The sequence below is a fragment of the Protomyctophum bolini genome, assembly GCF_963924005.1.
Source record: "Protomyctophum bolini genome assembly, chromosome: 8".
Lineage (NCBI taxonomy): Eukaryota > Metazoa > Chordata > Actinopteri > Myctophiformes > Myctophidae > Protomyctophum > Protomyctophum bolini.
The window spans coordinates 22,826,415-22,898,131 of NC_137869.1; the positions used below are offsets into that span (position 1 = coordinate 22,826,415).

The 71,717-nt window shown below is 41.7% G+C and overlaps 4 protein-coding genes across 10 annotated transcripts; 1 reads left to right on the forward strand and 3 right to left on the reverse strand.

Moving 5' to 3' along the window:
* Positions 1-2,246: 2,246 nt before the first annotated feature.
* mindy4 (MINDY lysine 48 deubiquitinase 4) lies at positions 2,247-22,638 on the reverse strand. Its single transcript, XM_080769405.1, has 18 exons — positions 22,407-22,638; positions 22,038-22,157; positions 20,265-20,470; positions 19,705-19,996; positions 19,197-19,438; positions 18,698-18,756; positions 18,051-18,166; positions 17,760-17,876; positions 17,566-17,657; positions 16,818-16,919; positions 14,192-14,255; positions 13,638-13,703; positions 12,074-12,141; positions 11,676-11,739; positions 10,962-11,123; positions 10,390-10,570; positions 6,333-6,411; positions 2,247-5,761 (listed from the first exon to the last, which is right to left on the reverse strand). The coding sequence occupies exons 1-18, from the start codon at positions 22,464-22,466 to the stop codon at positions 5,713-5,715; spliced, it is 2,139 nt and encodes a 712-aa protein (XP_080625531.1). The 5' UTR covers positions 22,467-22,638; the 3' UTR covers positions 2,247-5,712.
* A 676-nt stretch (positions 22,639-23,314) lies between these two features.
* nexn (nexilin (F actin binding protein)) lies at positions 23,315-38,436 on the reverse strand (the record flags this gene model as incomplete). 4 transcript variants are annotated; one of them, XM_080770865.1, is made up of 15 exons in its annotated part: positions 38,194-38,435; positions 35,129-35,582; positions 33,252-33,446; positions 32,418-32,502; positions 32,128-32,276; positions 30,153-30,341; positions 29,559-29,747; positions 28,065-28,253; positions 27,638-27,829; positions 27,076-27,120; positions 26,218-26,415; positions 25,545-25,766; positions 25,265-25,453; positions 24,430-24,790; positions 23,315-24,279 (listed from the first exon to the last, which is right to left on the reverse strand). In XM_080770865.1, exons 2-15 carry the CDS (start codon positions 35,531-35,533, stop codon positions 24,266-24,268), a joined length of 2,622 nt encoding a protein of 873 aa, XP_080626991.1. In that variant the 5' UTR covers positions 35,534-35,582; positions 38,194-38,435. The 4 variants fall into 4 exon arrangements, with proteins under 4 accessions (XP_080626991.1, XP_080626992.1, XP_080626990.1 ...); XM_080770866.1 differs by lacking the exon at positions 23,315-24,279 and having other exon boundaries at positions 24,410-24,790; positions 35,129-35,388; positions 35,428-35,582; positions 38,194-38,436; XM_080770864.1 differs by lacking the exon at positions 23,315-24,279 and having other exon boundaries at positions 24,410-24,790; positions 38,194-38,436.
* Positions 38,437-44,350: 5,914 nt separating this feature from the next.
* On the forward strand, positions 44,351-55,355 carry tab3 (TGF-beta activated kinase 1 (MAP3K7) binding protein 3). Of its 4 annotated transcripts, none has more exons than XM_080770035.1 (7): positions 44,351-44,510; positions 45,204-45,372; positions 46,394-47,657; positions 49,889-50,049; positions 51,273-51,369; positions 51,538-51,621; positions 54,386-55,355. In XM_080770035.1, the coding sequence occupies exons 2-7, from the start codon at positions 45,271-45,273 to the stop codon at positions 54,529-54,531; spliced, it is 1,854 nt and encodes a 617-aa protein (XP_080626161.1). In that variant the 5' UTR covers positions 44,351-44,510; positions 45,204-45,270; the 3' UTR covers positions 54,532-55,355. The 4 variants fall into 4 exon arrangements, with proteins under 4 accessions (XP_080626161.1, XP_080626162.1, XP_080626163.1 ...); XM_080770038.1 differs by lacking the exon at positions 44,351-44,510 and adding an exon at positions 46,199-46,273 and having other exon boundaries at positions 45,240-45,372; XM_080770036.1 differs by lacking the exon at positions 51,538-51,621.
* A 79-nt stretch (positions 55,356-55,434) lies between these two features.
* tmem47 (transmembrane protein 47) lies at positions 55,435-66,523 on the reverse strand. The gene is made up of 3 exons (XM_080770040.1): positions 66,060-66,523; positions 59,488-59,628; positions 55,435-58,270 (listed from the first exon to the last, which is right to left on the reverse strand). The coding sequence occupies exons 1-3, from the start codon at positions 66,286-66,288 to the stop codon at positions 58,092-58,094; spliced, it is 549 nt and encodes a 182-aa protein (XP_080626166.1). The 5' UTR covers positions 66,289-66,523; the 3' UTR covers positions 55,435-58,091.
* Positions 66,524-71,717: the final 5,194 nt, after the last annotated feature.

The window sequence follows — 71,717 nt, forward strand, 5'->3', positions numbered from 1 at the left end:
CCACCACCCCTGTATGCTCGGCTCATTCCGTGGCACCGATACAGCAGCTGCTGGTCCGCACATGCGCGGACCAGTGGGGGTGGGTGGGTGTGCCCCTCGGAGCCCCGAAAGGACCCGAAACAGGCCAGCTGGGTATGTGCCAAGGATCATGTCATCATCTCACCAGTTACTGCTGAATCAGAGGCGCGCAAAGTTTTTCAGGGGGTTAACGCACAGAACGTGGCTGGGCCAGATGGGATTCCAGGTCGGTTGTTCAGAGGAAGCGTGACGCAGCTATCAGGAGTTTTTACAAGATTTACAGCTAATCCCTCTCGGAGGGTTTAGTACCATCATGTTTCAAAGTAGCTACATTAATTCCAGTATCGAAAAATAATAGCTCACATCTTGTTATATCACTATACAGAACTAAACGTTCTGTATAGTGATATAACAAGATAATAAAGACACCTTCCTTGTAGGTTTGTGAAGCATGTCAAAGAGCTGATCGACACAACAAGTAGACACAATAGACCTCATGGGAGTAACTATCGATAGCTCATCATCTTGGTCTACTCTACACATAAACAATATTGTTGTGAAAATGGGAAGAGGAAGTCGGTACGACTAGGAATTGTTCTGCTTTCATTACTCCCTCCATAATGAAATCAGTTACACTTTGTTTATATGTCAGTTAGATTACTGCTTGTAATCTGGTCATCAGCTACAAAATCTGATTAGAAAAAGTTGTAGGTTGCTCAGACTAAAGCTCGTCTGGCACTAGACTGTTCATACAGTACAAGCATTCGGTACAGCATATGCATGAACATCTGGCATGGCTAATGGTTGAACAGAAATTAAAGGAGAATCTTCTTCTAATGCTACGGCGGAACAGCTAGCTTGGCTCACCAGTTACAAATGTGTGTGTGTGTGTGTGTGTGTGTGTGTGTGTGTGTGTGTGTGTGTGTGTGTGTGTGTGTGTGTGTGTGTGTGTGTGTCTGTGTGTCTCAATAGTACCCTTATCTACAGATTATCTACAATCATAATGTAGTAATGAACAAAATTACTTTCTAAACAAGATATCAAGAGATATCTTGCCAAGTCAAGTATGTAACTGCTATTTGTTTACTGGACTGTTGGATTTGATTTTATCCAACTATAAATGCACCAAGTCTCTGTGTGTACGTCTGTAGGTCTGTAATCCATGTAACTCAAGAACCGTTAGCCCCCACAGACTTCAAATTCGACACAAGCGTTCCACACCACCACAGGGGGTGGGTCGGTCGGACCCACGGTTGTCCAGAACCGCCCCAAAAAGCCCTTCTCCCCTACCCGGGCTGTGGACAGTGCCCCTGCCCAGGGTCCATGAGCTGGCATGTTCTGACCTCACAACACTCCATATTTGGTTATGGTTGACACAGAACTCCATATAAAGGAATAAAGGGACATCATTCTGACGCTGGGCATAAAAGGGACACAGACATAATATCTGGGTGGGGCATTCATTTCCAACTTGCATCATTCCAAGTAGGCCAGTGCCCACGGTTGCATTACAGCAGGGGTCTGCAACCTTTTTTTAAACAAAGTGCCATGTTTTTAGTTTCTAGATAGTCAGTGTGTCACTTTAATGACTCCAACATGCTTTGATTGTCCACGAATATAACCTTTTCCCTTGCTAAATATTCTTTCACATTGTTATAATGATCATTAGACTCAGAGCATAGCCCTCCTATCTCCCTCCCCAGTCAGAGTTCAGAGTTTTAATGAATATAAAATGATGTGCAGGATGTCATTTACATACAAATATGAGTGAATTAATTTATTTGACTACATTTTTTTAATTGTTTATTTACCAGTAGTTTTTTTTTTAAATGCCAGTGTGCACTGCCAGTCAGTGATCACCTTCCTTTGTGCCAAGGTTGCCTACCCCTGCATTACAGCTGTACACACATACAGACAGACGTACAGAAATACAGAGACATTTTTAGAACCGATCCTATTTTTAGAGCACACCGCACGCGGTATCCGTGCGTCTCGTGTAGCTGGTATCATTGACATGTATTGGTCCTATCCAAACGCACTGTACGCACGCAGTAAACTCATACTCGCGCAAAATTGCCTGGTGTAGCTTGGCCGTTAATGAGCATAAACGACCATCACCTGGGCACAGTCTCACACACACAGCTCCCCTCTGCAGTGCTCTATTACTGAAAGTGACTGCATGGAGTCTGTCTTTTTTCTCTCCAAAAGCACTTGAATATGATTAAAGCTCACACACCATAATTCACTAGCCTAAAAAATGTTTAATCGATTCATATAGATACATGCCATATACAGTATATATATATATATATATATATAATTATTTATTTATTTAAAACTTTAATTTGTATTTTTTGTTGTTGTACATTTGTATTGTATTTGCATTGTTCTGGACCCCAGGAAGACTAGAGGCTCATTAATGTGTCTCTAATGGGGATCCTTTAATAAACAAACAAACAGCAGGTTTCCACCCATAGATTACAACTCAAGTGTTCAACAGCATAGTCGCGTCCAGACTCAATACTGACATGGCAGTGATAGGTCTAATCACTATCAGTGATGACAATGAGACAGCCTACAGTATACAGGAGAAGCAGAGAACCTGACATAATGGTGCCAGGAGAACAACCTGGCTTTCAACATTGACATGACCAAAAAGCTAACATTGACATGACCAAAAAGCTGATCGTGGACTACATGTTAACAGGCAGAGAGCACACCGCATTCCATCGATGGGGCCGCAGTGGAGAGGGTCAGCGACTTAAAATTCAACACAACATTGCCTGGTTGCTATATATGTTTATTACCGGTATATTACTATTATTGCTGCAACAATGTCTGAGGATACCAGAACAAAATGTTACTCTTATGTACCTGTAAAAACAAGATGCAACAATAAAGTAACCTTGAACCTCAAACAACCCCGAAACATTGTCATCACATGCACCACACAAACTCCTCTCAAACTAGCCTCTCCTGGCAGAGATTTCATCTAATGATTCTTGTTTGAATTGGATGTCTCACAAAATCAACTTTAAGGGAATGCACCTTCTCTACATCATTTTTTTGTTCTTGAGCTCAGCGAACAGTGCATGAATTGTACCTGCAGGGTAGCTCAGTTTTGTAGAGTGACACTGTGAATCACCAGTTTCTGGGTTCAATACCGGCAGTGGCGTGCACAGACATTTAGAGGGGCAGGTGCTCAAGTGAAAAAGGGCACCTTGCGCAGCGCGTGGAACCGGCCAGTTGCCTGAATAGTGTGAGATTTATAGATTTGATCAATGTCACCATGGTCCACATACTGTAGTGTACACTGTACAATTTTTTTGTCTTATTTTTTCTCAAAAGGGAACATTGCTGTCCAGAGGGCAAGGGCAGGGTAGTACCCCCTAGTGTCTATCTGTGCACGCCACTGAATATGGCAAGGCCAACTTGGTCTATCTATGCGAACAACAGCTTGGATAACTAAGACATGCTGTTATTGCAACCACTTTCACCAAAATGTATGCCAAAATGACTAGAAATGTTTTGATGCTTCAAGCCATCAAGAAATATGAGATTAGGTTAATTTAGCTTATTTTTTGTTTCTACACATTTTGTAATTTGGGGTTTCTGAAGCCAGGAGGATAATAAAAATCATCTGTTACATTCTTTGAGATATTTGTTTTCTCCTCCGTTTCCTGGTATCGAGTGCAAAACTGCAAGTGCCGTCAATGTGAGTTTATTTCATAAGCCTGCGCAGCACACTACATTATGGAGTCCAAAACACACAGAGGACTGGTTCTATCATGCTGGTCCATATTTGTATTTCTTTCATAGACTGACTGATCAGCTGGTTGACACGCTTTGGCTGCATGCCCTAAATACTTTATTATTTTTACGTCAATTTGGACAGATATTGGGGCCGCTGTGATTTGTGTTCCCCCGCTGCCCCTGTACAAACATATTCGACACAAGGAATTAACAATCAGCATCCTTTATCATATTGCCCTGTGCCTTTTCATACACGCGCAGGAGGCACACGCTAGGTTTAACATCGCGTGCCTCTTGGCAGAGACCTGCCATCCTGATTCCTGTTTGAACTGGATGTCTCACAAAATCAACTTATAAGGGAAAGCACCGTCTCTGCATCCTCGTTTTAGGTTGTTGAGCTCAGTGAACAGTGTATGAATTGTACCTGGGTGGTTCAGTTGGTAGAGTGTATGAATTGTACCTGAGGTAGTTCAGTTGGTACAGTGTGTGCCTTTGAAATGCTATAGTTTCTGGGTTCAATCAGTATTGCCTAATGATGATCAGCGGACGTTTCTAGAGGCGGGTCAATGCGGTGCTAAAAGACGCTGCGATGTCATCGTGAGATAACGTCATTACATCATTTAGTAAACTGCATCATTACACAGAAAATACACAATGAGATTTGTTTGTTTAGGCTCTGGACAGGGCCCCTGCCCAGGCTCTGGACAGGGCCCCTGCACAGGCTCTGGACAGGGCCCCTGCCTAGGATCTGGACAGGGCCCCTGCCCAGCCTCTGGACAGGCCCCCTGCCCAGGGTCTGGACAGGGCCCCTGCCCAGGCTCTGGACAGGGCCCCTGCCCAGGCTCTGGACAGGGCCCCTGCCCAGGCTCTGGACAGGGCCTCTGCCCAGGCATCACCATATATGCAGCTGGCCTGTTCTGACATCACAATGATATTCTGACATCTGCATAGACTCCATATTTGACAAAGAACTCCATATATGGGCATAAGCGGGGGACACAGACTAACTAGAAATGCACTCTGTCGAGCTGCCAACTTGCGCTTTGCACACAAGTTGGCCATGCCCATGAATGGCCTACTTTGAACCGGCCACATATGTCAGTGTTGTCCCTCGGCCAACCAAGGACCACCGTACCTACCTACACACACAAACACACACACACACATACCCAGCCGATCACCCAGCCAATGATCAAACGTGGCTTAGTTACGTCATCAGCCAATCCCTGATTGTCCGAGCGACGCCACCGACATACACAACCGATTACAGTAACTTGCACGCTAGTAATAACTGGGTGGGGCATGCATTTCCAACTTGCATCGTTCCCAACGGATACCGCTCTAGTATATAGATATATATATATGTGTCACTACTACTAGTGCACATCGCTGCATGTCAAATACAATGATGTACGATAAGAGCGCCCGTCACTTCACACGGGCGTGATTTTTCATTTAGAGGGAATTCTTTTTTAGACACTCTTTAAAAGTTGCCAAATGTATTATGAAAAGTACCTCAATTTGTTGGTAGCTGCAATCTGAAAGGTTGCTAAAGCTATAGCAACCAAATCACTAAGTTGGCAAACTGGGTACAATACCCATTCGGGACAGTGATAAATATTATCATTTCATATAGATCAGTGGCTCTGAAAGTGGGGACCTTGGGACTTCTGTTTTTCCTGAATTTCTTCAAAACGCAGCAAGGACCTTAAGTTAAAAAAATCTGTAACTCGGCGTGTACAAATGGAACCATTTTGTACACTCTTTAGTAATGGATCTGTGGCATAATACAGAGCAAATTGAGGACCCTTGAAATTAAAATGTTTGAGAACCACTGATCTCTAGATAATACCTATTTATGTAGATCAGTTACTTTGTGCAAAAATGATCTTCTTCATCCATAGCAGAGAGGAACTGGATGAGTCATCCTCATCTGGCCAATCAGAGAATAGGCTCTGTGGAGTTCCAGTTGACAACCGCATCTTTCCACCTGGGTACAAAGAAAATAATTATCATATTTCGGTCATGTCAACCTGACCGAAATACTAGTTGAATGTCAACCTGACCGAAATATTAATTTAAAAACAGAGCTTAACAAAAATAAATACAATTTTGAGTAACGCCGGGGCTCCACTGCAACCACTGGGCGTCCATCATTATCGCATCTTCGTCAACGCAGGGAATGTTCCCTTTTTAATCAATGAAGGGTGCTCCACTACCGACGGTTGCGTTTGGACGGCGTCACCCATTCTCTCCGGTTCATTTTTTGACGCCATCCATCCAAGAGCTACGTGATGGAGCTCCAGCACAATATACAGTATAAAATGGTAGTCATTTTATTATAATACATTAAGAAAGATTTCTTTCTGAGCAACATGAAAGTCACCCAAGACTGGTTAGCAACAAATCAAAACATATGTATCTATTACATGATCTTTGCAAAGTGTTTAATGGTGCAACAGGGGACATAAATACACATACATGAAGTGATGCAATGTGTTTCTGTCCATCCATGAAGGAAAGACAGAGAATGTGTGGCTGAAAAACACCAAAATGCTCACTTTGTCCGAATGCAATGTTCCAGCGGAGGAATGAGGTCAGGGTCGACATCTTGGGAGGCAAGGGCCGGGATGCCGACAGCTAAAAGCAGACACAGTCAGTTAGTCCGGGTTAACTCTGAGGGCCCTATTTGAACGATCTATGGCACCTGGTGCACAAGTGCTTTGGGGAGTGTTCAACTCCACATAGAAACCAGATTCTACAAATGTCTTCTAAATCCTGACAGTTTTCTGAAAAACACACAATGTCAGTTGTGATCAAACTTTTTCATGTCAAGGAGGCCCAGAATTGTATTTAGCCACCGACCCCCATCTGAAAATATTTTGTGCCACATTTTCACTATTTGTGTGCTATGAGCTCGGATATCTGTTATCTCTTTGATTGATTGATTAACAGTTTGCAGAATTACAGTACATTTCAAGTACAACTCAATACAACAACTGTTAACTTTAACTGTGAGTGGACGACACCATAAAGCATTGCAGTTGTTTACAATAGGGCCCACCATTTTCATCAAAACAATTAGAGACGGTACGAATATACACAACCATGTAGTCAAAACAGGAAATCATCATAGAGGAGGTAAAAAGGGAACAGAAACATATACAGTGAGGGGGGAAAGGGTGGGGGGGATTCAGATTTTACGGGGGCCAGTTTCGAATTGCAGCCGTCCGTAGGTGCCCTTGACTTGAGGGCGGTTTTGAAGGAGTCAAGGGATTTGCATGTCTTAATGACGGTTGGTAGGGCGTTCCACATTTTGGTGGCAACAGCTAAGGTTTAAAATAATGGTTAAAGTGGTTCAAAGCTAAGGTGTCACAGATGCATTCCAGCCAGGTCTTAATGGGTTAAGCTATGCTGGGTGAAAAGTAAGACACAAATGGTTGTATTTAGCCTCTGAATTAGTCATAGTTGTGTTTTGGGTGCAACAATGAATTAAAACAATCAGTGTCATCTCACACTGCTTTTAAAAAAAGGCAGGTGCACCTGCACTTAGATAACGGATCTGTTTGTGAGCTTCTTTTGGCATCACACGAGCAGTTGCACAATGCCAAAAGCAATAATGACTCAGGAGACAGGGAAACAAAAGCTCACCAAAAACATCTAGTGGAAACAGGTGGCGGACCACCTACTAACTGTACTATTGAAGATCAACTACAACTGACTTCAACTGAGTGCTGCTGCTAGCAATGGCATAGCCTATTTGAAGTTCAGACCCGCACCTTCCTGTAAGTCCTGTAAGGTGTCCTCATGTCCAAGAGACGTCTGTGATACCTTGGCAAACATGTTCTTAGTTAGGGCCTTTATTTAGATAAACTATTAAAGCATGCACGCTGCAATGGCTGCACGCTATATTGTGTCAAGAGCCCAAAATGGTAATTCATAACCTTTTAAACCAGTGCATACTGCATAGAGAAAGAAAAGAAAAAAATCACACCCGTGTGAAGTGAGTGGTGCAACTCTGTGTGTGGGGGGCGGAAGTTCCAGACCCAAAGGAGCGCACCCAGGGTATCGGCCCGATTCCGGCGAGCCACCCCATGTCCGAAACGGTTGAGAAATTACAGAGTTACCGTGTGGGGGGTCCCTCTACTGTACTGTACTGTAACTGTACTGTACACTGTACTGCACACCCAAAATCACTGTATACAGTTAATATGTGCGTGTGTGTGCTAGGTTGCGCACAGGTGGTGAAAAACAACCATGCTGTTTTCGTGCTCAGACTCACCCAGCAACCCACACACATAGCTCGGTAAGGGAGTGGTTGCACCACTCAAAAACCCAGAAGCGGTCTGATATATTTGAGGCTTGTTTGGAGCCGTCACCCCATATCGCTATTTTTGGGGTACCATCAGATTTTGAACTTCTAACCCAGAAACAGTCTGATATGGTAGCATTTGCCACACTGATAGCAAGACGTAGAATATTGTTGGGATGGAAATCCCCAACTTCCCCTTCTATATGTGGCTTAAGGATATTATGGGATTTTTAAAATTGGAAAAAATAAAGTTTACAATTAGAGGTTCAACAGAAAGGTTCTTTTCTAGCTGGCAACCATTTATTACCTACTTTGAGAATCTGAGAGTACTTCCGACAGACTAATTGAATCAATACTATGTGTGTTTTTTGCTTTCTCATAATTGCGAATGCAGTGAGCACTTACTATGAGACCTAGCAGATCATGTCTGTCTGTGTGCTGTCTGTCTGTCCCGCTATCCAAATATGGAGTGTGTTGCATCAGCAATCACTCAGCTCCATATATGGGCACAAAAGGGGCCAGGTCCACATATACAGTAACAGCGGGACAGACACACAGACAGACAGACAGACAGACATGATCTGCAGGGTCTCAGCTGCGTTCGCTTCCCGCGTTTGCGCGTCTTACTGGTGATAGAACGGTGTATAGAGGGTGATGTATGACAACGTTCCGAACACAATCTTTTCCAACAACTTGTGACTGACTATCTTTTGAACTTGAATAACCCAACTCATAATTGTATTTATTTTGTTTTATTTTATTTTATCTGTGCTTAAATTATTATTTTTGTATCCTACTGTTTATATCATATGTCTGTATGTATGTTTGTTTTTGTATGTCTGTACTCAATTATTAATGTTATTTTTTTATATTGTTTTAATGATGACGATAACTGGGGGGAGGGATGGGGTGAGGGAGAAAAAAAAAGGTATGTTCAAACTGTACTAAATTTGTTGAAACCTATTACCAAAAAACAGAAGCGTATCTCTCTAGGACTGGTCGTCCTTAGACGAGCCCTCCATCGTTGCTTCCAGTCACCCCGGTTCTCCATACTAGCTCATTGGTGCTTTGCGCTCCTGCGTCTTTCTTGAGTACATCCACATACAGTATGTTACTGTGTCCTCGTGACCAGTGCCCCTGTGTTAGATTATGTTTCTAGTTTGCTGGCTGGCAGCTCTTGGTGTCTTTGGCAGTGACCTCACAACGTGTCGATGTAGATCAGCTAGTTGAACTATTCAAAAATGTTTTTCAAAATAGTAAAAAAGGCAAAGTACTTTAGGGTTACGGGGTTTAGCATGGACGGAAATAGAGCACATGGTCTCCATTGCCCGGGAGGGAGACCGTAGGTCAATCGTACCTGTGCGGATCAAGTCAAATGCCTTTTTGAAGTCGATAAAGCACAACACGGCGGACAGATTGTTCCCTTTTAACCTCCTATGGGTTCATTCATGACCATATTTTCTATCAGCATTAAAGTGTCTGACCATGAAAAAGATTTACGTTGTTGGTGGCTCCAAGCACGGAAAATTGGCTGGTGCCCATCGGACACTCGTCTCATGCAACATGGATATTATGGCCCAGAGCATTATGTTATTGAACCGCATTGTTGAATCCCTCAGCAAAGAAAGTCATCTACCATGTTGAACGTTAGTGATGTAATGTGTCATCGTCATTTGGATTGTAAGCAGAGCGCATGCACATCTGTATACCCCCAAGTAAAGATAGCAATGTGCCAACAACTGTGCTCTGCAGTCTGCACCAAAGGGCCATGAGAGAAAAGATTTACCCAAATCCATGTTGAATTAACAGCGAGGATTACACCCATTACATCAGCACACCTGCTGAAAACTAAAGAGATGTGCACAGATAACGTGATACCCCCACATTAACATACAGCAGTTGTTCCCAAAGTCCCAAACTTTTTCATGCCAAGGACCCACAAAATGATACTCATTAGCCTGCGGACTCCCCCATAAGAGAAGAGTTTTACGGCTCTAGCAGTGATTTTCAACCATTTTCATTTCAAGGGCCCCCGGTTTGAACTGAATTAGGCTACGGTCCCCTAATTACTGGCATTTCTATCTCTGGGACCCCCATTTATATTGTAAAATCAAAGTTAATTTAACTCTGAGAGTTAAATTAACCAAATTTAACCAAATTAATAATTTGTACACTCTCTGAGTTTAGAGTTACAGACCCAAAAGAGTCCATTTGGTTGGTATCATTTAGCTGGGGTCCACCTGGAACTCCCTCAAGGACCCCACTTTGGGAACCACTGACATACAGCACTGAAAAACGCTACATACAGACAGTGAGGCGGATCTCTTCCTGTTGATTGGCCAATCCATCATAGTAATATAAGTCAAAATCCTGGGCCTCATCCCGTTTGGTCAACAGCTCCCTCTGCAGGCCAAACAGCACACTGAAGTGGCTCTCGCTGAATACCACCCAGATAGGGAAACGAGGGGTCTGCAGGCGTGCTCCCACCTTGGAGTAGAACACAGCAAGGTGGAATAGAGCAGAAAAGCATATTGAATCAAATCAAATATAATAAAGCAGAGCAGAATAGATTGCAATAGTACTGTGGTTGAGTAAAGTGCTACAAATGAACCTAGACTAGAATACATGTGTGCAAGAAAGAAATTAAGCATCTGTGGACAAGCAACCGGCATACATCTACATAATCTACAATGCATCTGTAAGCAACATAGTCATATTTTCTTACACGTTTATCAGATAGAGATAAACTGTGTTCTGGCTGGGAAACCCTGTTCCACCCTTTTATTATTATTACTGTCGGTGTCTGTTGGTTGCCAAAGTTGCAGTACTGCAGAGAGGAGCAAGAGCTGGAGCTGAGACACACTCACAAATAACTCACCTCACAAATGTTGTAATGTTCAAATAAGGAGAGCAGGCCAATATCACAGTGGCCCTTGATGCCTTTGAGAAGGGTCAAGTTGCCGTTGCCCGAGTCCAGCTCCATATCGTTGTCAAAGACATTAGAGACTGCACTTCCACACAGCAACAGGTTCACCAACTCCTGAGGTGGGAACGGGAGAGTAATACATTATGCTAGTGTCCCAGTTCTTTTCATTATCCTGGCATTCCCATTTTAGTCATGTTCTCAAACAAATTTCAAACCTTAAAAGAAAAGAGAAAGAAATGAGACCAAGGCACTCTTGTGGAGAAGTCAATGGATAGAAAGAATAAAAAACTCCTTGGACCGGACGGCTGGCGCTATGTCTGATCAATAAAGACATAAAAAGCCCTAAAGAAATATCGTAAAACATATATATAATATAGACTAGACAATATGTTGACTTGAGCATAGGCTTCTCCCATAAGAATATAGTAACTAATCATATCAGTTGTATTTATTTTGTCCCTCATGTTTGTGTGTATGAATGCATGTGCTTGCCACAATACATTTCCGCTGTCTCATTACTGATTGCAGATCACTGTTCATTCTTGTTCTCAATAAGCAGCTGCGCACAAAATACATTTCTTTAAGAGACTAAACAAAAACAACCATGAATAATTGCAACTTGTATTGGCAAGAAAAAATATTCCAAAGATGATGATGAAGTGGTACCTGTGTGCAGTAGCCATAAGCTCCTATAAGTGTGGTAGTGGGGACGTCCATATCATCTCTCACTCTGACAAGAGGACAAAAATCACTGTATTGTATGAATATAATCTCCAATCATAATAATAATACTCTGCTATTAACTGTGAAATTCAGCCTCACTTCTTTCCTTTTGTGACCATGCACCTTTTGTGTATTTGGTAAATGTGATAGTGTGTCTATTTTCATGACTATTTTTTTCTAAAACAAATGCTGGCAGCTTGTAGGGACTATAATTCCACACACTTTTTTACACTTGTAAACTTGTTAAAGTTAATCATACTCTCTGTCTCAAGAGTATTTTTCTACACTACTGTTTGTGTGCAGTGCACACAATAGAAAAAACAAAGATTGTGCATTCTTACTTTTCAATAGATCGAGACAGAACAGCAGAGATGGTGAGCAGTATGCACCCTAAGGCTCCATTCTCAAACTGTTGGCAAATAATATTAAATATAACATTGTTAAGAGAGTGTAAGTGATCTCTTTAAATAAGTATATTCAGAAAGCAATTACTCTAATAGTGTGTTTGTTCAGTAACAGGTCACAGGTGTCTCTAGTCTCCACGCTCTTTAAAAAAAACATTTTCAGGTGAGGATATCAATTTTATCCAATCAGGAGAGAGAACTCATACAGGATAAACAAGTGTAATTGAAAGACAAAAACAACTAGACAACCTCGGAGAGGTCGCAATTTTAAAAAATTGCAGAGTGTGGTTGCCGCAGTGGCTTACATATATATACCCCTCCCACTGATATTGCCAGCCTGTTACAGTTTCAAGTCACACCTTAAATCGTGTGTAAGTAATTCGGAGGGGATTTAACCCCCGAAATTCTGGTTTTTCGACAAACGGTTACATTTATCGCGTTTGCGGCGCCCCCTATGGATGAAAATGGAATTGCTTTTGGAACTCGGTTGAACGAACCACCCCGGACATGTGATTCAAATTTTGGATGGATTGGACATTCCGTTCGTGATTTATGGCATTTTTCGTGATATAGGCCCTTCCTACTGACTTCGGAAGACGATTACGGCCGAACGATACGCACTACCGAAAATCTGCGTTTGTGTTTTAATCGGATGGGTCCAGAGATCACGTGTACAGATTTTTGTGAGATTTGGACAAAATCTGTAGGAGGAAAAGCAAAAAGTGTGTTTTGGACAAAATTCAAAATGGCGGAAAATCCATCATGGCGGAAATGGGCGTGGCCTATATGGGGAGATGCGTCATGACCCAAGGAATCCAGGGAAAAAATAATTTTGATTTTACGACATACGGTTCAAGAGTTATGAGCCAAAAGGTAAAGTGGGCTGTTATAGCGCCACCATGAGGCCGACCTAAAAAAATATATTTTTAATTAATTTTAGTGATAATTAGGAAATATTCCTCCAAGTTTTGTAACTATAGTGCTTACAGTCTCAGAGGGAAAAATACTTGAATGTGATTTTTTGCATTTTTCCATTGAAGTCAATGGGATAATTTAATTCACTAATAAATTCATATCAATTAAACTATACAACATTTCTCTTAGCAAAGTACACGCCATCGATTCCCGATTTTTCCGGTCAATTTGACATATGGCTCAAGTGCGTACAGTCAAAACTGAGGGAGGGGTAGTGCGTCAAAATAAAGACTAGTGGAAGAAAAATAATAAGTGGAAGTGGAATAAAGTGTTACAATTACAAGAGTCTGGTTGCCCTGTTGGGCAACCACACTAATGAGCAGACACATTTGGAACTACAACCCTATAAAATTGATTGAATCTTCTGATTCGATAAAATTGGTATCCCGACCGTTTGCTAAAGAGCTGGAGAGATGAAATATAGAGCTTAAACTAATAATAATAATAATACTTTTACAATAATATAGACACAGTTTAACTGTTTAAAGATAAAGTGAGCAAAACTTAATATACAGTAGTTACTTACCAGCTGAATGTGCTGCTCCAAAAGCAACTGCAGATCCTTGAGATTATCAACAGTGATGCACATTATCTATAGGAGACAAATGGATGTTTAAATGGTTTCAACTCCTACAAAGTAGTACTGATAAAGCAGACAGCCTTGCTATGGTCATGTCACGACCTCCGTGGAGATTTAACCTGGAGATTTAATTGTACATACAGTCACAGTATACACATTAAGTGAAATTGGGTGTAGCCATATCAGACAGAAAGTCTGATTCTTCTCCAAGTTGACACCTACAGTACTTTCAATATTAAATTGATCAGATTATGTTTATTACACTATTATTCAATTATGTCCAAAGTATAAAATGTATAAAATTTTGTTTATTTTGTCTAAATACAGTATGTTAACATACAAATATGCAGCAGCTATGCCAAAGTACAGTACAGCAACAATAAGCACACAAATTAGTGTGAATATTTGTATCCATCTGAAAGTATCTTGACAATACCATGTGTACATAAGAGTACACATTAATATGGGTGGCCTCAGCGGTTTGTCATAGTACAGCGTACCTTTTCAAACACGCCTTCAGATTTGAAATGTACAGGTGGGATGAAATTATTTCTTCCTGAAGTTCTGTTAAAGAAGGGGAGAAATAAATAAAATAATTAAATACAACAATAGTAACCTAAATATTAGAAATATTAACACAAATCTTTACATAATAAAAATAAAAATAAGATTAACTAAACATAAGGTAATATAGGCCTACCCTATAATTATAAGAACAAAGTAAACACATACAATTAAAGAATGGCACTTGACATTAATACTGGAGCTAATGTGGGCTTTATATTTTGTTTTATAATTTGTACAGTTTGTTGTGTCTTGTCTCAAGCTGGGTCACAATGGAAACAATCTTTGGCTTTTTGTGTATAATCCACATTGGTGTTTTTCTAAATAGTGACATTGTGGTGATTTTTTAACTGCTAATAAAGTATTCTATTAATCAAAAAGTTTGTAATAAGACCACTTAATAACCCCAATGTCATACCATACGCCTCATCTCTTACCCGCCTAAGTGAGGTTTCACATCCTTTCCTTAGGGGCTGTGTCCACCAAGATGTTTTGTCTTGAGAATGTTTTTGTTGTTTAGTTAACAATGGGAGAGCCGTGTGCAGTGTGATGAGGCGCTGAACAGCTGTTTTGCTCTTGCGCGTTCACGTGAGGAGTTTTATTTGCTTACCGAGAGCTGAAATATTTTTAGAGCGGAAGAAACGTGTTGGACAGTCTGGACACTAGTCTTATAATTCAATAGCTACATCAGATCCTGTAAATGCGGCTACCTGTACATACATCACAGAGAGCCAAACTGAACAAGAACTTTTTTTGCTTTGGCAATCCGAAGAAAGTTCAGGGAGGATGAAAGTGTTTCGTTCTGAACCCAAGACCCAGCCCCCTCAGTAATCTGCCCATATATCTTAATGAATCTGCTTAGCGACACCACAGGACCTTCCGTGCGTCTTAATACCTGGATATCCCCCTGCTGTGAAGATTTGTCACAGAGATACGGAAAGGTAACAACCTGTAGCACTTCTGGTTTTGTTCATGTATGGTCACTCAGATAGGTATTCCAGTTGTTTATACCTCCTGAAGGCTTGCCCTTGAGACTACACCTCTCCTCAGCTCTACTCCAAACTATCACTGGTTTTGCTGCTGGCAGGATGAAGCCTTGGGATGTATGTGGAAACGAGAATAACTACATCACGCTAGGACTTTCACTGCTAGTGATTTTTACTAGACGACTAGTTGTCGTACCAACAAGGTCAACTAGTGGATTTACTAGTCGACTAGTTGCTAAAAGCCCTACATCACCCCCAACTTGAACATTTGACCAACTTCTGACCGTTCAGAGAGGCCCAGCTGAAGTTCTGAATGACGCTGTGTGCAGACCTACCCCTGTACAATAAATCCCTTGGCACTATCATCTCTGCTCACAATATATCATATCACTGCTATGCCGATGACACACGACTGTTTCTATCCTTCCCCCCCTCTGCCACCCAGGTGGAAGACCGCATCACTGCATGCGTGGCTGACATCTCACAGTGGATGTCTTCCAACAACCTCAAGCTGAACCCAGACAAGACTGAGCTTCTGTTCTTCCCAGCTAAGTCCTGCCCTATGCGGGAGCTAACTATCTCCGTAGACGCCTTGGTAAAGTCTGTCCCTACAACCAGGAACCTTGGTGTTGTCCTGGACAGTCAGCTCTCGTTCTAAACACACATCACAGCTGTCACTCGATCCTGTAGGTTTACACTCTATAACATACGACAAATTAGACCGTTCCTCACCCAGGAGTCAGCCCAGCTCCTAATCCACACAACAGTCTTGTCAAAACTTGACTATTGTAATTCCATCCTTACCGGCCTACCGGCATGTGCACTTAAGCCCCTCCAACTGATCCAAAATGCCACAGCTCGCTTGGTCTTCAACCAGCCACACGTCCCCCCCCCCCTTCTCCGCTCCATCTATTGGCTCCCGGTCGCTGCCCGCACAGAATACAAAACTCTGATGCTGGCATTCAAAGCAACCAAACGCATGGCTCCCCCATATCTCACAAGTATGATTGTACCCTACAAACCCTCCCACACACTCAGATCAGCCAACGCAGGGAAGCTGGAGGTACCTTCACTAAAAACGCCGGGACAACGCTCCACACGTCCCAAACTCTTCTACCTTCTGGCTCCAAAACTATGGAATGCACTTCCCATCACAGTCAGAACTGCAGCCTCACTCCCAATCTTCCGCCGTAGTCTGAAACCCACCTCTTCAGACTCCACCATGGCCCGTAGCACTTGCCCTAGCCTAGCCCCTTAGATAGCATTTTATGTCGACTTAGATAGTATTTTAGACAGACTTATAGCTCGTTACGTAGACAGCACTAGAATAGCATTTTATGTATATTGTATAATATATAATATAGTATATATATAATATGTATAGTTGACATAGATACTCCACTATTACGTTCTTAATTTATACACGATTCATGATAACTTTTTATTTATGTGATGTATGATATGCTTTTGTTTTTGCTTAAATGTCGCTCTGGATCAACAGCGCCTGCTAAATGCCTAAATTGTAAGAAGCAGTGTTTGGTGATACAACTTAATCTGTAGAAATGTTTCAGCTTACATTGCAACGGTTGCTTGTTTCTGCTCCCCAGCTCTCCATAGCACCTCAGCAGCTGCTAACATGAGACACTTTCTTCGAGTGGAACAGGAAGGTCTTAAGCCCCTGGAAACAAAGCAACATTTACATGAATTCCTGGTCAGCTGATCCAAATTAATCCATACTCTAATACTTTGAATTGTCTATTCTAATCAAAGTATATCTCGATGTGAGTTTATCAGGCTGTTAAAGGGACACTTCACCCTTTTTGCAAAAAAATATATGTTAATGACGTTTAGAAGCTTTAGAACACTTTCCTGGGGGTCTTTATGTGTGTAATATGTGGTTTTAGATATTTTAGATTGTAGCAGTGAGCCTGTTGTCTCTGATGTCATGGACACTGGGCTCACTTCCTTCCTGGACTACATGTTGTCTCAGTAAGACAGCTATCCCCCCTTTCCACAAGGAGGAACAGTGCACCAAAGAATTATGGGAATTGTAGTCCAGGAAGGTAGTGAGACCAGTGTCCATGACATCAGAGACAACAGGCTCACTGCTACAATCTAAAATATCTAAAACCACATATTACACACATAAATACCCCCAGGAAAGTGATCTAAAGCTTCTAAACGTCATTAACATATATTTTTTTGCAAAAAGGGTGAAGTGTCCCTTTAATGTTAGAACAATCTATTCTAAGTGATTATAGTTCGTCATGTATATAATATATCTTATACTATAGGGTATAAGCTTCAATCACAGAGGGACCTACTGAAGGCCTGTGTTGCTCCCATTGGCCCCTTCAAATAAGATTTTCTTTAGGACACAAGCTTGGATGGAAGCCAGCACTCCACACGGACCACCCTGAAAAACAACACAGTCAGGTTCCAACAGTATTTCCCACAACGTATCCATTAGGTTAAGTATATAACTGCATAATTCAATGCATTACATGATTTTACCAACCTTTTTCTGAACAATTCCATATGTCAGGTCAGGTGTTTCTGAGAATGTGAAACCCTGATTCCTCCACTCAGTACTGAAGCAGCTTGAGCTGGAACCTAGGAAGATCTCCTTCAATGCCTGAAAGAATACACAAACAGAGAAGAAACACTATTATGCGAAATCTACAGTCTAAAGGTAGCTTGGCAATTTTAGGCAAGCTACTCCGCTGTATGGACAAAGTATACATCAGGCTTTATTGAAAGGATCCTGCAGAAAATGTGCTAAAATATGACCACGCTGTGGTCTCCCTACAATGGCAGTGTGCAGGTCCATGGGATAGCTGTCATAGCTGCACTGGGGGATAGGCCTTGCAGAGTGGAGGGAAAGGGTGGAGAGTTCACGCAACTCCTCATCATCATCAATGTCATCTGGAAATCCATAAGATGAATCAGAATCAGCTATTGTCACATCACAGAATTACAAAGCAAAAGAGTGGGTGAAATTCGTTTTTGTGCATAAACATACAATTATATACTTGATTAAAACGGCAAATGTCGTCAGAAAGCACAATGGAGACAGACGCTAAAGAGAGGGGTAGTAGAGGGAAGATGACATGCAGTGGTGGAGAAGAGTACTGCATGTCAGTGCATTTTGCTGAAGTAAAAGTAGCAATACCACAAGGTAGAACTACTGTTTTCCGTAATATGTAAATGTCCTCTATTCAATATTTTCCATTATCAGCCTCAGGTGTAGTGGAATAGATGAATAAAATACAAAGAAATGGAAACACAACATAAAAGTACCTCAAAGTGTACCTATGTACAGTACTTGAGTAAATGTACCCATGTCCACTGAGGAACACAAGTGCTGAGCAAGGTTCACACCATGGAGGTGACCACATAGTCAGTGCACCGTAAACTGTAACTATGATGAATAGAGCTTTCACACCTGGCACCTACCCAGAATCATCTCAGACAGGTGCTGGTCATTCATGTTTTGATTACTCAATGACTTTTTTCTAGGGAAAAGGCAGACATAAAGAAATAATATAAAGACTTCTGACCAAATAAATGGAAACTTATAGATTTAAGTGGTCTTTATCAGGTCTCAGAGAAACAAACACTTTATTTAGAACACACCCAAATCAAATCATATTACGGCGTATGTGTTCAATCAATTATTCAATCAAAGCAAACAGCATAAGCAATATTAGTTTGCCTCTTCTACAAAAATAAAAGTTACAAGGCTGCATTCTGGAATGTCATCCGCCATGCGTGCCAAGCTCTGTCCCTTGTATTATACCGTACTTGTTGTATTATTTCCCACCACGAAGTAACCTCGCGTCAGTGTCACCAGGCTATCCAACTAGGAGGTCTGGTAAGACGGGCAGTGTCGGTAGGCCAATCAGAGGTAGGCGGATGTTACCATATCTATCAAAACCCCAAGGTATGTACTTACTTCCTGAGCTTGTCTTTCTCAAAAGGTTCTTCACTCCATCCTTTCTCTGGTGGACTCTGTGACGGCTGACTCTCCTTAGTTGACCTAGACGTGTGGAGCCGAGTTAGCCCACTTTTTGGGCTTCTTTCATGTGAGCCAGTCATCGAAGGCCCACCCCTGGTGGAAATGCTGGTGTCTTCCTCATTTCCAAGCAAGGGATGAGGCACGCTTGCCCTTCGACTCTGCCTTTTCTTGCTCGATTCCTTAAAATCAATTAAGTAAAATATGGACATTGAATACATCTAGATTTTCTTAGGAACTGTATTAAAAGCTCATCTTACAGTATATTTAACTTTTTTGACCACATTGATATCGGCAATTGTGCAGCTAGTGTCTACTTTTGAAAATGTTTGAAAATGGCTTCAAATTAAGTTCACTTTCACATTTTCAAATCAGTTTGAAAACTTTTTGACAGAGAAATCTGGCATCGGTTGGGCTCTATTCACAGTAAGTGTGGAGGACTACCTACCTGGGATGAACTTGCTACTGGACCAGCCATCATACCACGTCTAATACGTGTGTGTGTTCTGTTCTTTTGGGCATTCTCAGTGATGCAGTTATGGCTCTCTGAGATGCCGGCCCTTTGTTCTCTCTCTCTCTTGATGAAGCTCTCATTTTCTTTGAGACGAGCCACCAGTGGCTGGTCTCTTTGGATGTCTGAGGTACCGCTCCAGAAATCTGTCCGGTCGTGCCCGGTGTGTCTGTCGCTCTCAGATAATGACGTGGTGCTTTGATAAGGATATGCCTCCTCTGGGAATGACCTGTGACACAGAGAAGTGCCTTATGAATCGTTATGAACCTTTATTCTTTCTTTATTCGGATCCCCATTAGCTTCCACAAAGTGGTCGCTAGACCTCCTGGGGTCCACACAAAAATGTATACAATAAAAACAGATAATAATTGAACCGTTTCCAACCATTTTTATGGGTATATATGACAATAATAATAAACATGACAGGTTTAAATTACAAAAATACAAACAAGGTACAGAATGTATACACAAGATCCAATATAAAAAACAATCTCTACCTTGATATGTCATCTTTGCTGCCATGCTGCGGTCTTGAGTTGTCCTCTGTTCTATTGTTATTCATCACTGCTGATGTCCCAGCTACATTGGCATTTGGGTTATTTTGGGCAGCTCGGAGAGGATCCTCATTGAAGACTGTGTTGTGTCCCTCAATGTGATGTTTTATAATAATCTCCAACAGTGTTTTTAGAGGATTTTGTTGAACCTGCAACGATTGAGTGGTCACATTAAAAGGTGGTGTATGTGATTTCTTTGTGTTTTTCATTTTGTCTTTTGTTAAAATAAATTAAAGCCTCACTAAGTTTTTTTTTTTAACAAATAAAATCCAATCTGTATGGTTGTAAATACAATATAACTTATACAATTGGGTTGTTGTACAGAAGACCTGACTGTCTTCACTCGCTCATCCCCTGGGTCACAGTATTAGCCTCGGAAAGAACCGTCTCATATAAGAATTGTGATCTAAAAATAAACGACGTTTACGATTAGTCACTCATATTTGATACAGTCCGTTTCTGGTGGAAATGCAATTAATTCGGCAGTACCTCGCCGTCAGTTGATGCTTCATAATCATATCCACGAGTCATGCTCTTTTGTTTCTTTTTGGAACACAGTTCTTATATGACACGATATTAAACACATCTAGGTAGGATGCGACCATTACGTCAGACGTCGGTGCTTCGATGGTGCCTGTAAGAGCCATTTGAGCCACCATATTGTTTAAGTTTTCATTGTCATTTGTCAATCAAGTTCAGGTTGCTATGGTTACAGGGAGGGTATTTAATCCTGGCCCTAATCAGGCGCAGGTGTTGCCAGTAGCAGAGGCAAACAGTTTTTAGACTGTGTGCTGATGACCTGTATCCTGTGTGCGTCGACGGTTTATTTATGTTTAATTGTATGCAAGAGTATAGGACTTTGAGCAGAATAAATATCATCTAATATAAACTCAGTGAACGTTTGGATATCAGTTTCTGGAGCACATGTCTGAACTTCCTCGGCAACCAGTCCAGTATCACCCAAGTATAGGGACTTGGGCGTTACACTGCCTTTAGATCATGTCAAAGACCATGTCTCACGTAGACACACAGGATCTGACACCGTTTTTGACCCAATGGTCAAGAAATTGATCCCTCAAGCAAGCAGGCCGGCTCTTCTAGCTCAATGGTCAAAAAAACTGGATTTTTTTGCAGATTGAAAGAGGATAATTCAAGCTTGCCCTACTGCTGCAATGTTGGTGAGTTTACCGTTTAATACAAGCAGATCGGAAATACGATTTTGATATGGGCTGTCAATGGAGGGTATTGCAACTCTAGATTCATCCAAAAAATAATTTTTAATCTAGTGTTGCAAATTGCGGCTAATTGGAAGTGGTACTGGGACACTATAAAATTGAAGATGATAAATGATCTGTGTTCTATATCCTGATTCGACAAAATTTGCAAGCCTGAAAGAGTTTTCTGTTCAATAAAGAGCTGAAGAGACAGGGAGACCCCCGTTCCTGAACATAATTTTCAGAATTACAGTAGCAATTATTGCATAAACTGTAAGAGCTCTCTCAAACATTTTCATGTCAAGGACTCCAAAGGAATATGTATGTGCCGCTGACCCCCAATTGAAAGTATGTTGTGCCAGGGACCAAATACAAGATTTAGCTTGTCAAAATGTTTCACTTCGGAAAGAAGACATTTTGCTCCTGGAACCCCACTTTGTTTTAATAAACATAACAAAAAAAAACTTACAGCACCTTTACATTACACTTTAAGTGGCCTCACCTTGTTCTTCTTATAAAGACTTTCCATATGAAGAATCTCTCGTAATTCTGATCTGTTGTTGATGCTGTTGTGTGTGCGAGGAAGCTCTTCATCCATGCAGGCAATAGTTCCTTTGAGTCCCTGCATGTTTGATGAATTGAACAAGGTGGACCCTCTTGTAAACAAGTGTAATGCTTAATTGGGTCGTCCACTCACAGTTAACAGTCTTTGTATTGTATTTCAATCATCAACATAAACAGTGTTAGCCTGATACAAGCTAACGCTACCTAGCCGCGTTAGCTTGCTGGAAAGGTTGCTTTGCATTTCAAACATAGACTGTAGAGATTTCAACCGAAGATGCCAACCATGATGAAGCTTCATCCTACTTACCTTTCGACTAAGATATTCCCGCACAAGCGATGAAGTAACCTCCTCTACTGATGCGACCATGGTGGGGGTTTCTGAAATCAGTCTTCTGTTGATACTGTGAAGTGTGAATCTGCATGAAGCATTTTGAACAGTCGCCCACAAACTACAACATGTAGTAATTGTGCGCCGTCCGCTGTGCTACTCTCTGTCTGTAGAGTACACCATATTATAACTCTATTGGGTGTTATGGACCGCCAAAGTATCCTGGAAGCACTAGTGCATCTCTTGAGTGGAGAACTGGAAATCTGTGAAGCTGCACGCACGTCTCGCACAGTTATTTGCTTGAGAGTGTCTGTTTCCATGGTTACGCTGGGCGCTCTTCTTCTTCATGTGATTTCCGGCAGTCTTGATGAACTTTCGGCACATTGCTGCCTCCTACTGGTCAGCAGTAGACCTTAGCTGCCATGTCATGAATTCAAGCACTAATAGTCTGCTTTTACAGTCCTTGGTTAACTGGCTCTTGAGACTGGCTCATGAGACTCTGGAGTGTTCTAGTGCTTTGCCACTTCTGCATAGTGCATACATTCTCTTTCTTCCGTATAATGGCTGCACTCCAAAGCTGGGCACTCACCATGCTCACCAGTCACCACATGAAACATCACCACCTAGTAGCCTACACCCTACGGTCCATACCAAGAAGAAATCAAATAAATGAATACATATGAATGAATGTTTATTTTATGTATTAAATGAATGAATGAATAATTTATAATTGATTGATGATATGATCGTACCACTGTACTATTAGTATTCAATCAATCATACAATAGGCCTACATAGAACAAACAGTAGAAACACATGTATTGTCGATATGAGTGAGAATCCAAATATGTTGCTATTAGATTTACTAGACGCAGTAAAGACATTCGCAGAGTTTTTGTATGTTTTATTAAAAGGTTTTTATTTACTTATTTAACATATCACAATAGCCTATTCAAGCTAGTCTAACAACTTCCTATTATCAAACCATAAAATAACATACAGTCTCTCTAATACATATAATAGAATCAAGAGCTTTTTTTAAACTCAAAATTAAAAGGAAAAATAAGGTTGGGGGACATGAAAAATCAGCTAAGTGTTCATGACAATACACATTGAAACATGAGAGTTTAAAGTTTCTGAACTTTATGTTGACAGTGTGTGTTAGATGGAATTTCACAAGTTATGACATTTGCCATGAGAGAAATTCTGTAACTTGCAGACAAATGTCATGATGATAGCCAGCATCATGTTGTTGTCACAATAACAATATGAAAATGACAACAGGAAAATATCACAGTGCCAAAGAGTATGGCAAATATTACTTGCAGGAATATTACTTGTTGAATATGTGATGGTTATGAGTAAAGCTTGTTAGAACAGGAGCAGATTTCAGTGGATTTTTGTACCGTATACATTTTGTGTTTAGTGTTGAAGAACCGTTAGTATCACAGGTGTCATGAGGACCTAGCATCATAAAACAAGGATAGTTCTGAAATGTTGTGCAGCTATAGCAGGAAAGGAACAACACTAATAATAATAATAATAATGATAATGATAATGATAATGATAATGATAATGATAATGATAATGATAATGATAATAATAATAATGTGTTTTGGCACAAGTTTCTTCCTACTCTAGCAGGGAGTGCAGCTTTACAGATAAGCAATGCAATATGTAAACAACATCTTGCATATGTTTTGTGTTGTGTTTCCCTCCCTTAGGAATGCCAAGCATAATTTTTCCCTCTATTGTTTGGCCATACGGCAAGGGACAAAATTTTACAAAAGGAGTCAGAGACAACAGGGAAAGTTTCCAGAACGAGGTGGGAGAGGGCATCAGTAGTCGTCAGCTGCAAGAAAGAAACAATAGAGGTTACTCACAGATGCCTCTCAGTCCAAGTCCATGAGGAAGAGGAGCATGCGATTCCACTTCTGATAGAGAGTTCAGAAACCAGGCTAGTGTATCATGCAGGCATGCAATCACACCAAGGTGCTCTTACTTTCTATTGTGAGAATACAGGTACTGGCCGCTGTCCCTCTGCTGTTGACGGCCTTGCACATATACTCTCCCTCGTCCTCTGGGAAGGTCTCTGGTAGGTAGAGGCAGTAAGTCTCTCCTCTCTCTATGTATTGATAGTCCTCACAGTCCTGAAGCATCTCGCCCTCAAACCACCAGGTCACCTCTGGCTTGGGCTCCCCGGTGATCTTGACAGTGAACCGGACAGGCTCTGAGTCCACCACCGACTGATTCTTGAGTGGCTTTTTAAACCACGGGGCCCCCGACCTGCCGTGATCTTCCTCGTCATCAAGGCCTGCAGAGCCGTTGATAATGCTTCCCTCTTCTTCTTCATCCTCATTATTCTGAATTAAAATAAATAAATAGAAATAACACAATAACAAACATCAGTCACACACACACAAACTAACTAAGATCAAGGAAAAACCTATATGCCAATAGGCTGTGTGTCCACCAAGCTTTTTCACTTAAGTCACTCAAATCTCTGTAACCAGCTAAAAACAGCAGTGGGCGACTGCGCATCTCAGCGCAGAATAAACAACTAGCAGAGACTTCGGAGGTTTGCTTGAAATAGATAATCCAACACAGTGAATTCAACTTTTTGTACACGTTATGCTACTGTTGATTTTCAATGCAGCTGAACAGAACTATCAGGCAGAATAACAGATCATTTGAAGGTGGTTTATCACCTGAAAGTTTTAATACTGGAATTGGGTAATTATTATTACAACATCTAAAGTAGTTGTACATTATTCATATACATGCAATAACACCCAAATTGTCCTTTAACAAAAGCCAAAATGCTCAGGGAGATTTACCTTTTGGAGAGCGGCGTCAATCTCTTGCTGCTCAAACTGCATCCTCTGCAGCTTCTGATCCTCCACTTTCTTCTTCTCTAGCTCCTCCCTGGCTTTGGCCATTTGTTCAAACCGTGCACGCATGTCCACCTTCTGTTTGAACGGTGTCTCCTCAGGCTTCGTTGGACTTGTTTTCTCTTCGTCATCCTCCTAAACGGGTGGAAAAAAACAATCTTTTCAATATGCAACACTAAAATAACTCACTCATATTCTCATGTTTCAGTGGAGTTGGCGCTCTTACCTCTTGGAATCTCCCTGCTTCTCTCTCTTTGATCTCGATATCAACGGCCTTCCTCCTTGCTCGTTCCTCGTCAATCTTTTTCTGAATGTCCTCATCGGTCAGCTGCTTGATCTTCTCAAACTTGGACTTGAGATTCTTGGCCTGGATGGAACCGGTTCTCTTGAGCTTGGTCAGTTCTTCGTATTCTTTGCTCACTGTATCAGAGGACTCATTCACCACATCCTTAAAGAAAGAAAGAACACTTCTGTGCTGAATGTCCTGTGTACTTTAGTGGCTGCACAATTTCCTTGAACAATGATCTATGATGATCTATTCTATGCTAATTCTAAGCCCCAGTTGGCCTGGAGTGTATAGAACAGATGACCATGTGTCTCTCCTCTGATACACATAGGGCTGTATATATATTATATATATATTGCGTGTCTTAAGTACCAGGTCTTATTCCCTAACTTGAGTAAACTAAAGACCTGGAGAATGCTCTTTGGCCACTCAGAATAGACAAAGAGCATTGATCACGCCTCCAGGTCTTTAGTTTACTCAAGTTAGGGAATAAGACCTACTTAAGACACAGATACAGCCCATAGTGTCACCAGCTATCACCTGATAGTTGGGAGTAAACATAAGCACAAAATATTGATACACATACATTCACTACCATATCTTTCAGACTGACCTCTTCCATCTCTTGTCTAAGCTGTTCAAACTCCTGCTTCTCCTGCTCCATCTTCCTTTTGCGCTCATCCGCCTTGCGTTTCCTCTCGGCTTCCTCCTTATGCTTCAGCAGCTCTTCAAAGTTAATTTCCAGTTTTCTTGGATTTAATGCTTCCTGAGACTCACTTTTGACCATACCGGCTTCTTCCTGATCTGGTGCCTGTTGTGGCACATGTGCAAAGATGGACAACTGTGTAAGGGGGTGAACTGACTGAATTAAGCTTTATTTATGCTTCAGTGGCAACAAAAATTAAAAATATTTTTAATGTTTTGTTTCGCCAAGCAACACTACACATCAGAATCACTAAATCATGAATCAGGTCTTACATCACAGACCTTAAGGTGGCTCCAGACCAAACAGTCTTGTTCAAACTTCTTCGGCCTAGTCAAAAAGTTAACTACTGATTAGGCTATTTCACTATAGGGTTGTTGTCTGATTTCAGTATTAGCTTCAATTTATAAAATAGCCACAACTATCACTAACTTGCAACATAAGCAAGCAAAAATTGTGTAGTGGCCGCATTCTTTTATAGGCCAGAAGAGTTCAAGGCAACGTTACATCACCTACATACCAAGTCTAAAATAACAATCTAACCCCAGAAGACCATGTCAACGTTTCAAATAAAATAAAATAATATTGCACCTTTGTGCACACACTTCAAAGACAGCATTCAAATCACAGCAAAGCAGTGATATTATAATCTGGATAGTTCTTACATTTGTACTTACATTGAATATAACAGCAGCATATGGACAAAATGCTTCCCGTCAGATACCATATTGTAAATGCAAAAGGCTTTTGAAATTAAGAATATCTTACTTCTCCATCGCCATATGCAGAACTTTCCTGATCCAGGCCGGGGCTCTTCAAGAATTAATTTGGAGAAGGGATCAGCATGTGCCATTTATATCAGAATAATATAGGCTACTGTACATTTAAACAGATACCATTAATTCATGTCCAATTAGAAATTCAAATTAAAGATAAAAATGTTGGTAGTTTAGTTTATCAAATGTTAATGTTTGTTAATTTTGAGTAGGTAATGTTGACCCCCTGGCATTCTAAAACTCCCCTGGACAAGGAAAGCATTTACGTGGAATCATTTCCAAATGTTATTGATATATGCCGTCTCATGCTGCATGTAAAGATGATTGTCTGAACTTAAGCGTGATGACAAGTACGATAACTACAAAGCGGCATGCCAGACATTGAGCAGCATCATGAACGCTATTTGTTCATCATGATGTTCTATGAAGAGCAATAGAATTAAGATGGATGGATATACAGGAGCCTTTAGTAGAACATGCTATGATTAAATGGACTGTATGTCAGTATTATATCCATGCAGATGTGTCCTGTGCAGTTCGGCCTGCAGACTTGCCATGTTCTTGCGGGCCTCTGCAAACAGCCTGTTCTCCTCCTTTAGTCTCCTCTTGGCCTCCTCCTCTGCCTTCCTATGCACCTCCTCCCTTCTTTGGCGCCCCATCTCCTCGAAGCTGGCGCACAGCTTCCCTGGTTTATTTCCCTCCAGGTTCACCAATGCCATGAACACCTCATCGTCTTCATCCACCAGCTGAGTAGAAGAGCAGTAGAAAGCTTTGGATTGTATAATAAGTGTATGCCAGCATAAACCTTTTTTGCATCTAAGGTTTCTTGACAATGGCATCGCTGTATAATTAAATCACCTGAATAGTGCATAAGTATTATATAAATGAATAACGTCTAAATGAGTCTAAATGGAGACATTGAGTCATCTTTCCATATTACTGAATAGAGAATTTCAATTTCATTGTGGACGTTATATTGACCATGCTCTTCCTGGCCTCTGCGAAGGCTCGTCTCTCCTCCTCCATCCGTCTCTTGTACCCAGCTTCTGCCTTCTTACGCTCCCCTTCTACCCTGTGTCTCTCCAACTCCTCGAAGCTCAGCTGTAGTTTTCCAGGTCGGATATCGTCCTTCTCCTCCTGACCTTCCTGAGTATCCTCCCCATCTTCAGCCTGAGAGGAATAACAACAAAGAATAGACAAAACCTATGTTATACTGCACTGCTCATGCCTCACTGGTGGGGCCCGTAGCACTCCTCATTCCTTGTATCACGTATTGTCACCTTTTTAACCACTGGAACGGGAACCTGGCGGCACAATAAATCAAACACACAAGCAGCACAGTGTGTTGGCAACTTACTTGTTCACTTAAAGGACGATTTAGTTTTTTTTCCAACCAAGGTTCATGTTTTAGGTTGTTATTAGAGAAAGTAAAAGTTAAAGGGGGTGACAAATTGACATTTGAGTTGAGTATGAGTATGGCATCCATCTAGTACCTCTACACAGATGCTAGGTTGATGTTTACATAGTATCCTAGTTACTTCATAGCACTTCATTGTTTTCTTTGCATGCTATTTACTTTACACTGGCGTTAGTTGACAAGGGTTTATGCCATTGACTCTAATCTTGCACTCTGCAACTGCAAGTCGCTCTGGATAAGAGTGTCTTTGATTGATTAATTGATTGAGAGATTGATTGATTGAAGTACTTATTAACAGATAGGAGAATTACAGTACATTTCAAGCACAACTCAATACAAAACTGTTAACTGTGACGCATTACACTTGTTTAGGGTCCACCATGTTCAATTCATCATAACATTTAGAGACAAATAGGGTGGGGGATTCAGATTTTACAGGGACCAGTTTCGAATTGCAGCCGTCCGTAGTGCCCCGTGGTGCCCTTTGAGAGCGGTTTTGAAGGAGTCAAGGGATTCGCATGTCTTAATGACTGTTGGTAGGGCGTTCCACATTTTGGTGGCATAGGAGCGAAATTAAATTAGTCCCTTGTTTGTGCCGAATCTGGGTTGCACCTGGTTTGTTGAACTCTCTCTGGTGTCGTGGGTGTGGACTTTGTTGACATTAAGGAAGTATTTAGACGGGTACATGGGTTTCTTGGTGGTGTATCGAATCTTGTGGACCAGACCCATTGCAAGATGCTGTACTCTGTCATCAACCCTAAGCCATTCCAGCCTGTCAAAGTGGGCAGTGAGGTGGGTTCGGGGAGTGAGGCCAAGTAGCAGCCTGACCAGTTTGTTTTGGGAAGTCTGGAGCCTTGTTTTAAGGGCCTTTGAGGTACTGTAGTACGAAGAGGTGCATGCATAGTTGAAGAAACCTTGTGTCCCAGTGTTCCGTTCTTCTAAATGCAATCAATTGTAAATTGTAATTGCTCCTAACTTTTGGAATCAGAAAGCAGGAATCAACACACATCTGAAGTGCATCACATTGGGATGTGTAAAGAAATGCACAGGTGCATCACCATTTCAAGCTTGGCCTCGTCAAATGATTTTTTCTCCTCCCGCAGACGGCGTTTGGCTTCCTCCTCAGCCTTCTTCTTCCTCTGCTCCTGTCTCTCCTTCTCCAGATCCTCAAACGACAGCTTCAACTTCCCAGGAGTCACCTGCTCCCTCTCACTGGGTTTCATGTCGTCTTCTTCGTCATCATCGTCCTGAAAGCGGATGTAAAACAACAACCCAATAGCCCATTATTTTACTTAAAAACAATGGTGCAAACGTCTAGAGAACATTTTCTACAGTATCTACTGTATAATGCCTTAACAACAAAAGCTCCACAATTTGAAGAAAACAAAACTATTACGATGACGATGATATTGTATAACCATGGTGCGATTCATGAATAATATGTTATTAGAATCAGAATGCCATTTAGAAATTGTATCAGAGATGAAGGTATATAACCAAATATGTGGATTTAAAGCTCAGAGAACAGGAATCGTCCAATCGTCCACCCTGCCCTGGAGAATAACTGCCTCCTTATAATTCTCAATATATTATTTGTTACCCATTTGTTTTCTCCATAAACAATGGGAATACGGAGGATACTCTGGGCTCACCTGTTGGGCCACTGAGCGCCGCTTGGCTTCCTTGATTTCAGCGTACCGTCTCTTCTTCTCCTCTTCTGCCTTCTTCTTAAGGCCATCTTCACGACTCTTCTCCAGGTCTTCAAAGTTTACCTTGATTCTTCCTGGAGCTCGTGAAGCTTTCCCTGGCACCACCCGTATCAGCATGCTATCATCTCCATCCTAGAAGGTATTTTAAGAAATAATACATACACAGAGAGTTTTGTTTATTTGTGTTTTTCATTGCTTCATTTTGTTTACATTTCCTATCGGCTAGAATCACCTTCCTAGCTTGCGACTTTAATCATAATTTCAGAGTGGATCCATTAAAATGTGAGTTCTAAATACGTCTGGCTTGCTACCGTTGCTCCCAGAATATTATCAATGCAGTGTTGAAAAGACATTGGAAGAGTGTTGTGGTTAGGGTCAGTGTCGACACCCAGACTTGACAGACTATGGGAAAATACATTCAATGTAACACCCCCAAACACCCTCAGACTGAAGATAAGAGGACATTGGGTTGCAGGAAGGGGGAGGGGTCTCTTTGGTTCCAATGGTCACCATTTGTAGCAGGTCGTCAGTCTATGAGTGCAAGTGTGAGGCTAAGATAGGAAGTTCTAAGTCAGTCATAATGGGGAAGGGGACAGAAGCTAAATTAGTCACTGTGGGGTGTGGGAAACAGTTGCCAGTCACATGCTGTCTACACCTGGCCGTGCCTGTGGTCCAGGCAGCAATATAAGTAGATTGGCCCAGTTGTTTCTAGATCACAGAGTCAGTGCCTTTCAAAACAAAACCATCTCCATTTTGAGATATTAGCCCTAGGAGGACCACTTGTTGTGAGATTTTTAGACCCATAATGTAATAAATACTCAATTCTCTCTCTCTCTCTCTCTCTCTCTCTCTCTCTCTCTCTCGATAAACTGTACAATCATGGGCAACATGGGAAGCATCTTTTTCTTTTTATTCACCACTTGTTTATATGTTTTTGCCACAGTATTGTGTATATTTGTCTATCATAAATGTTTTTTGATTAATTGAGTACATGAGGACACCAATGGAAACAAGCCAAAGGCTTTTCTGGTTTCATCTGTTTAGCAGAGCTTGTGCTGGCTTTTAGCCCTGTGCCTGTCGTTGCAAACTGTTAATAACGGATTCAATCAATCAAAGCATTGAGTAATATCACATATTGTAGGTCTACTGTAAATACCGGTAGATGGTTACAATTTTAGAGTAACACTCCATTTCTTATATTGATGAAGTCATATTTTCAGGCATAAATGATTATGGGAGACTATAAATAATGATTAGCTTGTGGGCTCACTGTAACTACCTTAAGTTTATGACCTGTAGTGAATCCACCAGCATAGGACTAGCATTGTTGACAATGTTTTATACAGTAGCATGATCTATATCGTAATTGCTGCTCGTTTAATCAATTAAATTGTTGACTTTCGGTAAACACTGCATTAGTACAAATTAAATGCTGAATAAAAGCCAGATTAACATGTTGTTACAGAGTCTTGTCAATTAATTAATTTGATTACTTTGAGCAAAACCAGAATAGTGCTACTAGTAGGCTACATAAAAGCGTATAATTGCTTATCTGGAATAAGCATCATTGCATAACATTTATACATTCCCAAGGACTACGCTGACTGATGAAGTCTTAACCTATGCTATTGATGTGGAGTCCTCTATACAATAAAATACATTTATGCTATCCCTAAAGGCTCTATGATGCTATGAAAGCAACTGCTATGAAAGTAAAAGTTCCCATGTTGTTCCCATCCTGTTTGGCTTTCAAAAGGCACTTAGAATAACTCATCCGGGTAGCAGCTGAGGATTACCTGAATGATTACAGATGATTGGAAGCCATTCCCTCCAGTAGGGTACTATAGCTAAATAATTTAGACCAGGCGATTTCACATGTGGCCCCATACCAAAGGAATCCCCCCTCATGTTTACATACCTCAGCAGCTTTCTGATCATTTTCTTTCTGAATCTTGGCCTTTTCTTTGGTATCCTGGGCAGACCTCCTCTTCCTCTCTTCACCAGCCTTCTTCCTCTCCGCTTCTTGTCTCTGCTTCTCCATTTCTGCGAATTTCCCCTTTACACTTCCTGAAGAATCCCAAATATAGAGGAGCGACGAGCACAACACAAGAGGTAAGCTGTGAACCACTCCCTACACTAACCAAATGGCCAAATGGACATCCCTCTTTATCACTGACTCCACTCCTCCCATTCTTTTACATGTCATACCTGTGATTTTGGGGACGTAGGATTTTTCCACCTTGGCTGGCTTCACCTCTTCTTCCTCATCGCTGGAGGCTAGGAGTTCTTTTATCTGCGCTTGACAGACAGACAGAGAGTATACGTGAGGCAATGGTTTAGCCAGGATCATCTGCTTTGCCTTTGCACCTCAGGAGCCATGCTGGTCCCAGCAAGAACAGGGACCTAATCCCTGTTAATAACTGGGTCATGTGACCCACAGATGAGCCTCTGATTGGAGCATCCCATGCTGGCAAGGAAGGGAGATCAGCATAGGTAGGTGTCCATTCCCGTAGAGATACAGTAAGGCTGTACACTGGGAGGCTGTTCTCTCTGTATGTCACTGGTAATCCACTCACATCACACTATCACCGTATTTCACCAAGGTGTTATTAGTTAGTTTGTCTTTTACAACCAATGAAGTTGTACCTGCTTTCATGTTTTTCAGTGTCAGTGTCCATATTAATTGTGTTATATATTTATTTTTTTGTTCTTTTATGAAACACGAACCATTAAACTCATCGAGTATTACTGTAACTTGAATAATTATTCATTACAATAATCAGTGGATTATTTAAAGCTACAATCTATTGACAACGTCGATCTTTATTATAATTTGAACATCTTTGCAATTACTTCTCTCTGTCGAGTCAACGGACACAAAACGTACAGATTGTAGCTTTAAAATGATCAGTGATAGATGTTGGTGTTCTGTAATCATGTAGTGAATTCACACAAACCACAAGCGTTGTCACCTGGTCATGCCTCATCATGCCATGCAGGTCACAGTGGGTGGTTAGTGGGGGGAGGTTATCTGTCTTTGACCTGCTGCTTCCTGACGAGATATGCTCTCTCCATGGTGAACTGCTCCTTTCTCTTCCTATTCTCTTCAGTGGTCCTGTTCTTGCTGCGCTCCTCCCTGGCTTTCTGCATGGCCTCAAACTTGTTCTTGACCTCGCCTTTGTCCTTGTCTTTGGGCACGTAGCTCCTGGCCACCGGCTTCCTGGACCGGAGGAGTTTCTGTGGTCAAATCGGAATGAGACAGATGGATTGATTGATTGATTGAAAATTGAATTCACAGTTTGTAGAATGGGTACATTTCAATGGACTTGTTTACATCTGGGTCTTCCATTTTCAATTAATCAGAACATTTACAGACGTACACTTCTATGAAAAATGAAATCATAATATATACAGTGTAAGAAACTAAAAAACATGTACAGTGCGGGCCGGGGGGACTTTAACTTTTTTACAGGGGCCAGTTTCGAATTGCAGCCGTCCATAAGTGCTCTTTGAGAGTGGTTTTGAAGGAGTCTAGGGATTCACATTTCTTAATGGCTGTTGGTAGAGCATGCCACAGCGGTCCAGGCATCTTGGCTGGTAATCCAGTCTGGCAGTGTGCTGTGGTGTTTGACTCCTGATCCCGACAGCCTTTACTGCATGTCACCCCCCCATCTCTCTCCCCATTTCCTGCCAGCCTACTGTCTATCCCTCCATAAAAACATATAAAAGCCACAAAAAAGCCACAAAGCCACAAAAAAACATATATTTAATCCCTTGTTTGAGCCGAATCTGGGTTGCACATCCCTCTGGTGTTGTGATTGTGGACATTAAAGTATTTAGACAGATACTTGGGTATCTTAGTGGTGTAGAGAATCTTGTAGACCAGGCCCATTGCAAGTTTCTGTTCTCCAGCCTGGACATTGAATGTGATAACATTTTGCAGTGAGGTGAAAAAAATGGTGGAGAAGGTAAACCTTTTTGAATTGTATCATGCAAAAACAAATTGATTAAAAAGCCAAGTCAAGGCTCAGGTAGATCCATCTATTTCCACGGCCAAAATGCAAATAGGCACAATGCAAATTTTAGCACAGCTTTGTGCGCAGTTCATGGTGGCCAAGTCATAGACCATGACGTATGCACAAGTGCCTTTCACACCTGTGCTTTGTGGCCGTGATACATAATGTCATTGACTTTCAACCCAGCTTGGTGGGTCTTCGACTACTGGTCAATCACAGTGTGGCTTTCCGATGCGGTGAGCATGGAACGCTCGCTCCCCTTGTAGTTTACCTACCTCTCTCTATCCTTGCGGACAAAACATGGTCAGTGGCCAAAGAAAGACACAGCGTGAGCGGTGAGCAGCCACCCAACCTGCTCAGCACGGACAAAACACAATCAGTGGCCAAAGACACATCGCTGTCTGCCTTCGTTCAAAATTTGCGCTTTGTCTGTGTATCTCACTCGGACACACGAAATTCACTAGGAAACAACAACGGAGACGTGTGGCATTAGCGTGCTGCAAGAAAAAGACCATGGCTTGCACAACCACCATAGAATAACTGATGCAGGATAAACGGATCAAAGATATTTAAGAAAATAGAGTCCGCCCATTGTAGAATAACTTGGTCAGTAGTTTATTTACATTTCAACACAAGGTCTTCTTCAGAATGGCCATCTGAAGTTATTTTGTAGTGGGCAGACTCTTTTCTTTTTACCACAAAGTAAACTGCCACGGTTGCCCTTGAGCAAGGCACTGAACCCCAAGCTGCTTCATGGAGGCTGCAGTTGCCTGCTTTGTACAGGAGGCCCTGCACTCGTATACTCTCTAGAGATATAATAATACACATGGGACTCTGTGTATATCTATAGTAGGAACTTTAAAAGTACATTACATGTACTGTATTTGTTCATGAAAGCCTTACCTCTTGCTTCAGAGCCACATCAGAAATGTTCTGTTCACTTGCATCAGGTGCTGTTTCTTCCGTCTTCTCTGTTGGTGCTGAGTCACCATTTACTGCTTGTGAATCCTCATTTTTCTCATCGGCTGTGTCATTGTCTTTGTGTTCCACACCGTTCACGCCGTGTGTGTCGGTCTCATCATCGGCGTGCTCATCCTCCTCGTTATGCGTTTCATCACCTTCATCAGCGCACTCCTCCTCCTCGCCGTTCTGCGTCTCATCACCTTCATCAGCACACTCCTCGCCGTTATGTGTCTCATCACTTTCGTCCTTGTTTTCCACATCATCATCTATGTCCTTGTCAAGTTCATTGGTGATATTGTCTGTGTCGTGTGTGACATCAGCCATAACCTGTGCAACCTCAGTCATCTTTATGCCACAGTGACAAGCTGACAGACAGGCCCACTTTAAATGTTACCTGCAAAGAAAAGGGACATTTATCAATTTCCAGTTATCTTCTCATATACTAGATCCTACCTACTGTACATGTTAGGAGATTTGGTAGTAACTTTAATGGCAGAACCCATAACCACTTTTGGTGGTAGGCCTAAAGCAGCAAAAGAAAAAATGAGAAAACTGTGCCAAGCTAAGGAACTACCATGACATGCAAGACTTGTGTTCTGTTGCAAGATTTTTTTTAAATAGCCGATCAAGCTCACAACGGGTTGCAATGAGTGTGTGTAGAACGGCTATTTTCAAATACCCAATGTACAGTATATAGGGTTCAAGTGGTTAAATTGATTTTGATGCTATATTAACATATTATCCTAGGGAATCGGGACCCCCTCAAGGACACTTTGAGAACCACTGATGTTACAGTATCTACTTCCTATTCCAGATACTTCAAGTAACTAATTTTCAGCTAAAAGTCAGATGTTGGGGTTTGTATCTGTGACTGCCACTTAGGCATAATTTGTTCAGACTGCAGGCAAATCCAATTTGTTTCTCAATTACAATATTTAGGACTGACTGCCCACACTTGCAAGAGATCAGATCGGATTTGTGTATTCAGACATAATCGAAACACATTGGTTCCTGTGGTAAAGAGGCCACACTTTGTGAGCTTGTAGATCTGTGATTTTCAGTGAGAATATATGAAAAAGTAGCCTATAAATCAGGCTTAGGACCTATAGGGAACTAATCTTAGATCAGGGGGAAAAAACACCATGTGTTTTTTGTTTGGTTTTGTGCTGTTATGACTATCATGAAACTGATGCCAGTCTGAACAAAAAAGCCTAAAAGCATAATACCGGTAATATAGCCTTATTGACTACAGAGTTCAGGGGAAGAAAGGGGTGCCCCACTTCCCTACACTGAAACGGAACATAATTGTGGGTCCTAATTTTAGCCCACTTGTGTGTCCAGGACATGTGATCATGGCTATTTCTGATAGGTGATACTCAGTTGGACAGAGCTCACGTTGGACAGAGACCACATGTCGCCCCAGACCCCCACAGACTCTTGACAAAATGGCTAGACTTAAAGCTATAGACAATTGAATGAGAGGTGTTAGTCATTCCCCACAAAATGTTTTGCTGTTCATCAGTGCCCTGAAATACATCTTTCATTCAGACATCAGACATGTCTATGTATTTTAGCAACTCAGTCAGTGTGGCATAATACAGTAAACAGCTGTAGTGTTGATGATTGATTAGTGGAATGGCCTCATGTTGGCTTATATTGAATTGTGTACAGTATGTTGTTATAAAGAAAACTGTTATTATAACAGTGTCACAGAGCCCTATGACCACTTCTGAGAGATATACGTATATGCTTTAAATACATTTCATTAATGACCTAGATCAGGAGTTTTCCCCCAGTATGTTATGAATTATATCCACAGACCCCCATAACTTTTAGGGTGTGCAAAGTGAGTGTTTCATTTGTACAATCTCAGAGTTACAGATCTGTAAGGGTCCATTTGGTTCCCATTATCAATAATATTTTAGCGTCCAAACCAAGGACCCCTGGGGGTCCCCTACCCAGACCCCACTTTGAGAACCACTGACCTAGATTATTATACACAGTATTTATGTAAGTAATCTATGTCCAAGAAGGATTTATTTGTGTTTTAATTGTGACAGTAATTAATTAGCATTTTGGCATAAAGCTGTTGTTGTCATCATTACCCGCAGTGACCCTTGTCCTTACACCTTGAGTTAAGATGGCCTATAGCTTGTCATTTGATCACTAAAGATGTAATGATAAAATAAAACATAATTTAAGAATGATGGCAATACTGTACTGTGTTAGCGGCCTCCTAATGTGTCATGGTACAACCGTCAACCGCAATGTGATGCTGATCTAGACATTCCAATAATTGCCTGAGAATAAGGTCAAGAGGGGCCAAACTATATAGGGGCTTGTTGATGAATAATGTTATTAACTTAATAAATGCTTATCTTGACAGAAACAACAGTAGGCCTATACTTAAGGGGAATATCACTCATTTTCAACATTTTATTGAAAATGATATTTGCAAAAACAAATGAGCCGATAACAATACATTTATCATTATTGTTGTCTTATAAATCAGTTATTGTGATGATGTTAAACATGAGCTTGGATTGCCCTATCATCCTTATAGCCAAGTGAAGTTCTATTTATGGCTGTTATAATGTAGCCTAGTCAGCTGGCACCAGACATCATGACAGCGTGCTGCCTGCTGGGCTATACAACGAACGAACTGTGGCTTTAATAAAGTTTCATTAATAGCTCATTGTCTTTTAATTGTCAATGCACTATAGCCACAATAGCAACTGTAGTCTATCCCAAGAAAGTTATTGAGGATACCAAATACAAATCGTGATCTAATATTTTAATAGTTTACAGTACACCCAATAGGCCTACCTACCGATGAATGAGAGCCCTTATACAATATAATAAAAACACCATTGGTTCAATTATATGTTTTTTATAAAATAAATAAATAAATAGACTGCATGAAATGTCCCCTATATAAACTTTGACCTTGCAGGTGTATTGGAAATTTGCGTTATAGCTTTTAAACGTGTATGAAATAAGCTTACCCCTTTATGATGCCGTCCTCCTTATTTTCATAAGAATCCTTTGTAGGTATAACTGGCTGATGTGTGTGTGAACTGGTGTAGTCTACACAAGCAGAACAATCCAGAAAAGTGGAAAGTCACAGAGACGCGTCAGCGTGCGCGGAGAGACGGCACACACACAGTGGACTGGGTGAGGTTGCGTACCGCTTTCCATAAAAGTAGCGTTCCTTCTGCCGTCGACCACATTCCCCTCGCACCAGCCGCAGGTTCAGCTGTTCACTCACACTCACACAACATACGCTTGTCCTTTTTCCTGTTATCCTTCTGGGCTCACTGGGCTGCAGGTTTATGTAACAAGTCAACACCAGTAGTATTTATAAAATTAACGTTTCCTCACGTTAAACATTTTAACTCCTCGGGGAATATTTTTGCTTCAATTGCACGTTAGCCTAAATAAACTGTAGGCCTTTCATATTTAGGCTATACATAAATTAGCTATTTGCCTATTTTCTAGAATCATTCATTGTTTCTCCGTGTGGGCCCTATTGTAAACAAGTAATGCTTTATGGTGTCGTCCACTCACAGTTAACAGTTATTGTATTGAGTTGATGTATACTTTAAATGTAGCCTACTGTAATTCTGCAAACTGTTAATAAATCAATCAATCAATCAATCAAAAGTGTGTGCAATATGTTTTTTAGTTTAAACTTTTGACATGGTTCACTTCACATTATATTTTGTTTTCAGGAATCAATTATTTAGTGTTGCATGGAAATATAGAAAATGTGCTCAAGGGCCAGGCTAGCTGTTGGTATACCTGTACAAGAACAAACCTCTGCACTAAAATGTCAAAAAGCATCCAGCAAAACAGCATAATGATAAAGTTCATACTTTTGGAAACGTGTCATAGAATTAAACATTTACAAATAGTGGGCTAGGCCAATAATGTTATTCATTATTATTTATCATTTTAAAATTTGACACTCATTTGAGCACCTGTTAGAATGATTGTTGTTTACATGCTTTTATAAGTTGACATACAGTACACTTTAAGGCCAGTTGCTGGTGGTCAGAGGAGCCATGGATGCCTGGCTTATCTGAAAGGAAACCAGGTTGCCTTTAGTTTTTCTCCTGCTAGAAACAAATGAGACGCTGCCACGGGTTGCTGTAGCCTACAATGCAACAGCTACGATGCATATCGTCAAGAGTTCCACATGCACAGTTGGTTTTATTTACAGTCCAAAGCATGTCACATAGACTTTCAACCTGGCATCCCTATTTTGAGCATGTTGAATTGGACAAAATTATTAGTCTACAATTTTTACAAATGGCAAAATAGCTCATCTAAACTCAACACATCACAGTGTGATGTGATGAATCTTTGATCGGCTTAATTTTGCTATTCTCGAAATATGCTTAATGCTTGCATTAAAGTGTCATACCACAGGTCCACTTATGAATTGGCAAATCTTCCTTTAGACGACAAAGTGTTTTTTCAGTTGTAGTGGGTGTAAATAGAAACGATTCACATTTGTCAGTCATCATGCACAGTTGCTGACTCACTCCCACTTCCTACGGTCATAAAATACTGTGGGCACTGGCGGCGTCGAATGGGGTGAGAAGTTAGGCAGATTCAACCATGGGTTATTGACATGGGCGGAGGGCCGTTTTAGTGCCAAAATTCATATACATTTGGCCATAGAGTTGATCTGAATATATTTTGTGCCAGGGACCCCCAGAAGAAAAGATTTGTGTTACTGTCTAGTGTCAAAGAACTCTGCTGTATCCGGATCGGGAGTCTAACCCAGGCTAGGTACCCGTCCACTGCCCTATTCTTCAATGTACAAGTAATTCTTTCCAGAGGAAGACACAATGATAACTCCCTAAACTGAGATGTTATTAATTAGGCTTAATAAATACTGTACAAAATATCCATATATTTTCAAAAGCCTAGCTTGATACACTACAATCAACCCCAGCATATATTCCTGAATAATAATTTCAAGTGAGTTGTGGAGACTTCAGAAAAGCTCCCAGTATAAGAGACAAACCACCAGCTATATGTTTGGAACTGAAATCTGATAGCAAGGCTATACTGTGCATCTATAGCACTGTATGCAAAAGTAATAGTATAGTATAGTATAGTATGGTATAGTACTACAGTATATAGTAGGCTACAGTTTTTGAGTGGCGACACACAGGATTTAGGAAACTGAACATAACTGGACAGGTTGAATTTTCTTTTGATAGACAAACTAATGCTGCTTTGCGGTTTCCTGATTCCTGAACTCACAAAATAAACCACTGTTGCAAGGAATTAAGTTGCAAAACAATCGGTGGCACGTATACATGCAATGATCTAAGTTGGGAGATGCTCATTTCCTTCTTATTGATTCAGTCGTTTGCTCCTCAAGATTATGGCAGGTCTAGTGAATCCCAGAGGCATACCATATACTCCTCTGTCCAGAACCCAACAGAGACAACAAAGGGAGGCTTCCCTAAATAGCTCCACAGCTGTGGTAGCTGATCAACACTGTATACTGAGACAGCTAGCTTGAGTCAGACTGGCCTCAATCTTCAGCTGCTGCAGCTCAGCTCTGACACCCCTGTAAATATATTTGGGGTGGTACAGCCCTTTTGAAACGGCACACTTCCACCCCTGTTGAAGCCCCAGTCGACTGTCTCAGAATGACAAAATCAATGCGGGTTGATACCGGCAAACTCACTGCCACATTTGAATAAATGAATATTTTTTTCTGATGAAGAATGACTTATGATGACACACATTTCATAGTCTGCAGGATAGGTTATTAGTTTTGATTTCCTGCTAGGGCATCGGCCATCTATCAACATCTAAATGTGCATATACTACATTACTCATGAGTAATGACGCTTACAGTATAGACCTAATGCGTAGGGTCAAAGCATCAATCAGTTGAACTTGTTACTCATGTTTGTCACACCAAAGTGAAATGCATGCACTGTCTTTAAGACAAGAAGGGTGCCACTGGGCTTTGGAGAAGAGCTTTACAACAGTGCTAGTTTGTAAGATGATCTGAAAGCAACAGTAAGTTCAGTAAACGTTGTTCTGCTAATAGTGAACGTTAGAGACCCCTCCTCCTAGCAGCTGCATGGGCTGAAGGGGTTGACTGAGGTGGCAACGGTGCAGTTGTTTCAGGTGCATGGCAAATAAAGTAGATTAAAAGAAGGTTAAGACAAAATTGTGTTTTTGTGGCCAGCAATGGGTGTCAAGTGAAAATTGCACTATGGAAACTTTCTATATATGGGATTTCTAACCACTAGCAATGAATAACATGCAATATATATTCTCTGATTGAATTACTATTCCACTTATGCATGGTTCTGAATAAGACAGAAAAGTAATTTATTTTCAATGGTGTTGCATGGACCTTTTTTAATATTCTAATAGCCTGCTAATTCTTCCCAAAAGGTTGACAGTTATGCAAATATTTTGTGAACCTGCTGCATGTAAATAGCTAAGAGATAAACTGTGTTAAGTGGCTTTATAATTTGCCATTCATCCCCGTCTTCAACTACACAGATAAAGACTACAACTTCCATATGCCCGCAAGTTACCAGCTGTGGTTTAAGGACTCAGCTTTCAGGGTTGCAATCAGAGGAAAACCCCACGTGAAATAGATGCAACCATGTGGAAAGGGTCAAGAGATTAATGCGTAGTGCGTAACAAAGTGGGTTTAGTTCTTGAGGGTAATAAGTAACACTAACCAGCAGGTATATCAGATTGTGTTAGTTTCTTGTTTTACTTCTCATGATTAGGTAAGTTGACAAAAAAATACGCTTTTCCAGGAGCAGAATGTGGCCCTAACAGTGAAAATACTTACTGACACCTTATGTCAGTGCTGTGCTATCAGTTAACTGACGCTGGCTATATTAAGGACCTCTGACGAGTGAGACTTGACTGTGTGCCCACACTGCCTGCTGCCGGAGTACTTTGGCTTTTCCATCATCCACATCTGATTTGGGTCACAGACTGGCACTTCGCTGCACACTCTACCGCACTTCTAGATCATTGCTGCCTTGGTGACCTAAAACCCCTTATCTAATGATTGAGATTCCCGACTAATCTTTATTCTTATGCCTCCGCCGGCGGGCAGTTCATCTGTCCGTCCGCCTGTCTGTCCGTCCCAAACTCAATATGTCAAGGCAATTTCACAATATTTGCCACAAATGTTCACTTGGATGAACTGGATGACCTGATTGGTCAAAGGTCAAGGTAACTGACTTCACAATACACATTCTTTAAATTCCGTCAAAGTCTTTACTGTGAATCTAATCAAACGTGTAAACGGCAACTGCATGGTTGGCATACAACCGCAATAGGGTATTTACCGTATTTCTAATGTTTTAATTATGTGGCAGCATTCAACTTAATTATACTACAATTCTATGGTCTACCAAGAGTTTATACAAGTCACTTATTTCCAGATTATGGGTTAATGTCTTTGGAATATACCTTCTCTCAGTTCAACCATTACATTCAATGTCCTTCCTATGTCATGCCCCTTTTCTGTACTGCAGAGACCAATGGAAGTTCCTTCCTGCCATTGTTTATAGTAAGAATGCTAATGCATAATTAACTACCACTGCCCCCTAGTGAATACCGACAGGACATTCTGCCGGCGCACATAAGCATGTTGATCCTATTAAATAAATATTATCCAATACAAAATATGATCCAATAAAATATTATAATACATAATATTATGTTAAAATATGATTAATAAAACTATTATTCAAAAAGAATCCAAGCCAAAGGGTATAGGTAGAGTTGGGTGAATTGCATTGCATTTTTGGGTAAATCTTAGCAGCCAAATATTCTAAACCACCAATATTTTTGACAATAGCTATTTTGTTATTTTGTTAACTCTTTGTGCCAACCAAACCTTTGGTTGGCAGAAATGTTACAACTGACCCCCATATATGACATCTCATTTAGCTTTGCATGTGAGAGAGATTGTATGTTTTCTTCCAGCATTATTATGCAACCACGTGGTTACACTTATGTAACCGTTTGTAAAAATTCTGTGATTCTGTGAAAAAGAAAAAAGAAACCTGCAAAACAAAGGGTGTATATCATAATTAAATATTTCACTTCTTCTCTTCTTCACAGAATCAAATGTTTTATGGTCATGATTCACTGGGAGCATCCTTTCTAGGCTTAAAATAATTGATATCAATATTTTTTGGAAATCTCTTTATCAGTGGAACCCATAATTGCCACCACTATGCCCTATAGGCCTAGTCTATTATGCATCTATGCACACGCACACCTACCTGACCAACCATGGTGTAGATCCATCCATCCATCCATCCAAGCACTTGAGACTTGAGTAGCCTACACCCTACACTACACTGTACCACCATGATAGCCTATGGCTGCCATGCATGCCCAAGAAATATGTGTATTAAATAAAGTTTCTTGGAATACTTTGACTAGATTTTTTTCCCAAGAGACTTATTGTCACAAGGACGTACGAGTGTATGCACTATGAAAAACGTAGGTTGGTGGTGCTCCATATAACACAAAAATAAATAAATAAAATACCAAACTTATTAACAGCCTTACAGCCCTAAAGCCTTTTCTAAAAGAAAATAAGTTAAAACAGTTTGAAAACCCAGATGATCAGCATATATAAGGCTAATAGGCTATAGCCTACCACAGATGTGTTAACAGTTTTGTTGTACTTGAAATGTACTAATTTTGCAAACTGTTAATAAATACTTCGATCAATCAATCAATCTATGGCTCTATGCCTATAGTTCACACATTTTCTAAAAGTATTATAGCAGCCAAGTGCGTGTTTATTTTCACATGAATTATGCAAGATCGTGGCAAATGGATCAGTTATGTTTAACATGGATCTATATATAAGTTATAACAAGACAAACTTGGTTTGCATGTCATAATTATGAAAATATCTTGTAACATGAAAACATTGTTAAACATACACTTTCCACGTTATAACGTGATACTAACTTACTGATCAATTTGTCTTGATGTAATCAGATGCATGGTGTTATCAATGGGAGTCCTACTGTAACAGTGGAGGGTGCGCCATACACAAACATGCGCAGTATTGACAGTGTCGTATTTGGACAACTTCCTGCTCCTCTTAACAAGCTGACAGTATCGCGATAGAGAGCCTGCCTAGAGGGGCCTGCCTCTGGAATGCGAAACTAGCGTTTTAATTCAACAGAAACCTCCAATTGCACGTCATATATCACCTCAGGAACAGCCAGACGGGTCCTGCTAAACTTTGGTATGGTGCGGAGACGTGTGAGATGCTAAACCTATGGTAAGTTCAATTGAGCCGTAGTAGTGGCTAACTTTAGCTTGGCTAGCTGGCTAATCCATCAACTCCTAAACACTAAACATTGACAGCTGACCAGCCAATACAGGAGAACGCTAAATATTAGCTTTAGCTAAGTTAGCTGCCTGGCAGTCGGATCAGATGGCGAGTTACGTTAAAAACGTCTAGCCCGCTCCCCTGTCTACTACACTGTAGTATAGACACTAGACAGTAGCTTGTAGCATGGGGATTTAATATACCAACAGCAACAGCAGGGCAATGACTTGATCTGATGTCCATAGGCTAAGCTTCTGCTAACCTGCTGCTATCGATGGCATGTCGTCGTCGTCGTTGCTTGGTGAAGCATTATGGCTAAACAACAGAACTAGAATGACAGCGGCAATCTCGGCAATTATATTATTGAGGATTGTTGACCGTGTCACTGGCAGTGTTGATTTGAGGCGTTTGATATATTGTGGGTTCGTGTGCGACTATGGACTACAGGACTAGATGATATAGATCTTTTCTTGAAGACAGCAAATAGACATGTTTAAAACTAATAATAATAATGTTTACACCCCTGTAATAACCACTGACACATTGATAACTGACACCTTGGTACAGTCTGAATGGCAGGACTAACAACTGCAGTATTTCATGGTGGGCTCCAGTATGATCTGTCTGTCTCGGTGTCTTTAGGAGATGAGAGGTCAGTTGGTGCAGCATTTGCAGCTGTGGGCTTGTTGACTCTCTGTCTGGGCTCAGGATGGCGCAGGGAGGCCCTCAGCTAGACTATCACATCCTGCAGGACCTCAAGCAGCGCTTCCCCGAGATCCCAGAGGGAGTCGTCTCCCAGTGCCTTCTGCAGGTACACAGACATACACTCTTTAAGGGCAATGTAGAGGTATAGTTGCATGCTGATGTTGTGCACTGAACATAGCCGTAGATCTGCTATTTTTGTTGCACAACTCGACGAGGAACAAAGTATAAATCAGGCATTGGTCTCTGGCTGCCTTTTTACACACTGAACCAAAGCTCTTATGCAGAGCAGTGTATAGGCCAATGAGTGAAGATGTTGAATAACCTTCAAAATGCCAACATCACAACACCAACGGCAAGAAGTCCAAGGGTCAAAACCACAGTGCCAAGACAAGGGAAGCAATAAATACTTCTGTGTCCCTACTAGCATCTCTGTCACACAGAGAAGCAGTCGGAACCATAACCTGTCAAGGCAGCTGGTGGAATAGTGTTGTTCTTTTGCCTTTGGTTGTGATATTTTGCCTTTTTATATTTATCCGACTATGGCAATCCAAGATGTTTCCTGTCCCTTTAGGTTCATAGGAAGAACATTTTTAGACAGCCACATGAGTGGGTATGTAACACTTTCCCTCCCATTCACGGGTTACACAAGTTAATTGATTGTAGAACAGCTTCCTTCACAATAACGAGTTATGTTTTCATTGTTTAATTCGCATTTTTAATAAGTTTTAAGACTTACGGGATACGGGGTTTCCATCGTACAGAGTGGGATAGGTGACGCGTTCAGGTGATGTCACCGCAAAAAATTCAATCGCACTGGCATGCAAAGGGTTCTGGGAAATTGAGGCCCAATGTATTCCAATGGCGGCGGTGGTGCGCAGTCGGCGCGTTCCTCCTCCACTCTTTGTTGTTATTGGATTATTTTTCAACACTAGGACAAAGGATTACACCATTTTAAATCGGATTTTCATGAAAAGGAACGATGATGTCGGCGCAGTGGTTCTTTAAAGGTTAGTGAAATCTAGGCAGTCAACGGGGCATTGCAATTAATTAATTCAGGCTGTCAAACTGCTAACACTCTCACTGGTCATTGTGTGACTGTGAGCCTGTGTCTGTCCCATCTCTCTCAGAACAACAATAACCTGGATCTCTGCTGCCGCCTGCTGGCTCAGGAGAGTCACAGATACCTCTATGGGGAGTTCCACCATAGTCCAGAAGAGGTGCGGCTGACTCGGAACCACATGCTGCACATCAGTCTGGGCTACCCGCCCACAGAGCCAGGCAAGGCCAATGGAGGTGCGGTGGGCAGTCGCTCTCTTGTGCACAGCTCCAGTGACGGTCACATTGAACCTCAGCGGCCCAATTTCCCAGAGCCACTATCGGCCCCTGCCACCATGGCGCCCTCGCCGAGCTATAACCCTTTCTTTATGAACGATCAGAGCCGCAGTGCCAGCACGCCCACCCCTCCCCCCACCATGCAGGGCATGTCTCCCACCTACTGTCCCATCCCTCGCTACACTATGAACCCAATAACGGTAACCTTGTCCCAGAATATACCGAATGCACCCCAGGCCCTGCAAATCCCCCCTGGGCACTATGCCAACAGTGCAAACACCACCCTATACATTCGACCCTCGCCCTCGCAGAGCCCGCAGCCACCCCCCTGGCCTTCATCTGGGACGCCAGTGTATCAGCATCAGCAGTCTCCCTATAGCACTCCCACATACGGATCCCCTTATAGCTCCCCCCAGCATCAGGTCCAGCCACAACATCAGGTCCAGCCACAGCATCAACCCCAACCACCACAGCCTCAGCACCAGCAGTATGTTTTCCACCCCATTAGCTCGCCAACCGTCCCTAGCATGCCCTACCACCACCAGCAACAGCCCCCGCCTCCCCTCTATAGGCCCTACCTCTCCACCAAGAGCTCCCTCAAAAACCAGATCGAGATCACCCTGGAGGGCCCACGGCCACGCAGTAACTCCCCCGTGCACAGCCCCCATCCGCAGGGCTCCATCTATATGGCCTCCAGCCCCTCGCCGAGCTCTCCCTCCAGGGCCATCAGCATGAGCGGACCCCCGACTCCGGCAGCGTTCCACCACCCAGGCATGTACCTGCACCAGTGCCCGGCGCGGCCGCGGCCCGCCTCCTCGCCACAGCCGGGCCAGTCGGCCTACATCAAAATCAAGGTTTCCCCGGGAGGACAGAGGCCACTCAGCTCCCCGCCTGTGGCCGAGGCGGAGTCCCTCCTCAACATAGTGGACCAGGGGGAGCACAACGCTGCCCCGCCCCCCATCCTTCCCATCTCTGCCCTGCCAGGGAATGTGGTGAGCCAGTTTCAGCTCATGCCACGGCGCTCCAGCTCGGGCTCTGATGACTATGCATACACGCAAGGTAGGGCATGAGCCGTGAGAGTTTTCCCTTTCTCAGTCTTGTGTGTGCGTGCCCATGTGTGTTTGTGTTTGTGTGTCTGCAAACAGTATATTGGGAGTCTGTGTTCACTTTGTGGTTGTGTCTACATTGAGTATATAATCAATTCATGTGGACATCACATATATAACACTATCACTGAAGTAGACTAACTTCACCAATACACAGGATCTGATCTTATCATAGAAATAAAAGTTTTAGAACGGACATTCCATTCATACCCAACACTGTGCTTTCATGTCAAACAAATACTGTCTGTCATATGTATGTTGGTTATAGTATCATAGCAATATGTAGTTGGCTGTGAACATGGAAGTAGGACACTAAAGATATTGTCCTGCAGGAGAACTGATAGTGCTGTACTGTTTTGGCAAGTTTTAAGTGCAAACCTGTCTATGTTGGATGTTGGGAAACAGGGTTGCATTCCAATCCACCAGTGTTTACTTTAGGCATGTCACGGTGTCTGGTGTTACCGGTGTTACCAGTGGGCAGGCATGCCGGGCACACCACAGAGTATGTTACTTGCACACCGATACTGATAGCACTGTTTTATTATTATTTTTAATACTAGATTTATTTGTATGGGTGCCGCACGGTCAGATTTCACTTTCGTGTGGTGTAATGTCAGATTTCACTTTCGTTACTTCCACAATGTTTTTGTGCTTTATTTACTCACAATAAGCAATAACCTATAGCAACGATGCGCTCTCAATTTCCTTTTAGGTCTTGATCAGTGCTGATGAAGGCTAGGAAAATAAAATAGTGAAAAGAATGTCACGTTATGGAGTTCTGCTGGCTTGTTTATCTTCTAGTTGTATTTTTTAACCATGCCTGCCTACTGCCTGGTGGCCCGGGCCATTGCATTGTTATTCTAAACATTACATGGATTCAGTGTGTTTTGATTGTCATTTGGGATGTTAATGCCCAATTTGGAATGGCATCCCTGCTGGCTATAGTAATATACTGTATACTGATAATAGTTAATACAGTATTTTCTAAAATTATATGGCGATAACCCGGTCTCAGCCATTCCCTGAACAACAAATATCTTTTTGCATCGTGGCTATGAGTGTGCCTTTTTCTTTATCTTTATCTTTTATAACTCAGTCTTGTAAATTTGTTTTATATTATTTGCATTTTGCACAGACCATCCCCTCATTGTGTGGTGCACTGGTGATGATCTATCTATATCTTCTATGTCAAAAGTGGCTCACAAAAACAATGCAACCATGGGGTTGGCACACTAACTATTCATCCACCTGTTTGTTTATGGCTAGAGGTGGTTCTTTTCCACGCCGTTATGCATACAGTAAATCAAATGAGCTGTGGTGTACGTTTGAGGGGATATACTGTACATTCACATTCTATTCACATGCTGTTACACCTTCAGCCACGCCATTCAAAATACATTTAAGGTCAGGCTTTGCAGAATTTATTTATTTTCTCAGATATAATTACAGTAAATGAAGCCGGAAATCCTTCTAGAGACAACATCAAATTGCCTGTGTGCCATTTAGTGACAAGCTACTGTAGCTGTTCTCTGTCAATTGGGTGGGGTGGTTCTTTACTTGCAATAAAAAAAAAGTGTAATTAACAGTTAAGCTTCCGTAGCTACTAGTTAGTTAGCTTGCTAGTTTGACATTTCGTTATAATTACTTTTCCTACAGTGTGATTTTGAAAAGCTTGCAGGAGCACTACTGCTGCACTAGTGTATTGCGTTCTAGCATAGAAATGGGTGTATAGAACAGACATTTCTATTCGGAAACGTGGTGCTTGCCTTAGTTCAGGTGTAAAGCCAGGACAAGATGGGGATTATTATTATTAAGAGGGGGAGGAGGGAAAGGGGAAAATAAGTCTGGACAAGGAAGGAAGCCTTAAGAGAGACACCCTTCACCGCAGTTATTGTGCTAAGTCAGCTAGATTAGTTCAGACCTTTTGTTGGTTTTGGCAATCTCCCACTTCATTACTACCCTGTACTGTGAAGGCAGCAAAACCTGGTTCTCTCATCAAACATCAGTGATCGTTTCCTGTTTCTTTCATTTAAGTAAAACGAGCCAGCCGTGTCGTGTGGGACAAGAAGGTTCCTCGTTCAATCTCGGCAATTGTGGGCTGTGTGTGTGTGTGTGTGTGTGCAGATCTGTTGGACTTTGACTGTATTTACCAAGGGTTTACTTTGGTATGTGTCACCCATGCAGCCCTCCTGCTCCACCAGCGAGCCAGGATGGAGCGTCTCTTGAAGGAGCTACTGCTGGAGAAACAGAAGCTGGAGCAGCTGAAGGCCGACGTCAACGACATGGAGTATGATGCTCTGCAGAGACGCTTCAGAAGAGTCAACTCCACCAGCCTCATCCCTCGGGTGAATAATACACACAATAATATACTGTACAGAAGAGTCAACTCCACCAGCCTCATCCCCTGGGTGAATAATACACACAATAATATACTGTACAGAAGAGTCAACTCCACCAGCCTCATCCCTCGGGCGAATAATGCATTGACTAGACACATACGCAGACACCCAGGAGTAGAAACCGTTGGGATGCACACTGAAAGTTAGGTGGCCGGGCGCACGTAGCGCAGTCGGTAGCGCTGTCGCCTCACAGCTGGGTTTGATTCCCGCTGGGGACGCTGTGGGTGCTGGGGGAGTCATCAGTGCCCATGCCCTGGGTGGGGTTGACAAAAGGGCCTTTCTGTGTGGAGTTTGCATGTTCACCCCGTGTACCCTAAAACAAAAAAAATGCAAACATGCAGTTATCTTGCCCAGCCTCCCCCTGGTCAGCCTGATGGAGGGGAAAGGAACTGGTCAGAGTAACGTGTTCCTTCCACGCGAAACTCCCCGGTCAGGTGAAAAGAACTTGGACTCGTCATGCATAAAAGGAAGCATGAAGTCAGTCCATTGCTCTCCCCAGGTTGGCAGAGAGAGAGACTAGTGCACAGGATTACTGTACATTAGATTATTGACACTGGGTGAAAAAAATGGGTTTGAAAAAGTTAGGTGGCCGAAATTATAGCCTGGAAGTAAAAACGCATTTTCTGTTTGGCTGAATTACTGAAAACAAAAAAACATGATTAGACTGTCCGAAACAATGTTGTGATATCAATTGATAAAGCTACATTTTAAACAGCAAATCTGTGTTGAAATCATAGAAAACAGCCACTCAATGTTTACAAAGGCAAGGTATCGTCCTCATAATGAAACGCAACAGACTCGAGTCCCTCTTGTGTACACATGGTAGCGCTCTTGTATAAGCAAATGGGCACTAAAAGAGTGAGAGCACCAAACACCAAATCAGTGTGGCCATAGCACCATGGAGTGACGGGTTTGCTTGTGCAGTTGTGCACTCACCTACTAGTTATCAGTAGGATAGCTTCCTAACACCTACAATCACATACTGTACATGCACACATAGAAACACATTGACACGGGTTACACATCGCTACAGAATCATAAAAGTCCTTGTCTTAACAAACAAGCCAGAAGAATGAGTAAACTTGGTTGTCTATTTCTGTCTAATTGTGTGTGTGTGTGTGTGTGTGTGTGTGTGTGTGTGTGTGTGTGTGTGTTGTCTGCGCTCGCAGCCTGAAGAGATGACCCGATTGCGAGGTCTGAACAGACAGCTTCAGATTGATATCGACTGCACCCTTAAGGAGATGGATCTACTGCAGTCAGTACAAGGTACACACACACACAATCTCACACACTGGCCCACAGGCGTGTGCCTGATCTTTATATCACAACATCTTGTAAGAGCTGAGTCCGGAAGCGGACAGTTTTAACGAGGTAATGGATGGGGGCATGGGCTTCATCAGACTCAGTCTCTCTGATATTTGCTTTTATCTACAGGGAAGTTTGACCCGAAAGCCATGAACAACTTCTATGATCACATTAAACCGGGGCCGGTGATGCCGCCAAAACCGGGAAAGAAAGGTGAGAGCTTTTTAAAGCTTAATTCATGTTTTGGTGAAATAGCCAAAAGTTAAATTTTTAACGCTTTGTGTTAAACTGGGGGAAAACATGTGTGTGCTGGGGGGCAATGCATTGCTCAAACATGGGGGTGGGGTGGGGAGCGAAGTATATTCCTTACCCAACCTTCAATTCAGGAGGCCAACAGCAGGTTCATCTTTGTCCAAAAGCTCTGAAGGGATTCAGAGGTTTCCGGCCCCACTCCTGTGGTTTATCAATTTCTCTGACTGCCTCACTTCCTGTACTTTTATAGCTGTTCCTGGTACCTCACTTCACTTCCTGGAACTCACATGCTTTTCCCCAAAGCTGTGATCAAACGTTGTCAACTTGTCAAAATGAATGACCATGGTTTAACTACATGTTTTATTTAACCAATATATTCCCTTGTTATCACCCAGTATGTTATGTTTCATTTTCTTCCTATGCTCATACCAAGAAAATAAATACATTTCTTCACACATTTATGTGGCAGTATCACAAGATGATTAAGACAAACATTTCCTTCCCAACACACAGTTGCGTTGTTTCCCTTGCTCGATTCCGATTCTTTGTAATACCTTTCATCAGTAGAGTTATTTGTGGCCATTTTAGTATTTGAAAGAGCCCACTGACCTTGGGTGTGTCTATGTCCTATACAAATTCATAGCCGTGGAAACCAGATGAGGAACCTAGCTGGATGTTTTATCTGTGTATAGGACGGTTAGGACCCCCTTCTGAAATGAGATGCTGCATCTCCTTTCAATACATTCTGACAAAATTCCTGTGGCTGTCGACATTCAAGCTTAATTGCCTGAAGGTTAAATGCATGCCTCACGCTTGTCTCTCGAATGACAACCGTGGTTTAATTTAACCATTGAGGTGATAGCATTCCAGTTGTCACTGTGGTATTCGACATGGCAAGCTGATTAACACGTCCTTCATTTGGGCTTTTGTTGAGGTATTGTAAGAATGTAGAACAAATTCCCAACCTGGAACCGGGACGTGAGGATATTTCATGTGGGCCCCCATATAATTGGCTAGCACAATTTTAATGATATATATTAATAACAAATAAATACCCTGCATTTTTCTGCATACAAATTTAATATCAATGTTATTTAGTATTAAAAAGCCATGGTATTTGTTCTATAAAACCTTGGGAAAAAATGTCAACTTGATACTACACTAGTCCACTAGTCCTGGTGTAGTATATTTAGTGTGGTTGCCCACAGGCAACCAGACTCTTGTAATTGTAACACTTTATTATTATTCCACTAGTCTTTAGTTTGCCGCACTACTCCTCCCTCAGTTTTGACTGTACGCACTTGAGCCATATGTCAAATTGACCGGAAAAATCGGGAATCGTGTCCGTGTACTTTGCTAAGAGAAATGCTGTATAGTTTAATTGATATGAATTTATTAGTGAATTAAATTATCCCATTGACTTCAATGGAAAAATGCAAAAAATCACATTCAAGTATTTTTTCCTCTGCGACTGTAAGCATTATAGTTACAAAACTTGGAGGAATATTTCCTAATTATCACTAAAATTAATTAAAATTATAATTTTTTAGGTCGGCCTCATGGTGGCGCTATAACAGCCCACTTTACCTTTTGGCTCATAACTCTTGAACCGTAGGTCGTAAAATCAAAATATTTTTCCCTGGATTCCTTGGGTCATGACGCATCTCCACATATAGGCCACGCCCATTTCCGCCATGATGGATTTTCCGCCATTTTGAATTTTGTCCAAAACACACTTTTTGCTTTTCCTCCTACAGATTTTGTCCAAATCTCACAAAAATCTGTACACGTGATCTCTGGACCCATCCGATTAAAACACCAACTGCAGATTTTCGGTAGTGCGTATCGTTCGGCCGTAATCGTCTTCCGAAGTCAGTAGGAGGGGCCTATATCACGAAAAATGCCATAAATCACGAACGGCATGTCCAATCCATCCAAAATTTGAATCACATGTCCGGGGTGGTTCGTTCAACCGAGTTCCAAAAGCATTGGAACATGATTAGACTGTCCGAAACAATGTTGTGATATCACTTGATAAAGCTACATTTTAAACAGCAAATCTGTGTTGAAATCATAGAAAACAGCCACTCAATGTTTACAAAGGCAAGGTATCGTCCTCATAATGAAACGCAACAGACTCGAGTCCCTCTTGTGTACACATGGTAGCGCTCTTGTATAAGCAAATGGGCACTAAAAGAGTGAGAGCACCAAACACCAAATCAGTGTGGCCATAGCACCATGGAGTGACGGGTTTGCTTGTGCAGTTGTGCACTCACCTTTTCCATTTTCATTTTCTGTTCCATTTTCATCCATAGGGGGCGCCGCAAACGCGATAAATGTAACCGTTTGTCGGAAAACCAGAATTTCGGGGGTTAAATCCCCTCCGAATTACTTACACACGATTCATGTGACTTGAAACTGTAACAGGCTGGCAATATCAGTGGGAGGGGTATATATGTAAGCCACTGCGGCAACCACACTCTGCAATTTTTTAAAATTGCGACCTCTACGAGGTTGTCTAGTTGATCATTACATTTGAAAATGCATGGGTCCCAACTACTTGGCCATTGGTTAGATGGGTATATGCAAATACTTTTGAGATTTAAGTGGGCCCTAAAGGTTGGGAACAGCTATAGAAAATGTGTGCCAACATATTAAAAATATAAATGATCCCTTAATAAATTAATACACAATATATAATACAAAGTCCCTTGTCCCTTGTCAGAAGGGCAGCAGGTCTCCAAGCCGGTGGTAGCACCCCAGAGGGACGAAGACTTCGAGGGCGCCCAGTGGAACTGTGAAAGCTGCACTTTCCTAAACCACCCTGCACTCAACCGCTGTGAACAGTGTGAGATGCCACGCTGTACCTGAGCCTGGCGCTGTCTTGCATTGCACTGCTCCGTTCTGCACCCCCCCCTACCCTGTCCCCTGGATAGAATCTGTCCAGACACCCTTTAAATTCCTCACTTCCCAATTTCCCTTTTTAACAAGCTGCCCAAGGTCTAGAGAACCCTTTCCCCTCTGTTAATCTATGTATAAGCCCCTCCTACTTGCTGAGGAAGAGCCACTATGTCTCCCACACACCCTTATATCCCTGCTCCCTTCTACTTCTTGGAGGAACCTCCATGCACTTTGACCCGTTTCCATTGGCAAATGGCAACGCTTTTCCAGGACAGAGGAACGCTGTTCCCATGATGATGATGAAAAAAAGGGAGTATTAAGCTGCAACCTGGACAGCACGTGGCGGGGCTTCAGAACTGTTTAAATGAACGAGAATCATGAAGTGGAGGCAGGAGGAACTTTGGTTTACCGAGCGAACATTCCATGCAGAATGAGTGACTGCCCTGTTTACACAATTGTGCCCATTCCTGAACAAAAAAAATGGAGGCACTTCCCCTTTTAACCAGGAACTGTTGATGAAATTCCCTCTGGGACAGTGGGACCATGAATGCAATGGTAATGTAGGGTCTGACTAATACATTATGTAGACTGTACACTGTATCTGGCTCTGTATAAGAGCTCCTTTCATTGAATGAAGAACACTAAAGAGACTCGCGTATGAATATATTCCTGGTACTTTGATGCATATTATGCCACACTGTATTCTGAGTGTTCAAAAATATGTTAATTTCCTGTGCAAATGCCTCAAGTTGCCGTAATTAATAAATGAGCTGAGTCTATGTGATTTTACCGAACACAGCCACCATGTTGTTTGTGTTTGAGATCATGTGTCATAATTCATGGACGTTCCCTCAGCCCCAAATGACAGTAAAGTGCAGGCTTTTGGTTTTACATTACATGTTTATTATGTTGGTAAACAAACCAATGGTCATCGAATACACAGCAGCAAATGATGTGGAGACATAAACCTCCATCTCAGCCAGTCATGCACTCATACCATGAACGTTATGACAAGTGGAAACCTGGTGGTTTGACCCTTTGGAAAAGTTTGATGCACCTTATTTACTTTTTTTTTCACTGTACATTTGCCTTTCATTTAACCCATCCTCCTAACTATTAGGAGTAGTGGGTAAGTGGCAAGCGTTTTGCTCATGAGTACTTTGACACATAAGACTATGCGGACAGGGGTGTGAACGTTCTGATTGCCAGACAGTCTCTACGCACTCAGCTACTGCTGCCCTAAAACTAGGATAAATGAGCAGAGGCTTCTGTCTGCTGTCGGCTTTAAAACATGCTCTATTCCCTGATGTTAGATCATGTTACCCGCCATGACAACCCTGTGCCACGGCCCACCGGTTTAAAACTTTCCAAGTCCCAGTTATCATGAATACACACACACACACACACACACACACACACACATGCACAGCGAGATTTACTCATACATTACCTATAGTCTATTGCCCATTTAGACCTGGAATTCCAATTCGGTGTTATATTTTTAGAATCTGCCTCAGGTCTAAATGGGTTAAGGATATTTAACCTCCTAAACCCTATATACTGTAGTTTGTTATCCCAGGCTTGTGTATCCCACTTAGTCCGCTCATTCTTTCACTGCACCAAACCTCTTGGCTGAAAAGGGCTAACCTACAAGCTCACAATGTGTTGTGGTGCATTATGAGCTTGTATTTTTGCTGAATGATCACCTCTTATGACATGCCCAGAATGAAGACCCTAGGGTTTAAGGGGTTTAAACACATCTACGTTAACTTGGGTAAAACCAACTATAGTGTGCTATACATTCTCTCTGCTGGGCTCCCATTTAGACCTGAGACCTGAGGCTTCTAAATCAGACAGTTTTCTGAAAAACCAATGTTTCTATATCAGGGGTTCTCAAACTATTTCATGTCAAGGACCCCAAAAATGATATGTAATTGGCCGCCGACCCCATCTGCAAATATGTTGTTCCAGGGCCCCCCCAGAAGCAAAGATTTGAGTTAAAAACGTTCATTTGCACCACATCTTCACGATTTTTCAAAAATAGCATATCTACAAGCTCGTAGCACGGCACTCGGATGCCGTGCTATGAGCTTGTAGATCTGCTATTTTTCAATAGCTAAAGTATAACATAATGCTTTAAAACACAGAGAGGGATTCCCACCCAGAATGGGTTAAGAGCCTTCAGAATAACAGAACAAGCCCATTTTCCCACAGAGTGAAGAGATAGGAGGTGTCACGTGGTGGAGGTGTGTGCAAGCACATGACTGCATGGTGATAGGAGACAGTCTCAAGTATGTGCCCATGTGCACTCGACAGAACTGATCATTTGCCCTCTTCCCAGTTCACTTGCGTTATTGGCGATTGTGAATAATATAAGTAATGCGCAAGCTGTAAGATTTACATATCATACAACAACTGCGCTTTTATTTTTTATAAAAGACTACAAAGAGCAGATACAGCTTGGGGGGGTCGAGGTTTTATTCACTGTGTGTGTGTGTGTGTGTGTGTGTGTGTGTGTGTGTGTGTGTCTGTGTGTAATTTAATCTATGCTATTCATTAATAATCATATGTTCCTCAGAACTTGGCTGTGGATATTCCACAGTATGACAATAAAACGTCACTTGGACAATACACAGGGTTTTTTTAATTGTCTTATATGTGGTTTCCATTTGTTGTATTGACCAGAATTTCTGTCCCTTATTCTTGTGTCTAAATTATTAAGCAATGAGACAATACAACCGGTCCAACACAGAACCTTGTTGGATTCCGCACATTCCTCAAACCAGTACATATAAACATTATAATAGGAGGAAGGCGAAGACAAATTTGAATGTTTCTCCAGGGGAACGTACACCGTTTGGCATTTCCTTGGGCGTACCCACGCTTCGATGGCCCATTCACGGTTTCATCCTCAGGATGTCACTTCAATGGGATCGCTTCCTGTCTGGATCCCTCTGCTCCCTGGTTGGTCATAGTCACTGTTCATCTATGTGCGCCCCTTCCTGCTATGATTGGTCAGTGAGTGAGTCCACCACACAGTCCCCATCCCTGCATGGGTTCCTCCAAATCCATCTGTTCCCTCGGGATTTCTGTGCCAAGAAATAAGACCCACTGGAGTTCCATTTGAAAGGGACTGCCGGCTTTTTTTGATTGGTGGCATTCTTTCGAGGATTTAACTCATTGGTTGTGGAATTCCATTACAGTTTGTAATCTTGCTGCTAGCACTAAAGGCCTTGGGGCTCCTGTCCAATATGTGCGGAGAGCCTTCAAGTCACTAAGCTCACAGTATTGTGTGGGAGAGCTCCCTTTCCAGTTCTAAGTGAAACTGCCCACAAAGATTGTGCAATATAGCAGTGACCTGAACCTAACAATAAGGGGGTTGTTTTTGTTCAGTCTTACAGAAACAATATGTGCTTGACTATGTTGATTGAGGTTTTTACTTCTGCAATAATAAAACTCCCAAACTGTAATCGCAGGGGGGGGGGGGGGGGGGATACGAGTCCCAGAGTTCTCCTCTCGTCTCCCAGACTCTAGTAGTAGTCTTCATAGTTCTTGGGGTTGAGGCAGTAAAGGATGGCTCCCCCGAAGGAGAAGATGGTGGACCCCCAGGCCAGGCCGTACCCCCAGTTGAACTCATGGTACACCCTCAGATGGACTGTCTCAATGAACTTGATGGGGAAGAGCACCAGGCTGCAGACCTGTAACACCACTGTATGCATGCAGGACAGTGGTTAGGAGGACAGTGGTATTAGGCTACAAAGTAACACCACTGTATGCATGCAGGACAGTGGTTAGGCTACAAAGTCAACTATCAGGTGAAAATATTTCGTGCTGGAGTCTAAAGTGGGTATAATTATTTCTCCCCCTCTTCTTTTGATAAAATAAGTAGTAGTAATAATAAAACTTTATTTGTATAGCACCTTTCATGACATGAAATGCAGCTCAACTAAAAGCAAGAGTGTAGAAGTAGGTCTGAGCTGTGCTTTACAAATGTCTACAGAAGCTGCCTGTCGAAGGTATAGTGGGGGATATCTATTATCTATGATCTACCCTATTGTCCTGAATATAAGACTGGTTTATTTTTCAATGGAAAACGGGGTCGTATAATCGGGGACTAGACTATTTCACATTCCATGTTCTTTTTCCACAAATGAGTCTTGAAAAATGGGGGTAGTCTTATAGTCAGAGTCGTCTTATATTCGGCGCAATACAGGTATTATCCAAAAGTAATCATTGCTATAGTGTTTGGTCAGTAACAGGCATCTCCCTGTCTCTATATTTTCAGGTCTGGAATCGGATACCATACCAATGCAATGTCATCCAATTAATAGTGAGAATTCATGCAGGATACAAGATAAACAAGTGAAATTGTAAGTGATTAAACAAAATACGAGTAGACAAAATTGGAACACTATCCAATTTAAGCAGAAACATTTTATCTCTCCTGATTGGATGAAATTGTTGACCCAGACCCACCCGAAAATGTAATTTCTGTTTATTAGAGTGCTGGAGAGACGGGGAGGGCGGAGACCCAAGCAATGATCACAATGAGAATATAGAGCTTTCACTTTCACAACAAAAAAATAAATCACACTTGTGTGAAGTTAGGGGCGCCCAATGTCTTTATATCATATTGGGTGGCAGATGATTTACGTCAAGTGAAGTTACGTAAAGCTTTAACGTTAAAAATCCTATAGACTTGGCTGTCATATGATGTAATCTTCAAAAAGGGTGAAGTGTCCCTTTACATTTTAAACTATACTATGCTGGGGGTTTCATTCTGTCTTTTTATTTTACTTCCCTCAACCTAATTCCCAACCTAGTGGCTTTACCTTATATCTTAAGTGAACGTGTGTGTGTGTGTGTGTGTGTGTGTGTGTGTGTGTGTGTGTGTGTGTGTGTGTGTGCGTGTGTGTGTGTGTTTACCTGCGACGAACAACATCACTGCCACAGGCTTGTAACATCGGCTCCTGCATCGAGAACATAGGGAGGCCAGCGCCACTATGAAGGACAGCAAAATGAGGACTGCTCCCCCCAGTAACATGGCCAGCGTGGCTATCTGCCAGTCTGTGCACACACACACACACACACACACACACACACACACACACACACACACACACACACAAGAAAGAGTGGGTCAAGGCATGAAATCACACTGAGAAAGGGACACTGGAAGCTAAAACAGAAGGGAATCTAGCGGAGTGGTTCTCAAAGTGGGGTCCGGGAAATCCCGGGGGTCTTTGAGGGGGTTCCCGGCAAAATGAGGATCAAGGTTATTTTTTGCTGATCGACGTGTTGAGAGCTTGCAGATCTGTTTTCTTCACGTCAAGATGCAGATCCTCATCTCAAGGGCCACCATCTCCTCATATGGGGTCCTTGACACGAGAACCACTGCTTTAAAACAGTCTACTGTGTTGACAGGAGGGAGGAGGACTGAGGGGTGGGAAGTGATCGATGAGGTGGTATTGAAAGAGTGTGTGTGTGTGTGTGTGTGGAGGAGGAAACACGCCGCCAGCACCCACAGCGCCCCGAGCAGGAATTGAACCCAGGACCTTCTAGCTGTGAGGCGACAGCACTACCAACTGTGCCACCGTGCGACCTTATATATTTTTTTGTTTTGTTGTGATAATCCTTCCTACTGTGCTGACCATATAAGGAGTTCCTCCCTGCCCGCAGTTAACCCCTGGGGGTCAAAAAAGCCGTAGGTTTCATTTTTGGGTAGGTGGCCCAGCCTTCATCCAATCAGGATGAGAGGGGCCTTCCGCCAATCATGATCAAGCGGGGGCGGACCGGGGGGGGGGGTCTAAATCACCCAAATCACTGAATGCTCCTTTAATCAATTTAGTCAATTATAAACAAAAACAAAGAAATCACACCCGTGTGAAATAAGGGGTGCTCCTCTAATCATCGTACATCATCATCAAGAATGGTGGTCCCTTATTGGCCAAGGGTTCCCACCGACATATGCCGATTTGCTCAGACACATATGACGTAAATTCTCTGTTTGTTCAAACACAAACATTAGTTCTCCGTTCATTGTCGATGGCATTTAATGTTTGTGTTAGAACAAAAATCTACACTATAGCTGAATATAGGAGGGGCTCTAGCACCCCTCAAAAACATGTATTTTAAGTTTTTCGTGTAGGTTTTCCGTAAATCCAGCTTCTTAAGATTATGTCGGTTAGAGCAGGTGTTCCCAAACTTTTTCGGACCATGTACCCCTTTTGGGGTAGATATTTTTCCAGGTACCCCCTCATCCTCGCAACACGGATAACAATATATTTACAACCACAAGCAGTGTTTCCTGCAGGAAAAAGCTTTGGCATGGTGCTGGGCACAGGCCGCAATTTTGATTAATTAATGAATTAGATTAATTAATTAATAAGATTAATACATTAAGATTAATTTGTATTATTGCTCTTGTATTGCTATTGGAGAAACTGGGGGGACACTGGGGGACACTGGGCAGTCACTGAGGAGGCACTGGGGAGACACTGGGGAGGCACTCAGGGGCACACTGGGGAGGCACTGGGAAGGCACTCGGGGGGCACACTGGGGAGGCATTGGGGAGGCACTCAGGGAGACACTGGGGAGGCACTCAGGGGGACACTGTCTAAATGTATAAGTCTAAATGTATACGTCTAAATGTATACGTTTAAATGTATACGTCTAAATGTAGACGTCTAAATGTATACGTCTAAATGTAGACGTCTAAATGTATACGTCTAAATGTATACGTCTAAATGTAGACGTCTAAATGTGTACGTCTTCTCTTATGAGGGTCCCTGGCATATCTTTTCAAATGGGGGTCCACGGGCTAAGTAGTGTCAATTTGGGGGTCCTTGACATGAAAAAGTTTGGGAACCACTGCTTTAAACACTTTAGCACTTTATGAACATGAACAAAATAGATGGGTCCCCCCTGGAACTCCCTCAGGTACCCCTGGGGGTCCCCGCCTCCCCGGACCCCACTTTGGGAACCACTGGGTTAGAGGTTCAACTTCAACATTTCGATTTGTATATATTTTTGGTTAATAGCCCAGGCCAAGGTCAGGGGGTACGTTGGTGAGAGGCACAGTAACATAAGCCTGCTAAGTCTCACAGAGATGCCTGCTCACACTGTCAGACACCCAGAAGAATGACCCCCCCCCCCCCCCCATGATATGATAACAAGCTCTGTGATGAGTTACTGCAGCAAGCTATTTGTGGCTTCTGTGATAATAAGGAGAGGCTGAAGCAACTCCTCATAAACATATTCTGAGAAGCTGGCAACAGCTTGCAGTGTTTCTGATGTGAGCCACTGGGGATGGGGTTGGGGAGGGAGGGGGGGGGGTCCATGGCGAATGGCTGAAGAATGTGAACCATGTGGTGAATAACACTCAGCCCAGCGTGGCAGATACAAGCTAAAAAGAAGCAAATTGCACACATGCATGGGCAATTGGGCATACATGCACTTGTGCGCACACACACACACACACACACACACACACACACACACACACACACACACACACACACACCACACACACACACACACACACACACACAAGTCACACACACACACACACACACACACACACACACACACACACACACACACACACACACACACACACACACAGTACCTCAGTGCTCATTTATCTCCGAGACTAGGGCTACATTGCAGAATAGATCTTCTATTATAACTATTTAAAAACAAATCTTTCTCTTTTTTATATTTTCACAATACAATCACAATCAAGGTAGTTGGTCAAAACATAAAATTAGATTTTGTCCAAATCACATAGGCTACTGTATCTGAGGGAGTAAACATGTTTACACTCTGTGTTAAAATAACAGAGGATTTTTACTGTGCACAGGCTCAGAGGCTCAGTAATAAGTCCCAGTGCAGCAGAACAGCGATGTGATTCTACGCGGCAACTCAGATAACGGGTAACTCTCCCTCGTGTCTGATGCCAGGTCAGCAACATTCTCAGCATTTCATTCAGAAGTACTCGAAAAACACTCGACCACAGCACACAGACTGGAAATAGCTGTCTAGTCGCTCTGACCCTCCCGCTCTCTCTATCCTCCCTGGAATGTCAGCAGGGAAATTAAATATGTTTAGAAAAAGACGACTGGACAAAAGGAAATTGGCTACTTATATAATATCACTAAATGCATTTTGGTATTGAGTATTTTAACTAGCGTTGACGGGATCAATGAAGACATAGCCTACGCGTCAATTGGAGTGAGCACAAGAAATCAATATAATGATGGCAAAATTGCTTAGTTGGAAACTGACCTAACAGCATAAGGTAAACCAGGGGGGGGGCGGACTGCTGAGAGAAGTATAGGACAGTGTAGAGATTAGCTCAGGGCTGAACTGAAAACAGGAGGCCTATATGTAAACAGACAGGGGATGTTATGATGAGGTATTTGATTACACGGGAGGAAATAATTTAGTACAGTCAGGGGACAACAATAAATAACTTCAAAGGTGAAAGGGGGATTGGTCCATCATATGGCTGTATCAAGCTTTATAGAGACTTAGAGAGGGTGGAAAAGTTCACATCCCAATTATTTCCTCGAGTTGAACATAGTATATATTGTCCATTATTGGGGCCAGGAACAAGATTAAGCATTGCCAAGAATATTTCTTCTCTAGTGAGGCAGAAAATCATTAAAACATCCTCCAGCGGGGAGAAAGTGACAGAAAGTATAAGCTGCTTAAAGTACAGTCCCCAATCATGTTGGAAGGAAACTATATTCCGGGGGCCTAGCGTCTCAAACATAAACAAACATCAACTTCGTTTGACCAAATAAGGCATAGGATTTAGGGTATAAAAATGGCCCCTTGTCACCACAGGATGTTGGAAGGAGACCACAAAAAGCAGAGCTCCCGTTCGGTCTCCAGCTTCAACAACAAGAAGGCAACCTCACAGAATGACCCTGGCCTTGACTTTCTATTTCGTAACCTCACTGGCTGCTTCTCAGAGTGGGGGCAAGACACTTGACACACCTCCCTCTATTCCCATCCTTCAAATTACTTCTCCTTCTGGTTGAGTTTGTTGCTTTTGTACCAATTACTCTGTGGAGAGAAGAGATTGTACTGGGGCAACCGCAGTCTTATCGGCCCGTCCCACTAAAACAGCAGCATGCGCAAAGACATCTCATCTCCACAGATTTGGGACAAGCCCTGTATGCTGTGTGAGATATACAGTATAGCCAGAGTGGCAGTGCCTGAAGGGCAGGAAGCAGGATAAGACAGGATAGGATATCACTCTATTAATCCCCCAGTGGCAAAACTACTAATCTGAGCCCAGTGTGATAAGAGATGGAAAAGCAAGATACGGTATGTGATCAAATCAGAGAATTAATTATGACCCCCTCTGCATTTGTAAGGGGCTGTCAAAGCTGTTAATCAAAAATCCTTTGGAGGCTTTTGTCTGAAACAATGGAGGATCAGTGTCATCAAAGAGGACCCCCTTCTCATCACCTCTCTCTGCAACTTCTCAGTGTTCTGTCTTTCTATGCAGCAAAATCTGTAAAAATAAAAAGACCTATAAAGGGTTTATATTTTACACAAAGATGAAATATTTCGCTGTACATTTCACATTTGTGTCTGTCTCTTATCTCAACATCTCTCTGCCTTTCAGTCTGTCTATGTGTTTCTCATCTCTCTGCCTTTCAGTCCGTCTCAGTCTCTCTCACACCCATCATCACTGCACACAGTACTGGAATCAGAGAGGGCACACTCACACACTCGTTCCACATTCGCGTCTTCCCCTCTCACTGACCTGGTATCAGCTGCAAATGTTCTTGCATGAATGTTCCAAATTCCTGGGACTAACATCAACTTTGTATATTATACACTACTTGTGTGTGTCCATGAGTTTGTGTGTGTGCCGTGCATGTGACTGAATCGCCTGTGTAGGCTACTGCATGTGTGAATGTTTGTGATTGATTGTGTGAGTGTCTATGACTCTCATTGATATACTGTATCCTTTTTACATTGCATAATAGGCCTTTCATGTTTTCTCTGACATACACAAAGTAAACAAGGTCAGGACATCGCCTCTAGCTGCCAGAAGGGGTTCCAAAATAACAGGATTTATTTAATCCCAGGAGCATGACACTGAGAAAATATTGAGTGTAGAAACTGATTACTGGGATTCAAATCAATAAGCCTAGGCAAGCACAAGCCGGAGGAAATTGGCAGTTTGCTGTGTTCATTTACTGCAGTATGCTTCTGTCGCTACTGCCAAGTGCTGACATGGAGACTACATGTCTCTTTATATGGCACTTTGTCTACTCTGACAGGAGAGGCCTGGAGCCAGTATGACCCCAGTGTTACTCATCCCTCAGACAGAAAGAAAACATTTTGTCAGCTGAACAGAAACAGTTATTCACTGCCCAGCACACAAGACTCTTGTCATGGACAGCATCAGAGACATAAATCGAAGGGGCTATAATCGAAGCAACGGAATGCTTCCAGGGAAGCTTCCGTGTGGACTACCCAAGTTTCCCTTTTTAAAGTGGAAAAAAGCATTGCTAGAATGAGCTACTTGTTTCCCTGGTTACTAATCTCCCGGCATTTGGATCTCTGGGGAGCTTGCCTCTCAAAGTCGCCCTCACTCCTTGGCCGGTGGAGGAACCTATACAAAGGCTCACTTTGAGAGCAACAAAAGACAGAATGAAACCCCAGCTGGACCTATCCTAGCCAGGCAAAATTCCCACATCATTCTGCGCCGATCAGCAGTGCACTGGGCAAATGTTTTGGAACAAAAAGGTTAACCAAAGAAAACCAAAAGGTAGCTTATTCAGACTTTGATGACGGAGCAGTTCAAGAATAAACTTTTATAGAATATTATTTTCCACCTGGAGATGAATACAGTGCCCATTGTTCCAAGTCTCTATGTAACCTTTGAAAGTGTTACTTTGTTATACGCTATGCTAATTAAGAAAGTAGCCTAAAACGGTTAAGGGTCCATTGCTTAGTAGCCTAATTATGTGACTTGCTTAATGTGATTGTGAACAGAAGTTACAGACTGAACCGATGCACCATACAGGGCACTATGTGCAATGATCCTTCTTTGTTATCGCTCTGATGATTTAAATATGAATGTGGGTGTCTGTTCTACTCGGAGAGGGTCCCAAATAGGCTATGAACACAATTACATTCTAACTAATTTCAATTCTAAAAAAAACCATAGTGAACATTTCAATGTGTGATTATGTGATATCAATCATCACAGACTCACAGTAAAATCCTTTGTTACACAGTAGCTCCGTATACTAAAAACATTTAGTATACACTTAACTGACCCTTTAAAATACTTGTAAATGTTTGTTTAATGATTTATAAGATAATATTAATAATATTTAATAGATCATGAACAACCCGTGATAGGCCTACTTATAGGCTAAGGTTTCTCTGAGAAAGTAATAACAATATTATATTATTAATTATAATATTATAGTTATACAAAAAATTCAGCGATTCATGACTCTCACCAGATGCCAGCGGGGACTTGCAGGACCACTCCACGGAGCTGACGGGTTTCCAGCAGGACTGCCACAGAGACTGGTAGTACTGGTCGTCCGCCGTGACCCAGGCGGGACTCACCACGGCGCCCACGTCCAGGCACAGGGCGAGAAAGACGCACATCGTTCCCACCAACTTCAGGGGCGTCAGCGCCGAGACGCGCACCTCCTCGGTACCGCTCGCGTCGGATGAGGCCATGTTCGGTGGTTCACGGGCTGCGATGATTTTGACTACATCAGTCTTCTTCCCTCCGCGCTGGGGCTCTGTAGATTCTAAAAGTCCAGCGAAGTATTCCGTGTTTCCACTTCTCCCCCCAGGGATCCCTCTCACTCAGACTCGTAGCGGGATGGGATGGGGAGGCAGCAGATCAGTCAATGTTCTAGGCTCGTCAAGCGAGACCTACTAGCCTATGTAACTTCCGGAGTGACTGTGAGCTGCTGTGATAGGAGAAGGATATCAAATGGAAGTTAGGAACACAACCACTCTAAAGACTATCGTGTGTATTCCTACATTGTTTTACTATGTTTTATTTTGAGTTAGTGTTTGTAAACAATTGTAAGGCCTATGTTAAATGTTTGTCTGTGTCGGACCCCATGAAGACTAGCTTTTGTCAAGGCAAAAGCTAATGGGGATCCTTATAAACAATAAACAATAAACTATCTGGCTGCATCTTGGTCGGTAGGCCTACATAGAAATTGATTTGAAGATTCCCACGATTGTGCAACCCATTTTTTCACCCAGTGTCAATTATCTAATGTAATGTGACAGGGGAGAGTTTCTCGGCTGGACTTAACCTTAGAGTATAATAACTCTATGGACTTAACGCGTGGAAGGAACACGTTATTCTGACCAGTTCCTTTCCCCTCCATCAGGCGCCCCGGCTGACAAGGGGGAGGTATATAGTTTATAGACCTTTACTGGCTGCATGTTTTTGTGATGGTATAGTACCTGGGCCTAGGCCTAAGGGACACGGGGAGAACATGCAAACTCCACACAGAAAGGCCCTTTGGCCAACCCCGCCTCGGCCCTCGGGTATGGGCATAATGGGCACTGATTCAATTCTATACATTTCGTTCTGATTGTAGTATTGTTCCAATATACAGCCATTTTAATTGAATAAGAGATAAGTTGACTAATGTTACAGTTTTCTTGATGAATAATAAGAGCAAGCGCTTGTTGAGGCATATGCAGTGAGTCAGTCAAGGCAATGGATTTACGGATTTATTGGTTTCAAAATTGTCAAAAAGAAAAATACCAAAGGCCACTTTGTTTTCACAGGTGTGCACCAGTATAGGCTAGCCCATAAGTTCTGGCCCATCTGAATAATTTAATAAAGTTTATTTAAAAGCAAAGGCCTCTTGACTGAAACGTGTCGGGGTTAATTATTTTTTCCTTTCCCCTCCACCATCACACCACCACCTTTTATACTTGGCATTTTACATTTTGTAGTTTTCTGACTTTCTCCCATGATCATGAAGAGCAGTCAAACAAACAACATTAATATAGCTAGTTTTCTGTTTTAGAACAATATTAAATTATGTAGGCCTATGACTTTTTGTCTGAGAGTTAGATGTGAAAACCTATTTATAACTCTATATGGTGAAAACGTGGAGTCCTCAATAGGCCACATGTGCCACCATGCTTGATATTTCATATGTTTGCATCGCATCATAGCAAAGTAATACAAATAATTATTCTCAATTCATTGAGGACAAATCGTTAAATCAAGACAAACCAACAATCATGATTAACGGACAATTTAAGAAGAATTTGCTTTTATGTGTTGCTTTTAAATAAAAATTAATACAAAAAAATACAGAAATGGGTATTGCTTATTGTTTGGATTTTGTGAGGAAAGCTTAATATTCGAACTTAATATTTTCGTATCATGACAAATTATATATTTTGTCCAATGAGGTTTGTTTGGCGTTATATAAGTTTTTGCTGTGTGGCCCCTGAGCAATGTTGAGTATGTAGCCCAGCTCTAGAGAAATTAAGACAACACTTCCATCCAGTGGCACTTGGTGGAACACTAGAGAAGTCAGTGCTTTTGGGACTGATTTACCTCAACCTAGATTGTTGACTCAAATTCAAAGGAAAAGAGGGCGCTGTTTTACCTTTATATGGGTGGGTGACGTGACATGGTGTCCCTGGCTGTCCTCAGTGTCACTCAAGTATAAATAAATAATATATTTGTCAAAAACCTTCTGAATATTGTGCAGGACATTATGCTTCATGTAAACATACTCAAGATTAAAACATTTCATTCCTCATTTCTTCAGAATTCTCAACCAAACACAGCAAAAATTAGATGGTGCGACTGTCCCGGCCTTGTTTCTCAAAGTAGGAACTTAAATAAAACTAAGGAAAAAAATGCTAAAATTATTTATATCTATATTATATAAATATAATATAGATGTCTATTTGTGAGCCTAATCTTTTCAAAGTCCAAGCAATGAAGCATAATGTTTTCAGTCATTTCAGATCAAAAAAAATTTGTCCCCCAAACCAAAATCATATTGTGTGACACCATTTTGGGACATTTCAACAGGCAATTGTTTGGACACCCATTGGGATAGAGAGGTACTTCTTCAGTAAGGCTGTTCATTAAGGAAGGATCAGCTGTTTGCGATCACTTTATAAATGCCGTGGCGACGTGGGTGTACTACGAAACCTGCACTCGAATCTGTGGCAGATTTTACACTAGATTCATAAATGAGGGCCCAAGTCTTTTTGCAAGTTTTTCTTGCGCAAGTTTTTTTAGCGCAAGTTTTTCTTGCGCAGGTTTTTCTCGTGCAAGTTTTTCTCGCGCTTTCTCGAGAGTGCAAGTTTTTCTAGCGCAACTTTTTCTCGCGCAAGTTTTTCTCGCACAGGTTTTTCTTGCGCAAGTTTTTCTCGCGCAAGTTTTTTTGGCGCAAGTTTTTCTCGCGCAAGTTTTTCTTGCTCAAGTTTTTCTCGCGCAAGATTTCTCGCGCAAGTTTTTCTCGGGCTTTCTCGAGAGCGCAAGTTTTTGTCGTGCGCATTTTTGTCGAGAAAAAGTTATCCTCGTTTCTCATCATTTTGGACCATGGGCCCATATGGTACGGCATACTATAGCACGCTGTTTTTCATAATTTTTGAGGATTTGAAAAAAATGAAAAAATGAAAAAAAACGATGGGTTATAGCCCATGTTTTTTGAAATTTTGAAAAAAAAAGTTATCCTCGTTTCTCAACATTTTGGACCATGGGCTATAGCCCATATCGTACGGCATACTATAACACGCGGTTTATCATCATTTTTGAGGATTTGAAAAAAATGAAAAAAAAAAAAAAAAAATGGGTTATAGCCGATGTTTTTTGAAATTTTGAAAAAAAAAAGTTATCCTCGTTTCTCATCATTTTTGACCATGGGCTATAGCCCATATCGTACGGCATACTATAGCACGCCGTTTTTCATCATTTTGGAGGATTTGAAAAAAATGAGAAAATAAAAAAACGATGGGTTATAGCCCATGTTTTTTGAAATTTTGGAAAAATTAGTTAGCCTCGTTTCTCATCATTTTGGAACATGGGCTATAGCCCATATCGTACGGCATACTATAGCACGCCGTTTTTCATCATTTTGGAGGATTTGAAAAAAATGAGAAAATAAAAAAACGATGGGTTATAGCCCATGTTTTTTGAAATTTTGGAAAAATTAGTTAGCCTCGTTTCTCATCATTTTGGACCATGGGCTATAGCCCATATCGTACGGCATACTATAGCACACCGTTTTTCATCATTTTGGAGGATTTGAAAAAAATGAAAAAATGAAAAAACGATGGGTTATAGCCCATGTTTTTTTAAATTTTGAAAAAAAAAGTTAGCCTCGTTTCTCATCATTTTGGACCATGGGCTATAGCCCATATCGTACGGCATACTATAGCACGCCGTTTTTCATCATTTTGGAGGATTTGAAAAAAATGAAAACATGAAAAAACGATGGGTTATAGCCCATGTTTTTTGAAATTTTGAAAAAAAAAGTTAGCCTCGTTTCTCATCATTTTGGACCATGGGCTATAGCCCATATCGTACGGCATACTATAGCACGCCGTTTTTCATCATTTTGGAGGATTTGAAAAAAATAAAAAAATAAAAAAACGATGGGTTATAGCCCATGTTTTTTGAAATTTAGAAAAAAAAAGTTAGCCTCGTTTCTCATCATTTTGGACCATGGGCTATAGCCCATATCGTACGGCATACTATAGCACGCCGTTTTTCATCATTTTGGAGGATTTGAAAAAAATTAAAAAATTAAAAAACGATGGGTTATAGCCCATGTTTTTTGAAATTTTGAAAAAAAAAGTTAGCCTCGTTTCTCATCATTTTGGACCATGGGCTATAGCCCATATCGTACGGCATACTATAGCACGCCGTTTTTCATCATTTTGGAGGATTTGAAAAAAATGAAAACATGAAAAAACGATGGGTTATAGCCCATGTTTTTTGAAATTTTGAAAAAAAAAGTTAGCCTCGTTTCTCATCATTTTGGACCATGGGCTATAGCCCATATCGTACGGCATACTATAGCACGCCGTTTTTCATCATTTTGGAGGATTTGAAAAAAATGAGAAAATAAAAAAACGATGGGTTATAGCCCATGTTTTTTGAAATTTTGGAAAAATTAGTTAGCCTCGTTTCTCATCATTTTGGACCATGGGCTATAGCCCATATCGTACGGCATACTATAGCACGCCGTTTTTCATCATTTTGGAGGATTTGAAAAAAATGAGAAAATAAAAAAACGATGGGTTATAGCCCATGTTTTTTGAAATTTTGGAAAAATTAGTTAGCCTCGTTTCTCATCATTTTGGACCATGGGCTATAGCCCATATCGTACGGCATACTATAGCACACCGTTTTTCATCATTTTGGAGGATTTGAAAAAAATGAGAAAATAAAAAAACGATGGGTTATAGCCCATGTTTTTTGAAATTTTGGAAAAATTAGTTAGCCTCGTTTCTCATCATTTTGGACCATGGGCTATAGCCCATATCGTACGGCATACTATAGCACGCCGTTTTTCATCATTTTGGAGGATTTGAAAAAAATGAGAAAATAAAAAAACGATGGGTTATAGCCCATGTTTTTTGAAATTTTGGAAAAATTAGTTAGCCTCGTTTCTCATCATTTTGGACCATGGGCTATAGCCCATATCGTACGGCATACTATAGCACACCGTTTTTCATCATTTTGGAGGATTTTAAAAAAATGAAAAAATGAAAAAACGATGGGTTATAGCCCATGTTTTTTTAAATTTTGAAAAAAAAAGTTAGCCTCGTTTCTCATCATTTTGGACCATGGGCTATAGCCCATATCGTACGGCATACTATAGCACGCCGTTTTTCATCATTTTGGAGGATTTGAAAAAAATGAAAACATGAAAAAACGATGGGTTATAGCCCATGTTTTTTGAAATTTTGAAAAAAAAAGTTAGCCTCGTTTCTCATCATTTTGGACCATGGGCTATAGCCCATATCGTACGGCATACTATAGCACGCCGTTTTTCATCATTTTGGAGGATTTGAAAAAAATAAAAAAATAAAAAAACGATGGGTTATAGCCCATGTTTTTTGAAATTTAGAAAAAAAAAGTTAGCCTCGTTTCT

What these genes read in the sequence shown, in the direction of transcription:
- tab3 (XM_080770035.1), top strand. Translation starts at nt 45,271, where the DNA reads ATGGCGCAGGGAGGCCCTCAGCTAGACTATCACATCCTGCAGGACCTC. An exon ending in TGACTATGCATACACGCAAG is followed by an intron (nt 47,658 to 49,888) that starts GTAGGGCATGAG and finishes TCACCCATGCAG; the next exon opens with CCCTCCTGCTCCACCAGCGA. An exon ending in CCACCAGCCTCATCCCTCGG is followed by an intron (nt 50,050 to 51,272) that starts GTGAATAATACA and finishes CTGCGCTCGCAG; the next exon opens with CCTGAAGAGATGACCCGATT.
- mindy4 (XM_080769405.1), bottom strand. Translation starts at nt 22,466, where the DNA reads ATGGTCGCATCAGTAGAGGAGGTTACTTCATCGCTTGTGCGGGAATAT. An exon ending in AACATTACAACATTTGTGAG is followed by an intron (nt 10,571 to 10,961) that starts GTGAGTTATTTG and finishes TTCTACTCCAAG; the next exon opens with GTGGGAGCACGCCTGCAGAC. An exon ending in AGAGATCCGCCTCACTGTCT is followed by an intron (nt 6,412 to 10,389) that starts GTATGTAGCGTT and finishes GTCTGCTTTTAG; the next exon opens with CTGTCGGCATCCCGGCCCTT.
- tmem47 (XM_080770040.1), bottom strand. Translation starts at nt 66,288, where the DNA reads ATGGCCTCATCCGACGCGAGCGGTACCGAGGAGGTGCGCGTCTCGGCG. An exon ending in CAAGTCCCCGCTGGCATCTG is followed by an intron (nt 59,629 to 66,059) that starts GTGAGAGTCATG and finishes GTGTGTGCACAG; the next exon opens with ACTGGCAGATAGCCACGCTG. An exon ending in AGTGATGTTGTTCGTCGCAG is followed by an intron (nt 58,271 to 59,487) that starts GTAAACACACAC and finishes GCATGCATACAG; the next exon opens with TGGTGTTACAGGTCTGCAGC.